This window comes from Triticum aestivum, chromosome 2A (genome assembly GCF_018294505.1).
Source record: "Triticum aestivum cultivar Chinese Spring chromosome 2A, IWGSC CS RefSeq v2.1, whole genome shotgun sequence".
Taxonomy (NCBI): domain Eukaryota; kingdom Viridiplantae; phylum Streptophyta; class Magnoliopsida; order Poales; family Poaceae; genus Triticum; species Triticum aestivum.
In genome coordinates this window covers 779,102,233-779,173,512 of record NC_057797.1, presented here as the reverse complement: position 1 = coordinate 779,173,512, position 71,280 = coordinate 779,102,233, and the positions used below count along the sequence as shown (strand labels likewise).

At 48.0% G+C, this 71,280-nt stretch overlaps 4 protein-coding genes and 1 pseudogene across 5 annotated transcripts; 3 read left to right on the top strand and 2 right to left on the bottom strand.

Annotated features, from left to right (window-relative positions):
* Nucleotides 1-29,584: 29,584 nt before the first annotated feature.
* On the top strand, nucleotides 29,585-31,502 carry LOC123186711 (uncharacterized). Its single transcript, XM_044598425.1, has 3 exons — nucleotides 29,585-30,315; nucleotides 30,457-30,686; nucleotides 30,788-31,502. Exons 1-3 carry the CDS (start codon nucleotides 29,763-29,765, stop codon nucleotides 31,400-31,402), a joined length of 1,398 nt encoding a protein of 465 aa, XP_044454360.1. The 5' UTR covers nucleotides 29,585-29,762; the 3' UTR covers nucleotides 31,403-31,502.
* Nucleotides 31,503-34,211: 2,709 nt separating this feature from the next.
* LOC123191181 (uncharacterized) lies at nucleotides 34,212-36,813 on the top strand. Of its 2 annotated transcripts, none has more exons than XM_044603967.1 (3): nucleotides 34,212-34,507; nucleotides 35,430-35,963; nucleotides 36,318-36,813. In XM_044603967.1, exons 2-3 carry the CDS (start codon nucleotides 35,448-35,450, stop codon nucleotides 36,468-36,470), a joined length of 669 nt encoding a protein of 222 aa, XP_044459902.1. In that variant the 5' UTR covers nucleotides 34,212-34,507; nucleotides 35,430-35,447; the 3' UTR covers nucleotides 36,471-36,813. The 2 variants fall into 2 exon arrangements, with proteins under 2 accessions (XP_044459902.1, XP_044459903.1); XM_044603968.1 differs by having other exon boundaries at nucleotides 34,222-34,507; nucleotides 35,427-35,963.
* Nucleotides 36,814-37,143: 330 nt separating this feature from the next.
* Nucleotides 37,144-39,091, top strand: LOC123191180 (pathogenesis-related thaumatin-like protein 3.5). The gene is made up of 3 exons (XM_044603966.1): nucleotides 37,144-37,371; nucleotides 37,751-38,438; nucleotides 38,740-39,091. The coding sequence occupies exons 1-3, from the start codon at nucleotides 37,299-37,301 to the stop codon at nucleotides 38,876-38,878; spliced, it is 900 nt and encodes a 299-aa protein (XP_044459901.1). The 5' UTR covers nucleotides 37,144-37,298; the 3' UTR covers nucleotides 38,879-39,091.
* Nucleotides 39,092-40,606: 1,515 nt separating this feature from the next.
* LOC123038293 (probable acyl-activating enzyme 12, peroxisomal) lies at nucleotides 40,607-41,044 on the bottom strand (annotated as a pseudogene).
* Nucleotides 41,045-42,482: 1,438 nt separating this feature from the next.
* On the bottom strand, nucleotides 42,483-44,120 carry LOC123186710 (trans-cinnamate:CoA ligase, peroxisomal-like). Its single transcript, XM_044598424.1, has one exon. It carries the CDS (start codon nucleotides 44,118-44,120, stop codon nucleotides 42,483-42,485), a length of 1,638 nt encoding a protein of 545 aa, XP_044454359.1.
* Nucleotides 44,121-71,280: the final 27,160 nt, after the last annotated feature.

Below are 71,280 nucleotides of genomic sequence, written 5' to 3'. Positions count from 1 at the left end.
CACACAATTACATGAATAAAGCATTACATCAACCAGATACAATCAGGGTCCGACTATAGAACCAAAATAAAAGAAGACTACCCCAAATGCTACACAGATCCCCGATCGACCCCAACTGGGCTCCACTACTGATCAACTAGAACGAAACGACACAAAGGACGAGATCTTCATCGAGCTCCTCCTGAGCTTGGTTGCGTCACCTGGAATGGCATCATCGGCACCTGCAAGCTGGTTTTGGAAGTATTTGTGAGCCACAGGGACTCAGCAATCTCACACCCTCGCGATCAAGACTATTTAAACTTATAGGAAGGGTAAAAGGTATGAGGTGGAGCTGCAGCAAGCGACTAGCATATATGGTGGCTAACCTATTCGCAAAAGAGAGCGAGAAGAGAAGGCAAAAGCACGGTCAAACAACTATGATCAAGAAGTGATCCTAGAACAACCTACGTCAAGCATAACTCCAACACCGTGTTCACTTCCCGGACTCCGCCGGAAAGAGACCATCACGGTTACACACGCGGTTGATGCATTTTAATTAAGGTCAACTTCAGGTTTTCTACAACCGGACATTAACAAATTCCCATCTGCCCATAACCGCGGGCATGGCTTTCGAAAGTTCAAATCCCTGCAGGGGTGTCCCAACTTAGCCCATCACAAGCTCTCACGGTCAACGAAGGATATGTTAGGAACATAGTAATTTCAAAAAAATTCCTACGCACACGCAAGATCATGGTGATGTATAGCAACGAGAGGGGAGAGTGTGATCTACGTACCCTTGTAGATCGACAGCAGAAGCGTTAGCACAACGCGGTTGATGTAGTCGTACGTCTTCACAGCCCGACCAGTCAAGCAACGAAACTACGGCACCTCTGAGTTCTAGCACACGTTCAGCTCGATGACGATCCCCGGACTCCGATCCAGCAAAGTGTCGGGGAATAGTTTCGTTAGCACGACGGCGTGGTGACGATCTTGAAGTACTACCGTCGCAGGGCTTCGCCTAAGCACCGCTACAATATTATCGAGGACTATGGTGGAAGGGGGCACCGCACACGGCTAAGAATATGATCACGTGGATCAACTTGTGTCTCTAGGGGGTGCCCCTGCCTCCGTACATAAAGGCTCAAAGGGGGGCGGCCGGCCAAGAGGAGGCGCGCCAGGAGGAGTCCTACTCCCTCCGGGAGTAGGACTCCCCCCTTTCCTAGTTGGAATAGGATTCGTGGAGGGGGAGAGAGGAGGAAGGGGGGCCGGCCCCCTCTCCTTGTCCTATTAGGACCAAGGGGGGGAGGGGCGCGCGGCCCATCTCTGGCCACCTCTCCTCTCTTCCACTAAGGCCCATTAAGGCCCATATACCTCTCGGGGGGGTTCCGGTAACCTCCCGGTACTCCGGTAAAATCCCGATTTCACCCGGAACACTTCCGATATCCAAACATAGGCTTCCAATATATCAATCTTTATGTCTCGTCCATTTCAAGACTCCTCGTCATGTCCGTGATCACATCGGGACTCCGAACAACCTTCAGTACATCAAAACGCATAAACTCATAATATAACTGTCATCGAAACCTTAAGTATGCGGACCATACGGGTTCGAGAACAATGTAGACATGACCGAGACACGTCTCCGGTCAATAACCAATAGCGGGACCTGGATGCCCATATTGGTTCCTACATATTCTACGAAGATCTTTTATCGGTCAGACCGCATAACAACATACGTTGTTCCCTTTGTCATCGGTATGTTACTTGCCCGAGATTCGATCGTCGGTATCCAATACCTAGTTCAATCTCGTTACCAGCAAGTCTCTTTACTCGTTCCGTAATACATCATCCCGCAACTAACTCATTAGTTGCAATGCTTGCAAGGCTTAAGTGATGTGCATTACCGAGAGGGCCCAGAGATACCTCTCCGACGATCGGAGTGACAAATCCCAATTTTGAAATACACCAACCCAACATGTACCTTTGGAGACACCTGTAGTGCACCTTTATAATCACCCAGTTACGTTGTGACGTTTGGTAGCACACAAAGTGTCCTCCGGCACACGGGAGTTGCATAATCTCATAGTCATAGGAACATGTATAAGTTATGAAGAAAGCAATATCAACATACTAAACGATCGGGTGCTAAGCTAATGAAATGGGTCATGTCAATCAGATCATTCAACTAATGATGTGATCCCGTTAATCAAATGACAACTCTTTGTCCATGGTTAGGAAACATAACCATCTTTGATTAACGAGCTAGTCAAGTAGAGGCATACTAGTGACACTCTGTTTGTCTATGTATTCACACATGTATTATGTTTCCGGTTAATACAATTCTAGCATGAATAATAAACTTTTATCATGATATAAGGAAATAAATAATAACTTTATTATTGCCTCTAGGTCATATTTCCTTCAGTCTCCCACTTGCACTAGAGTCAATAATCTAGATTACACAGTAATGATTCTAACACCCATGGAGCCTTGGTGCTGATCATGTTTTGCTCGTGGAAGAGGCTTAGTCAACGGGTCTGCTACATTCAGATCCGTATGTATCTTGCAAATCTCTATGTCTCCCACCTGGACTAGATCCCGGATGGAATTGAAGCGTCTTTTGATGTGCTTGGTTCTCTTGTGAAATCTGGATTCCTTCGCCAAGGCAATTGCACCAGTATTGTCACAAAAGATTTTCATTGGACCCGATGCACTAGGTATGACACCTAGATCGGATATGAACTCCTTCATCCAGACTCCTTCATTTGCTGCTTCCAAAGCAGCTATGTACTCCGCTTCACATGTAGATCCCGCTACGACGCTTTGTTTAGAACTGCAGCAACTGACAACTCCACCGTTTAATGTAAACACGTATCCGGTTTGCGATTTAGAATCGTCCGGATCAGTGTCAAAGCTTGCATCAACGTAACCGTTTACGATGAGCTCTTCGTCACCTCCATATACGAGAAACATATCCTTAGTCCTTTTCAGGTACTTCAGGATGTTCTTGACCGCTGTCCAGTGATCCACTCCTGGATTACTTTGGTACCTCCCTGCTAGACTTATAGCAAGGCACACATCAGGTCTGGTACATAGCATTGCATACATGATAGAGCCTATGGCTGAAGCATAGGGAACATCTTTCATTTTCTCTCTATCTTCTGCAGTGGTCGGGCATTGAGTCTGACTCAATTTCACACCTTGTAACACAGGCAAGAACCCTTTCTTTGCTTGATCCATTTTGAACTTCTTCAAAATCTTGTCAAGGTATGTGCTTTGTGAAAGTCCAATTAAGCGTCTCGATCTATCTCTATAGATCTTAATGCCTAATATGTAAGCAGCTTCACCGAGGTCTTTCATTCAAAAACTCTTATTCAGGTATCCCTTTATGCTATCCAGAAATTCTATATCATTTCCAATCAGTAATATGTCATCCACATATAATATCAGAAATGCTACAGAGCTCCCACTCACTTTCTTGTAAATACAGGCTTCTCCGAAAGTCTGTATAAAACCGAATGCTTTGATCACACTATCAAAGCGTTTATTCCAACTCCGAGAGGCTTGCACCAGTCCATAGATGGATCGCTGGAGCTTGCACACTTTGTTAGCTCCCTTTGGATCGACAAAACCTTCTGGTTGCATCATATACAACTCTTCTTCCAGAAACCCATTCAGGAATGCAGTTTTGACATCCATCTGCCAAATTTCATAATCATAAAATGTGGCAATTGCTAACATGATTCGGACAGACTTAAGCATCGCTACGGTGAGAAGGTCTCATCGTAGTCAATCCCTTGAACTTGCCGAAACCCTTTTGCGACAAGTCGAGCTTTGTAGACAGTAATATTACCATCAGCGTCAGTCTTCTTCTTGAAGATCCATTTATTCTCAATTGCTTGCCGATCATCGGGCATGTCAACCAAAGTCCACACTTTGTTCTCATACATGGATCCCATCTCAGATTTCATGGCTTCAAGCCATTTTGTGGAATCTGGGCTCACCATCGCTTCTTCATAGTTCGTAGGTTCATCATGATCTAGTAGCATGATTTCCAGAACAGGATTACCGTACCACTCTGGTGCGGATCTCACTCTGGTTGATCTACGAGGTTCAGTAGTATCTTGTTCTGAAGTTTCATGATCATTATCATTAGCTTCCTCACTTGTTGGTGTAGGTGTCACAGAAACAGATTTCCGTGATGCATTACTCTCCAACAAGGGAGCGGGTACAGTTACCTCGTCAAGTTCTACTTTCCACTTCTTTCGAGAGAAACTCCTTCTCTAGAAAGTTTCCGAACTTAGCAACAAAAGTCTTGCCTTCGGATCTGTGATAGAAGGTGTATCCAATAGTCTCCTTTGGATATCCTATGAAGACACATTTCTCCGATTTGGGTTCGAGCTTATCAGGTTGAAGCTTTTTCACATAAGCATCACAGCCCCAAACTTTCAGAAACGACAACTTTGGTTTCTTGCCAAACCATAGTTCATAAGGCGTCGTCTCAACGGATTTTGATGGTGACCTATTTAACGTGAATGCGGCCGTCTCTAAAGCATAACCCCAAAACGATAGCGGTAAATCGGTAAGAGACATCATAGATCGCACCATATCAAGTAAAGTACGATTACGACGTTCGGACACACCATTATGCTATGGTGTTCCGGGTGGCGTGAGTTGCGAAACTATTCCACATTGTTTCAAATGTACACCAAACTCGTAACTCAAATATTCTCCTCCACGATCAGATTGTAGGAATTTTATTTTCTTGTTACGATGATTTTCAACTTCACTATGAAATTCTTTGAACTTTTCAAACATTTTAGACTTATGTTTCATTAAGTAGATATACCCATATCTGCTTAAGTCATTTGTGAAGGTGAGAAAATAACGATATCCGCCACGAGCCTCAATATTCATCGGACCACATACATCTATATGTATGATTTCCAACAAATCTGTTGCTCTCTCCATAGTACCGGAGAACGGTGTTTTAGTCATCTTGCCCATAAGGCACGGTTCGCAAGTACCAAGTGATTCATAATCAAGTGGTTCCAAAAGTCCATCAGTATGGAGTTTCTTCATGCGCTTTACACCGATATGACCTAAACGGCAGTGCCACAAATAAGTTGCACTATCATTATCAACTCTGCATCTTTTGGCTTCAACATTATGAATATGTGGGTCATTACTATCGAGATTCAATAAGAATAGACCATTCTTCAAGGGTGCATAACCATAAAAGATATTACTCATATAAAGAGAACAACCATTATTCTGTGATTTAAATGAATAACCGTCTCGCATCAAACAAGATCCAGATATAATGTTCATGCTTAACGCTGGCACCAAATAACAATTATTTAGGTCTAATATTAATCCCGAAGGTAGATGTAGAGGTAGCATGCCGACTGCGATCACATCGACTTTGGAACCATTTCCCACGCGCATCATCACCTCGTCCTTAGCCAATCTTCGCTTAATCTGTAGTCCCTGTTTCGAGTTGCAAATATTAGCAACAGAACCAGTATCAAATACCCAGGTGCTACTGCGAGCATTAGTAAGGTACACATCAATAACATGTATATCACATATACCTTTGTTCACCTTGCCATCCTTCTTATCCGCCAAATACTTGGGGCAGTTCCGCTTCCAGTGACTAGTCTGCTTGCAGTAGAAGCACTCAGTTTCAGGCTTAGGTCCAGACTTGGGTTTCTTCTCTTGAGCAGCAACTTGCTTGCTGTTCTTCTTGAAGTTCCCCTTCTTCTTCCCTTTGCCCTTTTTCTTGAAACTAGTGGTCTTGTTGACCATCAACACTTGATGCTCCTTCTTGATTTCTACCTCCGCAGCTTTCAGCATCGCGAAGAGCTCGGGAATAGTCTTATTCATCCCTTGCATATTATAGTTCATCACGAAGCTCTTGTAGCTTGGTGGAAGTGATTGGAGAATTCTGTCAATGACGCTATCATCCGGAAGATTAACTCCCAGTTGAATCAAGTGATTACAATACCCAGACATCTTGAGTATATGCTCACAGACAGAACTGTTCTCCTCCATCTTGTTGCTATAGAACTTATTGGAGACTTCGTATCTCTCAATACGGGCATTTGCTTGAAATATTAACTTCAACTCCTGGAACATCTCATATGCCCCATGACGTTCAAAATGTCGTTGAAGTCCCGGTTCTAAGCCGTAAAGCATGGCACATTGAACTATCGAGTAGTCATCAGCTTTGCTCTGCCAGACGTTCATAACATCTGGTGTTGCTCCAGTAGCAGGCCTGGCACCCAGCGGTGCTTCCAGGACATAATTCTTCTGTGCAGCAATGAGGATAATCCTCAAGTTACGGACCCAGTCCGTGTAATTGCTACCATCATCTTTCAACTTTGCTTTCTCAAGGAACGCATTAAAATTCAACGAAACAACAGCATGGGCCATCTATCTACAATCAAACATACATAAGCAAGATACTATCAGGTACTAAGTTCATGATAAATTTAGGTTCAATTAATCATATTACTTAAGAACTTTTTTTTGAGAACTGATGACAGTGAGTAACTCTCACTGCCTTTATATTAATATAGAAGGTTAGAGTGGGTTAGAGTGTCCAGCACTGTACAAATTACATGGTGGTGAGGGGGGGATTAGCTAGGCAACAAAACAGAAAATCAAAGCAAGTTGACTATCGAAAGAATGTAAGGGCCCTGCTCCTGCTTTGTCCTATGAGCTAGCATAGAAAAGTCCTTCTTGAACCTGTTCTTCCAGGAATCAAAAGAAGGCTGAATCCCTCTGAAGTGCTTGTCGTTCCTCTCCTTCCAGATCCCCCAAGCAGCAACTATGAACACTTCAAGAAACATTGGCCTTGCCCACCTATTCTTGCCCTCATGCACCATTTTAATCCAGTCGGCGTCGTCTGTCCAGTGTATCCCCAGTGCATCCCAGCACCTTCGACTAAAGGGGCAAGTGAAGAAGAGATGAGCAATATCTTCCTTGGGCGGGTGGTCACAAAGGAGACAGGCATAATTATCATTCTGGATTCTGAAGTGCCTTCTCCGAAGCATATTCCTGGTATTCAGTCTATCAGCCAACAACAGCCACAAAAAGACTTTCCATTGCATCGTGCACTTGGTTTTCCATATCCATCCAAAGATCTCATCGGCTTGTATCTGATTGAAGCAATGGGCATAAAACTTGGAAGCTCTGAAGTTTGTGTCTCCCCAAACACAAAGCCACACGTCCCTGTCCTCAGTCATTGAGATTTCGAGGGTTTCCGCCTGAATTTGAACTACCTCGTCTTTAGCCTCCAAGGATAAAGGCAAGTGGAACACCTCTCCCAGCCTCTCAGAGGACAAGAGATGCCTCACAGATACATCCGGGTCTCTAGCAAATGAAAAGGCTCTCGGGTATCTGTTTTGAAGAGTATCTGTATTCCAATTGTCCTTCCAGAACAAGACCGTATCTCCAGCATATACATCTGTTTTGGTGACCCCTCTGTATATATCAGATATTGACGTGAGATCTCTCCACCAAAAGGATCCACATGGGTCAGAGGCATGCGGTATTTTATCCACATAGTAGGTATCCCAAATCAGATTGACCCATGGAACATCATGCTTGTTATATAACTTGTGAAGTTGCTTCAACAGGAGCCCTTGGTTTTGGATCTTAAGGTCAATGATCCCTAGACCTCCTTTGTTTTTGGGTTTGCACACCATATCCCAGGCTGCCAGGGAGCCGCCCTTAACTCCATCATCTGACTTCCTCACCCAAAGACACGATCTACGAAGCTTATCGAGGTGCTCAATGATTCGAGGGTTTATCTTGATGGAACACATGGCATAGACAGCCAGAGAAGTGACCACAGAGTTGAGCAGCGTAAGCTTGGATCCATAGTCCAGAAGTGAGGCTGCAGCAGGCATCTTTCTCTGCACTGAGGAAACCATTGGCATCAGATCATTCACACTCGGGCGCGTGGCACCCATGGGCAATCCTAGGTACGTGAACGGCATGTTGCCAATAGCACAACCAAAGATTGAAGCAATTTCCCCTGCCAGCACTGGGTCAGAGTTGATGGGCACAAGAGTCGACTTGTGGAAGTTTATTTTTAGGCCCACTGACATCCCGTAGTCCACCAGGATGGATTTCAGAACTTGTGCTTGCGCTACAGAGGCCGGGAGCACAGCTATCGTGTCATCCGCATACTAGATAACAGGGTAGTTGCTGTCAGAAGTGGGAAGAGGTAGCTGTAGCAGTCCAGTCCGAGTGGCATCATTGATCGCTGACTGAAGAAGGTCCGCTGCGAGAACAAAGATCAGCGGGGACAAAGGATCTCCCTGACGGACCCCACAGAGGCAATCAAACTGTTTCCCAGGGGTTCCATTTAGTAACACCGAGGAGCTACCAGAAGAAAAGATGCATTTAATCCACCCCAACCATTTTTCATTAAAGCCCATGTGCCGCATGATCTCAATCATTGGTTCATGCTGGATGGTGTCGAAAGCTTTCGCAAAATCGAGTTTCAGGATGCAACAAGCTCTTCCCGACGACTGGCATTGGTGTATGTATTCGAATGCCCAGGCGAGGCAGTCCTGTATCGATCTCCCTTTCAAAAAGCCGTATTGATTTCAGTGGATCATCTTGAGCACCAGCTTTTGAAGACGATTAGCCAGCAATTTAGTTATCAGTTTCAGACAGCAGTTGAGCAACGTGATGGGTCTGAAGTCATTGGCGGTCTCTGGTGACTGGGTTTTTGGGATGAGTGTTATGAAACCCGAGTTCAGGCTCCGGAGATCAATGACACCCTCATAGAAGTCGTTGCACAATCTATAGAAATCGTGTTTGATAATGTGCCAACACGATTTCAGAAAACACCCGTTGAAGCCATCCGGGCCCGGCGCTTGATCCGATGGCATCTCTCTAACAACTCTGTCAATTTCCTCGTTTGTGAAAGGCGTGGTTAGTTCCTCCAGCCCCTCCACTTTTTTAATGATACTAGCCAGATCAAATTTCATGTCAAACTCCCCTTTCGTACCCAATCTCTCCCTGTAAGTGTTAAACAACTCATTAGCTTTACCCAAGTGATCAGTTACTACCGAGCCATCCTGCAGTTTCAACAAGGCTATGGAGTTCTTGCGGAATCGTTCTAAGGCCGCAGAATGGAAGAATTTGGTATTGTCGCCTCCGCGGGAGAACCATCTGACCGTGTACCTCTTTTTCCAATATTCTCGTTTATATTCAAGGAGGGTAACTAGGTGATGTTTGAGAATATCTCTGAAGTTTGCTTCCGGTACTGTGAGGGATCTTTTGTCTTCGATATCATCGAGTTCCAGGAGAGCCCAGTTGGAGTTGTCAATACACAGGTTCAGCCGAGAGATGTGTTTACTCCAACGTTTAAGAGCATACCTTAAGTTCTTGAACTTCCTGCATAGGAGTTGGGCTAAATTCGGTGCATAGCAATGTTTCTCCCAGGTGGAACGCACGAGCTCAAAAAACCCCGGGTGAGAAATCCAGAAATTCTCAAACCTAAATATCTTACTCTTAGGGACCGAGGATTCAATAGAAATCACACAAGGGGTGTGATCAGATATTGGTTTGGGAAGGGGACCCACTATGGTGTTAGGATAGTTGGAAGTCCAATTGGACGAGGTGAAGAACCAGTCAATTTGTTCGAGCAGTGGATCAGACTGCATATTGCTCCATGTGTATTGCCTGCCCTTAATTGGTAATTCAACTAGAGCCTGAGAGTGAATGAAATCATTAAACGTAAGCATATCATTAACATCCCCTCCCGGCTTGTTACGATTATCAGGCGCTCTAATGTAATTGAAATCCCCATAGAGTAACCAGTCTTCGTCGTCAGGTATATCCAGATCAAACAGCCATGACGTGAAGGTGGATCTACCCGGTCCAGGGCAGGGTCCGTAAACATTCACAAGTTTCCAGGACTTGCCAGTATGCGCAGAAGTTAATTGAATGCCCAAAGCAAAAAACTCAGAGCAAAACACGCATCCAGAGAAGACAGAGCTATCCCATAGCACAATAAGACCACCAGAAGCCCCCTGGAGGGCACAACCTCAAACTTATCAAATTTCTTGGGACAGAACAGTTTAACAAAAGCTAGATCAAACGTAGCACGCTTAGTTTCTTGCAGACAAATAACTGAACATCCACTACTACTGATAGCATTGCGCAGCGCCAGAAGCTTCTTGTCGGAGTTAATCCCCCGGACATTCCAGCAAAGAACTCTCCACGCTTTAAGCTGCAATTACTTAAGAACTCCCACTTAGATAGATATCCCTCTAATCCTCTAAGTGATTACGTGATCCAAATTAACTAAACCATGTCCGATCATCACGTGAGATGGAGTAGTTTCATTGGTGAACATCACTATGTTGATCATATCTACTATATGATTCACGCTCGACCTTTCGGTCTCCGTGTTCTGAGGCCATATCTGTATATGCTTGGCTCGTCAAGTATAACCTGAGTATTCCGCGTGTGCAACTGTTTTGCACCCGTTGTATTTGAACGTAGAGCCTATCACACCCGATCATCACGTGGTGTCTCAGCACGAAGAACTTTCGCAATGGTGCATACTCAGGGAGAACACTTCTTGATAATTTAGTGAGAGATCATCTTATAATGCTACCGTCAATCAAAGCAAGATAAGATGCATAAAAGATAAACATCACATGCAATCAATATAAGTGATATGATATGGCCATCATCATCTTGTGCTTGTGATCTCCATCTCCGAAGCACCGTCGTGATCACCATCGTCACCGGCACGACACCTTGATCTCCATCGTAGTATCATTGTCGTCTCGCCAATCTTATGCTTCCACGACTATCGCTACCGCTTAGTGATAAAGTAAAGCATTACAGCGCGATTGCATTGCATACAATAAAGTGACAACCATATGGCTCCTGCCAGTTGCCGATAACTCGGTTACAAAACATGATCATCTCATACAATAAAATTTAGCATCATGTCTTGACCATATCACATCACAACATGCCCTGCAAAAACAAGTTAGACGTCCTCTACTTTGTTGTTGCAAGTTTTACGTGGCTGCTACGGGCTTAAGCAAGAACCAATCTTACCTACACATCAAAACCACAACGATAGTTTGTCAAGTTGGTGCTATTTTAACCTTCGCAAGGACCGGGCATAGCCACACTCAGTTCAACTAAAGTTGGAGAAACTGTCACCCGCAAGCCACCTATGTGCAAAGCACGTCGGGAGAACCGGTCTCGCGTAAGCGTACGCGTAATGTCGGTCCGGGCCGCTTCATCCAACAATACCGCCGAACCAAAGTATGACATGCTGGTAAGCAGTATGACTTATATCGCCCACAACTCACTTGTGTTCTACTCGTGCATATAACATCAACATATAAAACCTAGGCTCGGATGCCACTGTTGGGGAACGTAGTAATTTCAAAAAAATTCCTACGCACACGCAAGATCATGGTGATGTATAGCAACGAGAGGGGAGAGTGTGATCTACGTACCCTTGTAGATCGACAGCGGAAGCGTTAGCACAACGCGGTTGATGTAGTCGTATGTCTTCACGGCCCGACCGGTCAAGCATCGAAACTACGGCACCTCCGAGTTCTAGCACACGTTCAGCTCGATGACGATCCCCAGACTCCGATCCAGCAAAGTGTCGGGGAAGAGTTTCGTCAGCACGACGGCGTGGTGACGATCTTGATGTACTACCGTCGTAGGGCTTCGCCTAAGCACCGCTACAATATTATCGAGGACTATGGTGGAAGGGGGCACCGCACACGGCTAAGAATATGATCACGTGGATCAACTTGTGTCTCTAGGGAGTGCCCCTGCCTCCGTATATAAAGGCTCAAAGGGGGGGCCGGCCGGCCAAGAGGAGGCGCGCCAGGAGGAGTCCTACTCCCTCCGGGAGTAGGACTCCCCCCTTTCCTAGTTGGAATAGGATTCATGGAGGGGGGAGAGAGGAGGAAGGGGGTCGGACCCCTCTCCTTGTCCTATTCGGACCAAGGGGGGGAGGGGCGCGCGGCCCATCTCTGGCCACCTCTCCTCTCTTCCACTAAGGCCCATTAAGGCCCATATACCTCCCGAGGGGTTCCGGTAACCTCCCGGTACTCCGGTAAAATCCCGATTTCACCCGGAACACTGCCGATATCCAAACATAGGCTTCCAATATATCAATCTTTATGTCTCGTCCATTTCAAGACTCCTCGTCATGTCCGTGATCACATCCGGGACTCCGAACAACCTTCGGTACATCAAAACGCATAAACTCATAATATAACTGTCATCGAAACTTTAAGCGTGCGGACCCTACGGGTTCGAGAACAATGTAGACATGACCGAGACACGTCTCCGGTCAATAACCAATAGCGGGACCTGGATGCCCATATTGGTTCCTACATATTCTACGAAGATCTTTTATCGGTCAGACCGCATAACAACATACGTTGTTCCCTTTGTCATCGGTATGTTACTTGCCCGATATTCGATCGTCGGTATCCAATACCTAGTTCAATCTCATTACCGGCAAGTCTCTTTACTCGTTTCATAATACATCATCCCGAAACTAACTCATTAGTTGCAATGCTTGCAAGGCTTAAGTGATGTGCATTACCGAGAGGGCCCAAAGATACCTCTCCGACGATCGGAGTGACAAATCCCAATCTTGAAATACACCAACCCAACATGTACCTTTGGAGACACCTGTAGTGCACCTTTATAATCACCCAGTTACGTTGTGACGTTTGGTAGCACACAAAGTGTCCTCCGGCACACGGGAGTTGCATAATCTCATAGTCATAGGAACATGTATAAGTTATGAAGAAAGCAATAGCAACATACTAAACGATCGGGTGCTAAGCTAATGAAATGGGTCATGTCAATCAGATCGTTCAACTAATGATGTGATCCCGTTAATCAAATGACAACTCTTTGTCCATGGTTAGGAAACATAACCATCTTTGATTAACGAGCTAGTCAAGTAGAGGCATACTAGTGACACTCTGTTTGTCTATGTATTCACACATGTATTATGTTTCCGGTTAATACAATTCTAGCATGAATAATAAACTTTTATCATGATATAAGGAAATAAATAATAACTTTATTATTGCCTCTAGGGCATATTTCCTTCAGGATATTCCTTCTAGCGGGAAGACCCGATCAGACTCGAAATACCGGTTACAAGACATTTCGACAATGGTAAAACAAGACCAGCAAAGCCACCCAAATGTGCCGACAAATCCCGATAGGAGCTGCACATATCTCGTTCTCAGGGCACACCGGATGAGCAAGACGTCGGGTGGGCCAGCCCAGAGTTGCCCCTGGTAGCTCCGGACATCGCTCAATTGGACCAACACTCAGAGGAGCACTGGCCCCGGGGGGGTTAAAATAAAGATGACCCTTGAGTCTGCAGAACCCAAGGGAAAGAAAAGGGGTAGGTGGCGAATGGTAAAACCAATGTTGGGCATTGCTGGAGGAGTTTTACTTAAGGCGAACTGTCGAGGGGTTCCCATTATAACCCAACCGCGTAAGGAACGCAAAATCCGGGAACATAACACCGATATGACGGAAACTAGGGCGGCAAGAGTGGAACAAAACACCAGGCATAAGGCCGAGCCTTCCACCCTTTATCAAGTATATAGATGCATTAATTGAATAAGATATATTGTGATATCCCAACAAGTAAACATGTTCCAACAAGGAACAACATCTCCATGTTCCAACAAGGAACAAACTTCAATCTTCACCTGCAACTAACAACGCTATAAGAGGGGCTGAGCAAAGCGGTAACATAGCCAAACAACGGTTTGCTAGGACAAGGTGGGTTAGAGGCTTGGTTCAACAATATAGGAGGCATGATAAGCAAGTGGTAGGTATCATAGCATAGGCATACCAAAAGAGCGAGCATCTAGTAAGCAAAGATAGAAGTGATTTCGAGGGTATGATCATCTTGCCTGAAATCCCGCAAGGAAGAAGAATGAGTCCATGAAGAAGATAAATGGACGAAGTCGAACGAATCCTCACAAACGCGACGTTGTCGGAAACAACCCGAAGAAGCACACCGAAAAGAAGCAAACAACATAGTAAACAACCATCACATAGACATGGCATGATGCATAAACAAGTATGATGCATGTCCGGTTTAATGAAGCATGGCATGGCAAAGTGCACAAGCAATCCTACAAATTAAGTGAAGCTCAATATGCAACGAGTTGCATATTGACGGGACACCACATCACTTATTTAGTTCACTCTCGGTTAGGTACTCCACAATATTAAATGTTGGTTAACATGGCAAGAGGTGAAGCATAACAAAACTATATCATCTAAACAATTTAAATGGGGCTGGATATAACAAATAACAAATCCGGTAAGTCCCCATATGCATAAGAAAATTAAAGCAACAACAAATTTTAACCATCTTAAAGTTGTTAACATGATGCGGATGACATGTGCAAGTTTATGGAATTTTATTAGAAGTTGACAAGAGCATTAGGAAGCATTTGTCACCGTAGTAGAAAGAAAGGGGTGCCACGGCGACGATAACGAAACGGTGCCACTGCAACATTCCGGTTCCGACAACTCATCGAGAACGTCAGTGCAAAAGAAAGTGTGGCGGGAGTGTGCGAAAGATGGTGGGGTGATCCCGGTTACCGGGTTCCCACGAGTCAACAACGGCATGGCAACGAGGAGGAACCACTAACGTTCATGGGCGAAAACAACAACTAAACATGCATCTCATACAACACATGCTTTCGTCCACGGGTCATCGTCTCGGCGGTTATACCTTCGAAGCGTGCAAACGGGACGGCTCTCGTTCGGTGCAAAGTAGAGAAAGTAGTTGTTCTCGTCTTGTAGTTGTACACACCCCGTAGGTGTTCAGGGTCACAACGAGGAACTTGTCGTTCGCGGGGTCTTCGAGGGTCGACGGTAGTGGTACTCGGTCGTTTCGAAGAGGTACTTCGCGACATGCACGGGATGGTAGTTGTACACGGTCATCGTGGGAAGTAAAGGTACACATGAAGGTAGTCGAATTTGACGGTTCCGTTGCACGGGTCTTCAGCGACAGTAGTGACACGAGTTTCGTAGTCGTTCGCGTCATCGTTAGAGGAACTTGACAGAGTTGAAACCTTTCAAGGTTGTCGTGGTACTTGGGGTCTTCGGACTTGCCGGTCTCGACGAACCGAAGAGGTACTTGGCGATCGACGGATGTCGTGGTTCTTGTCGGCCCGAGTCCCGGCGTATTCGGGTTCTCTCAACGTAGTTGTACCGTGTGATGGCCTGGAGCGGCACCGAACTAGTCCAAGCAGCGGGTCTTGGTGATGTCCGATGGGTCTCATTTGTGGCCATGGAACAGTGGCTCCGTGAAAACAACAGAGCCAGAAGGATTAAAGGCCATGGCAGTGGCGAGAACTTGCAGGACGCAGGTGGAGGGGTGGATGGCGACGGGCGGTGCAGGAGGGTAGCAACAAGGAGGCGGTGGTGCGGCGGGAAGCAGCCAAAGGTGCACGGCTCGGTGACGAGGAGGACCAGTGGGTCCAGGGGTGGAGGTGACCAGCAGGAGGCGCCGGACGTGGGAAGCTCGCTGTGAGGGCGGCATGGTGAGGCACTCCGACGACGAGGCTCGCGACAGGGAAGAAGCCAAAGCCCCCGGTGGTGGAGGTCGGCTCTGAGGCGGACGCGGGGGAAGGCAGCGGTGCAGGCGAGGAGGAGTCCCAGCGGCGGAGCTCCATGGGAGGCGCAGCTATGCGCGGCGGACGAGCAGGAGGCTCACGGGGCCTCAGGTGCGGCGTGCAGAGGAGGCAGCGGCGCGACTCTGGAGCATGGCAGGAGGAGGCGACGAGGATCCGGGCAAGGACATCGACATCAGAGGCGTGGTGCTGGTCGCAGGGGAAGGAGAGGCCGACGCGGGGTCTCCTCATGTGGGGTGGCACGAGAGGAGGAAGGAGATCAGGATCGAGGGAAGGGCAGGAGAGGCGGGGGAGATCGAAGGGAGGATGAGGTTCGGGCGTGGGGGCTGCGGTCGAGCGCGGTGGCCTGTCTCTCCTGGCGGCGCGAGGGAGGGAAACGAGGGAGAGGGCACAGGGTCGAGCGGGGAAGGCTAGGGTTAGGCCTGGGGATGGATGGCCTTGGGCCTTAGGAGTGGAAAGTTTGGGCCTTGGAGGCCGGTCGGCCTGGCTGGGCTGCCGACCCCTGCTGGGCCTGCTGGCGTGATTTAGGGAACGAATTTGAACATGCGGGTAATTTTCTTGGACTCACAAAAATATGCTCGGTCCGAGAAAAAAATAGGTAGGGAGCCCAATTAACAAAACGGAGATGTTTTGTAGACGTTAGGGGATGATCCGGATCCAACGGTGACGACTACCCGGGTTGGGTCCGGGACAGCTTTCGGGCGCGCGAGCGAGGAGGGTCGCGGGCTGACGAGAGAGGTTAGGTTGGACATGTCGGTAGGTAGTGCGTTGTGTAGACGGTCTCGAGCTGAGAGAAGAGAAGAGAGGGAGGCCCGGCGACTGTTTCCGGAAACCGAAAACGTCCGACGTTTGACCGACTATAATGTCGCTATAGTTATCCGTTGGGGCATCAAACAGACCCCAAATGCGATGAAACTTGACAGGCGGCCTACCTACTCTAAAATAAGACCGCACGCCAACTCTCATCCCATTCCGAGAACATTTTCCGACCACTTATAAAATACTATCTCGGACATGCCGCGGGCGCGTGCAAGTGTGTATGGGCTCAGAACGGGCAACAGACGAAACGAGCAGACCAGGACGGATGCAAGTTTCAAAAACATGATGATGCAATGCACATGACATGACAAGATGCAATACGCAAGCAAATGACATGGCAACGACGGCGAATAACTGAAAGACACCTGGCACAACGGTCTCGGGGCGTTACAATTATGGTGGAGGGGGACACCGCACACGGCTAAGAGATCTCAAGGATCAATTGTTGTGTCTATAGGTGCCCCCCTGCCCCTGTATATAAAGGAGCAAGGGGGAAGGGCGGCCGGCCATGATGAGGCGCGCCAGGGAGGAGTCCTAGGACTCCCTCCTTTTCCTTGTCCAAGTAGGAGGGAAGGAAGGGAGAGAGGAGAGGAAGGAAAGAGGGGGCGCCGCCCCTTCCTCCTTGTCCAATTCGGATTAGAGGGGAAGGGGGCGCGCGGCCTGCCCTCGCCGCCCCTCCTCTTCTCCACTTTAGGCCCATGAGGCCCATTAACCCCCCGGGGGGTTCCGGTAACCCCCGGTACTCCGATTTTATCCAAAACTTCTCCGGAAAACTTCCGGTGTCCGAATATAGTCGTCCAATATATCAATCTTTATGTCTCGACCATTTCGAGACTCCTCGTTATGTCCATGATCATATCCGGGACTCCAAACTAACTTCAGTACATCAAAACTAATAAACTCATAATATAACTGTCATTGAAACCTTAAGCGTGCGGACCCTACGGGTTCGAGAACAATGTAGACATGACCGAGACACGTCTCCGGTTAATAACCAATAGCGGAACCTGGATGCTCATATTGGCTCCCACATATTCTACGAAGATCTTTTATCGGTCAGACCGCATAACAACATACGTTGTTCCCTTTGTCATCGGTATGTTACTTGCCCGAGATTCGATCGTCGGTATCTCAATACCTAGTTCAATCTCGTTACCGGCAAGTCTCTTTACTTGTTCCGTAATACATCATCTCGCAACTAACTCGTTAGTTGCATTGCTTGCAAGGCTTAGGTGATGTGCATTACCGAGAGGGCCCAGAGATACCTCTCCGACAATCGGAGTGACAAATCCTAATCTCGAAATAGGCCAACCCAACATGTACCTTTGGAGACACATGTAATGCTCCTTTATAATCACCCAGTTACGTTGTGACGTTTGGTAGCACCCAAAGTGTTCCTCCGGCAAACGGGAGTTGCATAATCTCATAGTCATAGGAATATAAGTCATGAAGAAAGCAATAGCAACATACTAAACGATCGGGTGCTAAGCTAATGAAACAGGGGTTGAATCAGATCATTCCATTAGCTTAGCACCCGATCGTTTAGTATGTTGCTATTGCTTTCTTCATGACTTATACATGTTCCTATGACTATGAGATCATGCAACTCCCGTTTGCCGGAGGAACACTTTGTGTGCTACCAAACGTCACAACGTAAATGGGTGATTATAAAGGTGCTCTACAGGTGTCTCCAAAGGTAAATGTTGGGTTGGCGTATTTCGAGATTAGGATTTGTCACTCCGATTGTCGGAGAGGTATCTCTGGGCCCTCTAGGTAATGCACATCACATAAGCCTTGCAAGCATTACAACTAATGAGTTAGTTGCAAGATGATGTATTACGGAACGAGTAAAGAGACTTGCCGGTAACGAGATTGAACTAGGTATTGGATACCGACGATCGAATCTCGGGCAAGTAACATACCGATGACAAAGGGAGCAACGTATGTTGTTATGCGGTCTGACCGATAAAGATCTTCGTAGAATATGTAGGAGCCAATATGGGCATCCAGGTCCCGCTATTGGTTATTGACTGGAGATTTGTCTTAGTCATGTCTACATTGTTCTCGAACCGTAGGGTCTGCACGCTTAACGTTACGATGACAGTTATTATGAGTTTATGCATTTTGATGTACCGAAGTTAGTTCGGAGTCCCGGATGTGATCACGGACATGATGAGGAGTCTCGAAATGGTCGAGACATAAAGATTGATATATTGGAAGCCTATATTTGGACATCGGAAGTGTTCCGGGTGAAATCAGGATTTTACCGGAGTACCGGGAGGTTACCGGAACCCCCCGGGAGCCATATGGGCCTTAGTGGGCTTTAGTGGAAAGGAGAAAGGAGCAGCCCAAGGTGGCCGCGCGCCTCCCCCCTCCCCTAGTCCTATTAGGACTAGGAGAGGTGGCCGGCCCCCCTCTCTCTCTTTCCCCCTCGGGGAATCCTAGTCCAACTAGGATTGGGGGGCGTCCTACTCCTGGTTGGAGTAGGACTCCTGCGCCCTCCTCCTGGCCGGCGCCCCCCTCCCCCTTGGCTCCTTTATATACGGAGGCAGGGGGCACCTCTAGACACACAAGTTGATCATTGAGATCGTTCCTTAGCCGTGTGCGGTGCCCCCTGCCACCATATTCCACCTCGATCATATTGTAGCGGTGCTTAGGCGAAGCCCTGCGATAGCAGAACATCAAGATCGTCACCACGCCGTCGTGCTGACGGAACTCCTCCCCAACGCTTTGCTAGATCGGAGCCCGGGGATCGTCATCGAGCTGTACGTGTGCTAAGAACTCGGAGGTGCCGGAGTAACGGTGCTTGGATCGGTCGGATCGGGAAGAAGACGTACGACTACTTCCTCTATGTTGTGTCAACGCTTCCGCAGTCGGTCTGCGTGGGTACGTAGACAACACTCTCCCCTCTCGTTGCTGTGCATCACCATGACCTTGCGTGTGCGTAGGAAATTTTTTGAAATTACTGCGTTCCCCAACAGTGGCATCCGAGCCTGGGTTTTATGGTTTGATGTTATATGCACGAGTAGAACACAAGTGAGTTGTGGGCGATACAAGTCATACTGCCTACCAGCATGTCATACTTTGGTTCGGCGGCATTGTTGGACGAGACGACCCGGACCAACATTACGCGTACGCTTACGCGAGACCGGTTCCCCCGACGTGCTTTGCACATAGGTGGCTTGCGGGCGACTGTCTCTCCAACTTTATTTGAACCAAGTGTGGCTACGCCCGGTCCTTGCGAAGGTTAAAACAGAGTCTATTTGACAAACTATCGTTGTGGTTTTGATGCGTAGGTGAGATTGGTTCTTACTTAAGCCCGTAGCAGCCACGTAAAACTTGCAACAACAAAGTAGAGGACGTCTAACTTGTTTTTGCAGGGCATGTTGTGATGTGATATGGTCAAGACATGATGCTGAATTTTATTGTATGAGATGATCATGTTTTGTAACCGAGTTATCGGCAACTGGCAGGAGCCATATGGTTGTCACTTTATTGTATGCAATGCAATCGCGATGTAATGCTTTACTTTATTACTAAGCGGTAGTGATAGTCGTGGAAGCATAAGATTGGCGAGACGACAACGATGCTACGATGGAGATCAAGGTGTCGCGCCGGTGACGATGGTGATCATAACGGTGCTTCGGAGATGGAGATCACAGGCACAAGATGATGATGGCCATATCATATCACTTATATTGATTGCATGTGATGTTTATCTTTTATGCATCTTATCTTGCTTTGATTGACGGTAGCATTATAAGATGATCTCTCACTAAATTATCAAGAAGTGTTCTCCCTGAGTATGCACCGTTGCGAAAGTTCTTCGTGCTGAGACACCACGTGATGATCGGGTGTGATAGGCTCTACGTTCAAATACAACGGGTGCAAAACAGTTGCACACGCGGAATACTCAGGTTATACTTGACGAGCTAAGCATATACAGATATGGCCTCGGAACACAGAGACCGAAAGGTCGAGCGTGAATCATATAGTAGATATGATCAACATAACGATGTTCACCATTGAAAACTACTCCATCTCACGTGATGATCGGTTATGGTTTAGTTGATTTGGATCACGTGATCACTTAGAGGATTAGAGGGATGTCTATCTAAGTGGGAGTTCTTAAGTAATATGATTAATTGAACTTAAACTTATCATGAACTTAGTACCTGATAGTATCTTGCTTGTTTATGTTGATTGTAGATAGATGGCCCGTGCTGTTGTTCCGTTGAATTTTAATGCGTTCCTTGAGAAAGCAAAGTTGAAAGATGATGGTAGCAATTACACGGACTGGGTCCGTAACTTGAGGATTATCCTCATTGCTGCTCAGAAGAATTACGTCCTGGAAGCACCGCTGGGTGCCAGGCCTGCTGCTGGAGCAACACCAGATGTTATGAACGTCTGGCAGAGCAAAGCTGATGACTACTTGATAGTTCAGTGTGCCATGATTTACGTCTTAGAATCGGGACTTCAACGACGTTTTGAACGTCATGGAGCATATGAGATGTTCCAGGAGTTGAAGTTAATATTTCAAGCAAATGCCCGGATTGAGAGATATGAAGTCTCCAATAAGTTCTATAACTGCAAGATGGAGGAGAACAGTTCTGTCAGTGAGCATATACTCAAAATGTCTGGGTATAATAATCACTTGATTCAGATGGGAGTTAATCTTCCAGATGATTGCGTCATTGACAGAATTCTCCAATCACTGCCACCAAGCTACAAGAGCTTCGTGATGAACTATAATATGCAAGGGATGAACAAGACTATTCCCGAGCTCTTCGCAATGCTGGAAGCTGCGGAGGTAGAAATCAAGAAGGAGCATCAAGTGTTGATGGTTAACAAGACCACTAGTTTCAAGAAAAAGGGCAAAGGAAAGAAGAAGGGGAACTTCAAGAAGAACGGCAAGCAAGTTGCTGCTCAAGAGAAGAAACCCATGTCTGGACCTAAGCCTGAAACTGAGTGCTTCTACTGCAAGCAGACTGGTCACTGGAAGCGGAACTGCCCCAAGTATTTGGCGGATAAGAAGGATGGCAAGGTGAACAAAGGTATATGTGATATACATGTTATTGATGTGTACCTTACCAATGCTCGCAGTAGCACCTGGGTATTTGATACTGGTTCTGTTGTTAATATTTGCAACTCGAAACAGGGACTACGGATTAAGCGAAGATTGGCTAAGGACGAGGTGACGATGCGCGTGGGAAACGGTTCCAAAGTCGATGTGATCGCGGTCGGCACGCTACCTCTACATCTACCTTCGGGATTAGTATTAGACCTAAATAATTGTTATTTGGTGCCGGCGTTGAGCATGAACATTATATCTGGATCTTGTTTAATGCGAGACGGTTATTCATTTAAATCAGAGAATAATGGTTGTTCTATTTATATGAGTAATATCTTTTATGGTCATGCACCCTTGAAGAGTGGTCTATTCTTATTGAATCTCGATAGTAGTAATACACATATTCATAACGTTGAAGCCAAAAGATGCAGAGTTGATAATGATAGTGCAACTTATTTGTGGCACTGCCGTTTAGGTCATATCGGTGTAAAGCACATGAAGAAACTCCATACTGATGGACTTTTGGAACCACTTGATTATGAATCACTTGGTACTTGCGAACCGTGCCTCATGGGCAAGATGACCAAAACACCATTCTCTGGTACTATGGAGAGAGCAACAGATTTGTTGGAAATCATACATACAGATGTATGTGGTCCGATGAATATTGAGGCTCGTGGCGGATATCGTTATTTTCTCACCTTCACAGATGACTTAAGCAGATATGGGTATATCTACTTAATGAAACACAAGTCTGAAACATTTGAAAAGTTCAAAGAATTTCAGAGTGAAGTTGAAAATCATCGTAACAAGAAAGTAAAGTTTCTACGATCTGATCGTAGAGAAGAATATTTGAGTTACGAGTTTGGTGTACATTTGAAAAATTGTGGAATAGTTTCGCAACTCACGCCACCCGGAACACCACAGCGTAATGGTGTGTCCGAACATCGTAATCGTACTTTACTAGATATGGTGCGATCTATGATGTCTCTTACTGATTTACCAATATCGTTTTGGGGATACGCTCTAGAGACGGCCGCATTCACGTTAAATAGGGCACCATCAAAATCCGTTGAGACGACGCCTTATGAACTGTGGTTTGGCAAGAAACCAAAGTTGTCGTTTCTGAAAGTTTGGGGCTGCGATGCTTATGTGAAAAAGATTCAACCTGATAAGCTCGAACCCAAATTGGAGAAATGTGTCTGCATAGGATATCCAAAGGAAACTATTGGATACACCTTCTATCACAGATCCGAAGGCAAGACTTTTGTTGCTAAATTCGGAAACTTTCTAGAGAAGGAGTTTCTCTCGAAAGAAGTGAGTGGGAGGAAAGTAGAACTTGACAAGGTAACTGTACCTGCTCCCTTACTGGAAAGTAGTACATCACAGAAAACTGTTTCAGTGACACCTACACCAGTTAGTGAGGAAGCTAATGATAATGATTATGAAACTTCAGATCAAGATACTACTGAACCTCGTAGATCAACCAGAGTGAGATCCGCGCCAGAGTGGTACGGTAATTCTGTTCTGGAAGTCATGCTACTAGATCATGATGAACCTACGAACTATGAAGAAGCGATGGTGAGCCCAGATTCCGCAAAATGGCTTGAAGCCATGAAATCTGAGATGGGATCCATGTATGAGAACAAAGTATAGACTTTGGTTGACTTGCCCGATGATCGGCAAGCGATTGAGAATAAATGGATCTTCAAGAAGAAGACTGACGCTGACGGTAATGTTACTGTCTACAAAGCTCGACTTGTAGCAAAAGGTTTTCGACAAGTTCAAGGGGTTGACTATGATGAGACCTTCTCACCCTTAGCGATGCTTAAGTCTATCCGAATCCTGTTAGCAATTGCCGCATTTTATAATTATGAAATTTGGCAAATGGATGTCAAAACTGCATTCCTGAATGGATTTCTGGAAGAAGAGTTGTATATGATGCAACCAGAAGGTTTTGTCGATCCAAAGGGAGCTAACAAAGTGTGCAAGCTCCAGCAATCCATTTATGGACTGGTGCAAGCCTCTCGAAGTTGGAATAAACGCTTTGATAGTGTGATCAAAGCATTTGGTTTTATACAGACTTTCGGTGAAGCCTGTATTTACAAGAAAGTGAGTGGGAGCTCTGTAGCATTTCTGATATTATATGTGGATGACATATTACTGATTGGAAATGATATAGAATTTCTGGATAGCATAAAGGGATACTTGAATAAGAGTTTTTCAATGAAAGACCTTGGTGAAGCTTCTTACATATTAGGCATAAAGATCTATAGAGATAGATCAAGACGCTTAATTGGACTTTCACAAAGCACATACCTTGACAAGATTTTGAAGAAATTCAAAATGGATCAAGCAAAGAAAGGGTTCTTGCCTGTGTTACAAGGTGTGAAGTTGAGTAAGACTCAATGCCCGACCACTGCAGAAGATAGAGAGAATATGAAAGATGTTCCCTATGCATCAGCCATAGGATCTATCATGTATGCAATGTTGTGTACCAGACCCGATGTGTGCCTTGCTATAAGTCTAGCAGGGAGGTACCAAAGTAATCCAGGAGTGGATCACTGGACAGCGGTCAAGAACATCCTGAAATACCTGAAAAGGACTAAGGATATGTTTCTCATATATGGAGGTGACAAAGAGCTCATCGTAAAAGGTTACGTTGATGCAAGCTTTGACACTGATCCGGACGATTCTAAATCGCAAACCGGATACGTGTTTACATTAAACGGTGGAGCTGTCAGTTGGTGCAGTTCTAAACAAAGCGTCGTAGCGGGATCTACATGTGAAGCGGAGTACATAGCTGATTCGGAAGCAGCGAACGAAGGAGTCTGGATGAAGGAGTTCATATCCGATCTAGGTGTCATACCTAGTGCATCGGGTCCAATGAAAATCTTTTGTGACAATACTGGTGCAATTGCCTTGGCAAAGGAATCCAGATTTCACAAAAGGACCAAGCACATCAAGAGACGCTTCAATTCCATCCGGGATCTAGTCCAGGTGGGAGACATAGAGATTTGCAAGATACATACGGATCTGAATGTTGTAGACCCGTTGACTACGCCTCTTCCACGAGCAAAACATGATCAGCACCAAGGCTCCATGGGTGTTAGAATCATTACTGTGTAATCTAGATTATTGACTCTAGTGCAAGTGGGAGACTGAAGGAAATATGCCCTAGAGGCAATAATAAAAGTTATTATTTATTTCCTTATATCATCATAAATGTTTATTATTCATGCTAGAATTGTATTAACCGGAAACATAATACATGTGTGAATACATAGACAAACTTAGTGTCACTAGTATGCCTCTACTTGACTAGCTCGTTAATCAAAGATGGTTATATTTCCTAACCATGAACAAGGTGTTGTTATTTGATTAATGAGGTCACATCATTAGTTGAATGATCTGATTGACATGACCCATTTCATTAGCTTAGCACCCGATCGTTTAGTATGTTGCTATTGCTTTCTTCATGACTTATACATGTTCCTATGACTATGAGATTATGCAACTCCCGTTTGCCGGAGGAACACTTTGGGTGCTACCAAACATCACAACGTAACTGGGTGATTATAAAGGAGCATTACAGGTGTCTCCAAAGGTACATGTTGGGTTGGCGTATTTCGAGATTAGGATTTGTCACTCCGATTGTCGGAGAGGTATCTCTAGGCCCTCTCGGTAATGCACATCACATAAGCCTTGCAAGCATTACAACTAATATGTTAGTTGTGAGATGATGTATTACGGAACGAGTAAAGAGGCTTGCCGGTAACGAGATTGAACTAGGTATTGGATACCGACGATCGAATCTCGGGCAAGTAACATACCGATGACAAAGGGAACAACGTATGTTGTTATGCGGTCTGACCGATAAAGATCTTCGTAGAATATGTAGGAGCCAATATGGGCATCCAGGTCCCGCTATTGGTTATTGGCCGGAGATGTGTCTTAGTCATGTCTACATTATTCTCGAACCGTAGGGTCCGCACGCTTAACGTTACGATGACAGTTATTATGAGTTTATGCATTTTGATGTACCGAAGTTAGTTCGGAGTCCCGGATGTGATCACGGACATGACGAGGAGTCTCGAGAGACATAAAGATTGATATATTGGAAGCCTATATTTGCACATCGGAAGTGTTCCGGGTGAAATCGGGATTTTGCCGGAGTACCGGGAGGTTACCGGAACCCCCCGGGAGCCATATGGGCCTTAATGGGCTTTAGTGGAAAGGAGAAAGGAGCAGCCCAAGGTGGCCGCGTGCCTCCCCCCTCCCCTAGTCCTATTAGGACTAGGAGAGGTGGCCGGCCCCCCTCTCTCTCTTTCCCCCTCGGGGAATCCTAGTCCAACTAGGATTGGGGGGGGAGTCCTACTCCCGGTAGGAGTAGGACTCCTCCTGCGCCCTCCTCCTGGCCGGCGGCCCCCTCCCCCTTGGCTCCTTTATATACGGAGGCAGGGGGCACCTCTAGACACACAAGTTGATCATTGAGATCGTTCCTTAGCCGTGTGCGGTGCCCCCTGCCACCATATTCCACCTCGATCATATTGTAGCGGTGCTTAGGCGAAGCCCTACGACAGCAGAACATCAAGATCGTCACCACGCCGTCGTGCTGACGGAACTCCTCCCCGACGCTTTGCTGGATCGAAGCCCGGGGATCGTCATCGAGCTGTACGTGTGCTAAGAACTCGGAGGTGCCGGAGTAACGGTGCTTGGATCGGTCGGATCGGGAAGAAGACGTATGACTACTTCCTCTACGTTGTGTCAACGCTTCCGCAGTCGGTCTGCGTGGGTACGTAGACAACACTCTCCCCTCTCGTTGTTGTGCATCACCATGATCTTGCGTGTGCGTAGGAATTTTTTTGAAATTACTGCGTTCCCCAACATAGGGAGCGGGGAGGCCGCGGCACGAGTGGCACGACCGCGTGATCGAGGAGAGGATCGGTGTCAGCGGGTGGTGTAGGGGTAGGTGTTTGAAATGGGAACGCGTGTTCATCAAACACGACATGGCGTGATATGACGACGCGCCCAGTCGTCCTGTTAAGGCACCGATAGCCCTTGTGGTCAGGTGAGTACCTGAGGAGGACGCAAGGTGCGGAGCCGGGCGCGAGCTTGTGTGGCATGGTGGGCGTCATGTTGGGGTAGCATAGACACCCAAACATGCGGAATGAGGTGTAGTCTGGGTGTGCACCTTTGAGTAGGAAGAATGGAGTTTGGGCATGTCGGGGGTGGCATGGTCGACGGTTGAGCAGGAACGTGGCAGTCTGAAGTGCCTCCGCCCAGTACTCGTATGGCATGTGTGCGTGCACGAGGAGCGAGAGAGCAATGTCATTGAGTGTGCGCAGAGTACACTCGGCCCGCCCATTCTATGGCGAGGAGTACGGGCATGACATACGTAGGACAACGCCAAGGGAGGAGAAGAGCGTGTGAGTGGCCTAGTTATCAAATTCTCTACCATTATCTGTTTGTAGTGTGAGAACAGGGAGATTAAAGTGATTATGCACGAAAGTGAAGAAATGGCGCAGTGTAGGAAAGACGCCCGATTTATGCTTGAGCGGGAAGGTCCAAGCAAAATGGCTGTAATCATCGAGTAATAGGAGACAATATTGACAACCAGATATGCTTGTAACGGGCGAGGTCCATACATCACAATGAACTAACTGGAAGGGGAAATACGACACATGATCGGATGAACTGAAAGGTAACCTAGTACTTTTTCCTAGTTGACAAGCATGACAGACATGGTCGCCGCCGCCCATGGTCGATGGAGGAACGACCAAGGGTGTGATCAAGAGCATCAGCGCCAAGATGCCCGAAGCGCTGGTTCCACAAGTCACGTGAGACAGCGGTGAGTGCATGATGAGCCTGGACTGGTGCATGGGGCATGGGGTAGAGCTCGTCGTCGTCAGAGTTACACCGGAGGAACACATTCCTCGTGTTTCGATCCTTAAGAGAGAAACCAACATCGTCAAACTCAACATTAACGGGGTTTTCTCGAGCTAGCTTTTTGACAGAGATTAGGTTTTTGATGAGGTGGGGTGAGACAAGAACGTCATTGAGGGAGAGAGGGGAGGTGCGTGTGGGGATGTTGAGATGCCCGGAGTGCGTGACTGCAAAGGAATCCCCATTGCCGACTACAGTGCGTGACTACAATGCGGCACGGCGGGCTGCCAGACAGTCGGCGCTCCGTAGTTGGTGATGTTGTTGGGCGCCGCGGACTAGTGGTAGGCCATGCCGGCGAACGGGGCAGCACCGCCAGGGCGTGGCCCAATAATGGCGGTGCCCGAAGCATGCAGACACCAGGGCATGGGCCAGGCGTGCACCATGCCAGTCCACGATGCCGGGGCGAGGGGGCGCGCTGCCCCTGCCGGAGTTGGAGGACTGCCCCCCGCCGTAGTTGGAGCTCTTGCCCTTGCCCTTGTAGCGGCGGCCGCCGCCGCGGGTGGTGCCACCACCAGTGTTCCTGCCGCCGTGGTTGGTGTTGGGGGCGCGGGCGGCGTGGAGAGCGATGTCCGTGGTGGTGGAGTCGGCAGCCTGGCGGCTTTCCTCCAGGAGCAGAAAGGCGCGGCAGCGGAGGAAATTGGGGAAGTGGGTTTGCATGGTGAGGATAGGTATGGCGTACCGAAAACGCGGGTGCAGCCTGCGGATCATGTTCAGTACCTGATCACGATCATCGACAGGGCCGCCGAGATCGGCAAGGCGGTCGGCGCACTCCTTGAGTTTGGCGAAGAAGGAGATGATGGACATGTTGCCCTGCTCGAGACGGCGAAATTCGGTGGCGAGGAGGACCACCTGGTGCTCACTGTTCTCGAGGAAGAGGGTGCAGATCGCGGCCCACACCTCGTCTGCAGTCGCACCACGCTGATGGATGAGCGCGAAGATGTCGGCGCCGACGCGGTTGTAGAGCCAGGACACCATGTGAGCGTCGTCCTGCATCCAGCCCGTATCGGCACGGCACGGTGCGCCGGTGATGTGGTCGGTGACGCCGCTCTTCTGGAACATCACCTCGAACAGGGTACGCCAGTGGGAGAAGTTGGGAGGGTTGAGAGAGAGCACGATCGGTACGTGTTGGTTGATGAACACGCCGGAGAGGGGAGATGGGTTGGGCGGTGCAGTGGAGGAGGTGGCGCTGGGGTCGAACAGAGCACCACCGCGAGTGAGGAGGGATGGGGTGAGGAGTGTGGGGTGGTGAGGGGCTGGGGTGGCTGGAGAGCCGTCGGCACATCCACCGAGACCGAAGCCGGGAGGGGGGGAGGTGGTGGAGGAGGTGGTGGAGATGGAGCGGCCATGGTGGGGTGCGGTGGAGCAGTTGGAAGGAGAGTGCAGCGGAAGAGGTCTAACGACGCAGGAGAAGACCGGCGTCTGATACCATGTGAACAGGAGAGATCGAGGAAGCAATGCACCTTGGGTGTTGCTGTATTCCTCTTGAGATATATATGGTGTTACAGTACATCAGAGAGAGCGCATGGCGCAGTGGGGCGACGTGCTGCAGATCGTGGTGATCGTGCATGTCGTGGGAGAGCTATACAACTAGTGTCAGTTAACAATCTTGGCAGTTCCTCATTAGTCATTGCTGGTGTTTTTGCAATCTAGTAGCATTGAAGGGCAATGGGGTGCGAGAAGCTCTATCACTAGCAACAAATCTTCACCTACATAACTTTGTTATTGCATGCGATTCAAAACAAGTTGTGGGAGACATCAAACAACGCAGCCACGGCAGAATTGGAGCACTCATAAGCGAGATCAAAAATCAGAGCAACTTCTTTTAATTGTATTTTTACTTTTGAGGGCCGTCCAGTCAATGTTGAGGCGCATAGCTTAGCTAGATTTTCTCTTACTTTAGCTCGGGTTGTCATATTTGGAACCAACCACATGACACAGCTTAGCTAGTTGTGGTTTTTGATCAACAAAGTTGGCTTTACCCCTTCAAAAAATGCAGCACTTTCTCAAACAAATGTTTGCGTTGATAAAGCAAAATCTGGGATGCATATTTTTTTTTCTTTGAGGGGAATCTGGGAAGGAGATTTTTTTTAGGGGGAATCTGGGAAGTAGATGGACGAGGAATCTGGGACGGTCATGGACTGATGACTTACCTTCACCGATCCCAATAAGTTAAGGAGGGAGGCCACACGCGTCCGCTCATCTTTCTCGCCGCCGCCGCCGCCGCCGCCACGCACGAGACCCCGGCGATGGCGGAGAACAGCACGCACCTGCTCGACGCCCTCTGCCGCCACCGCGAGCTCCTGAGGAGGGAGACGGAGTCCCTGAGGAAGGAGGTCACATCCCGGGGCCTATCCACGTTCGCCGGAAAGAAGGCCTACGTGAGCTCCAACTCGACGTCAACGATCCACGCGCCGCCGCAGCTGGTCGACCCCACCACAACCACCTTGCACCGGGTGAGTCTGCCCTACCTCGTCCGCAACAGCGACGAGGCCCTCGGCCTCCTCCTAACCGAGTCGGACGACATGCGCCGCCGGATCGAGTCTCTGGCGTCGATTCTGAGGGAGCTCGGCGCTGACAGCACCGCTACCACCGGCGTCTCTCCAGAGAAGATCAAGATGCTGTACCTCATGTCCCGCGCATCCCTGAGAATCTCCCAATATATGGCCAGGTCTGGATCATCCGCCATTGCCAAGGAGGAGGATGATGGAGCTTCTTCTTATGACCAGCACCGATACCGTGCCGGCTGGGAGTCCACGTGGGGCAGCAGCATGGGAGGCTGTGGTTCCTTCTATGACATAAGTAGGACTCTGCTCTTCTTCTCCTTCTATCATACGTGCAAAAACTTTTACCACCTGCCTTGCTTTGCTAGTAATTCTCAGATGTTACACACTACTTGGCTTAATTAATTTGGTGTGCATTTGTTTGATTTGATTTTGGCAGCCACGTTGAGCCCTATGCTATTCACGCCCTCCACGCCTGGTTTTTCCAACTACTCTGCTACCGCCAGCCACGCCTTGCAGATATACTCCTTGGAAATTGTTGACCTCAACGTCAAATTGAGCTGGCCACTCCACGTGTACGGCGTGGTCGCTGCAAGGGACCCCGTTGACCACAACCGCAACATTCTCTTCTACCGCTCGAGGCATAACTACCAACTAGTCACTAAAGAGGTATTGTGTACTATGAATACTAAGCTCTCTCTCTTAATTCTCCTTAATTTTCCTGATCCAATTAGTTATAGTAATGTTAATGATGGCGATGATGCTTCCAGGATCCTTACTTGCGCTTGACTGGCCCGTCTCGCGCAATCGTGGCTGTGGACCGTGTTACATTTGAAGTTGAGCTGAAAATAAAGTACCGTGGAGCGGATCAGCGCCAACAAAAAGCATCACTCACTTGCAGCTACAGTTACGGGTCTGCGAGGGATACCACCCCTCTATTCAGCGGATATTGTTGTGCAGCACGGTTAACCCTTGAACAGCTTCGTAGAGCAATCCATGCAACTGTCGTGGGTGTCCGAGTTGTTGAAGGGGGGTGGCCTTTCAAATATGGATGCCGAGTTTCTTGCTCCTTCTCTGCTGATGCAGAGGATCCCTCGCCTTGGGAGGTTGTGTTGCTTAATTGTCGTTATGATGAAATCCCCGTGGGATCAGACGGGTACTTTCGTCTATCAAGGAATGTTGTGTCAGTCGAATTACAATCAACAATGAAAGTTATCATACAGGCACACTCGAGATGTGGTCACAAAGTTCGAAAGGGTCATGTCGAGTTCCCCGTCCAACATAGCCAAACAAGCAAGGGTTCATGTTTAGTAGGCAACTCTAGGGTCGAGGTTGTTGTTGCTTGGTCCCTCATTGTCACGAACAAGATAGATCTCATGTTGTAGGGATAAGTTGTCCCAATGTAGAGGGCTACGTTGCCGAGGCATGATATATGTTTTGTTATGTCGGTTTATTAGATTGTGGGAGGATTTTTGTATGGGCCAACTATTATGTCAATATGTCCAACTGTTTACTAACTACTCTCTCCGTTCCTAAATACAAGTATTTGTAGAGATTTCACTATGGATCACATACGGATGTATGTAGATGCATTTTAGAGTGTAGATTCAGTCATTTTGCTCCGTATGTAGTCCATAGTGGAATGTCTACAAAGACTTATATTTAGAAACAGAGGGAGTATAACTTATAAGTTATGTTATGTGAAATATTTTTGTTTCAATTAATGTGTAGTTGCGTTATTCTAAAATAATGTCTAAAAATATCCACCCTTTGTTTATTTTTTTGTCATAATCATGCATTTTTAGTATATATAAAAAATAATGTTGTCAGTGCCCCTTAGCAAAACAAGCATACGGTCGCAGTTCTTTTGACTTGTTGATATGAAATAAGTTGCTGAAGACACATGAAATTCTTACCTAAATATAAGAAATTACATTCTATGTCAGTTTTTAATCACAAAGAGGTACTAGGTTAGTTGGTCGTGCTAGGTTAGCCTTGGTATATGGTGTCCTGAGTTTGATTCCCCTTTCCAACAATTCTTCTTTACCTTATTCAAGCCGGCTCAATCGATCAAACATGCAAGCCCAAGAAGCCCAGTCGCACGTCGATTGGGCCATAACTTCCACCACTTGTCTAGTTCATACAAACGATCAGAGGAAGCCCGCTCAATTGAATCGGACGGTGAGTAAAAATAGTGTGGAAATTTATGTGTGGACCAAAATTACAATCACTATGTCGATGGAGCAAAAACCGGAGAAACACACCGTCCTTTATTGTTATTAGGTATAGATTAGCCCGTGTCTGTAGAAGTTAAAGCTTGTTATGCTACGCTGTTTTGTGACAAGCCAGCACAATTCATCCATCCTCCTCTAATATCTACCGTCTATGACCCTATCACCATTGTGATGTTTCAACGAGGTGGGGGCATGAAAATGAGTAGGAAAGCAAACAACGAACTCCTTCCAACAACGTTAGTGTTTCGACAAGGATGGGTTGTGCACTTGCAGGCCGTTCAGGGAAAGTTGCCAGCAACCTTCTTGATTTTTTTTTTGCTCTATGATGTTTTACAACTAAGGTTTTATAGGTTCCATGATCTTTGCAATATGCCACTACATTAGTTGCTCTTTCCAACATTTCATTAATGTTCTGCTGAAATGGCGGGGGTACGTAGGGGAACCAGTAAGGCCCAGCATCTGCAATAGCAGACCAAAATTTTGGCTACTCAAATCCATTTTAGATAGAGGAGAGAGAAGATTTGGGTATTGAAATTTTGTTCCTGCTTTTACAGAAGACCCAAAACTAGATACACATATTTTGATTTTGTTACAATAAACTACAATTTTTGTAGTACCCAGAATAACCCTCACACACAGAAAAAGAAAAACAATCAGGTTCCTGGAAAAAAAATCCAGAGCATGGTGACCTCATCAGGCTGATGGAGGGCAGCGATGACGGGAGAAAGGCGTCACAATGAGGGGGGGGGGGAGATGGGATGCAGGCAGGAGGACAAGTGGGTAGGGTCGATGGCAAGGTCAACGACGACACTGTGGCCAAGCCCCACAAGCTCGTTGGCCTAAGCGGTCAGTACCGACCTCATGCGTGTCATGCGCCTCTAAATCAGCTGCAACGGGGAGCGGCATGGAGGTAGAGCAGCTCCTGGATGCAACGGGACGGCAGGGCGGCGAAGCAGCCCCTGGACGCGAAGGTGCGACGCTGAGGTAGAGCAGCTCCTAGTCATTGTTTCTACATGCTCCCGTGTTTAAATAAGTTTACTTTGCTGAGACGAAGGCCCAGAGGAGACAACGAGCTTTGTTCACGGTATGCCATCGATGGATGCAGCAGGAAGAAGACTTCGACACTCAAAGGATTTGATGTATTTCTAATTTTTGTAAGGCTATTTTTAAAGTTTATGCTGTTTTAAAGGTTTATGCTATTTAATATACAACCTTTAATCTTTTATTAAAAAACATTAGACAACAAAAAAATGTTCATACTCCCTCTGATCCATATTAATTGTTGTTGACTTTGTATACAAATCCAACGACAATTAATATGAATCATAGGGAGTAGTAAATTCTTAAAAGTAAGAAAGAAATATTCTTATGGAAGTGCTTTTGTGAGCATGAGAGCTCATGTGAACAGTAAATCATAATAATAATAAAGATAAAAAAGTTCTATTTTCTAGGCAAGCATCGATGTGCATGCAAATTTTGTGATTGAATTACCTGCATGGATGTCTAGGGCAAATAAAACAAAATTGATACTTCAAAACGCTTCTCAAAACAATATTTTTGGAGCATCAAAGTTTTAGTTTTGGATTATATTATTTTAATTTGAATTATTGTAGCATTGAAATATTTATCTTTCAAATGCTTAAGAGTTGTGCTATTTTATCTTTGACTGTTTTGAGTAGTCCTGGTATCGGAAAAACTAAAAGCAGACATTTTCCACGGACACGTTTGAACACGTCGAACGTCTCCATGGACATTTGGCGATGTCCGTCCTTGTTCACTTCGTGTATTGCTTTAGCCAAGTTATTAAAATCTACAACGTTTGACCAAGTTTATGAAAAAACAATTTGAAGTTAAAATCAAAACGTATATAATTTTAATAAAAGCTTATATGCGGGCAGACATGGCATTTAATTCTTGCAATTTGTGGATTCTTTCTATTCCTGTATTCTCCTATCCCGTCGTCCCAAACGCAAACCGGCCCTAAAAGTCCCACCTTTTTCCGGACAGGCTAGAAATGCCGCTGTCTCTCGTCTAGTCCCTACAGCCGCCGCCACCGTCGCCGCCGACCGACGGCTCAATCCCGCCAGCCTGCCCGCCGACGCCTCAGCCCCACTCCCAGCCGCCCCAATCACACGCCCCGCGCCGCCCCCGCCCCTCACGCGCGTCGCCGCCGCCGCCGCGGGCTCCGTTCTTCCTCGTCTGGACACCGCGCTCCCGCCGCCTCCGCTCCGCCCCGCCCACCCATTGGGTTTCCAGGTACGAGGTTTCCCCATCTTCATCCCGCGATTAAGTTCAATAGAAATCCCGCTGGACCTCACGGCCTGTGGCACACGCCGTCTAGATCCGCCGCCCCTGCAGTTGCTGTGAGGTGAGGAACGGCTTGTTATTAGCTACATAGTGGAGGAGTTTACCTCTGCATGTTTTATCTGAGTCATGTGCTGAGCCATGTTCATCAGCTTTTGCATGTGCTTTGTTTAGCCTCGCGGTTTTCTTTTTAACTTTCCCTGCCGATGCTTGAGTAGGTAGTTGCGATTGGGGTGGTTGCTTGTTCTCTTTGAAGCAATTTGTAGGTTTCTACTAATGGAAATTTTGGCAGCTGCCCTTTCATCAAAAAGGCTTGTTCGAGGAAATCCTAAACTGAACCCGCATGCCGGCCCCTGTTTCTGGATGAAGCCATGAAATTTTTGGAGCCATATCCCTACCCTTACATCCAGGAAATAGATGAACAACCCTCCACTGCTGATAGTTAATACTTCCTCCGTCCCATAATATAAGAGCGTTTTTGACACTAGCGTTTTTTACAGGAGTACTCCCTCCGTTCCGAATTACTTGTCTTGGATTTGTCTAGATACAGATGTATCTAGACTCATTTTAGTGTCAGATACCTCCGTATCTAGACAAATCCAAGACAAGTAATTCAGAACGGAGGGAGTAGTAGTTATCTTTGATGTTTGATAGTTTTATAAGTGTATAACCTGTAGATGCTCTTGCTGCAGAATGCTTCTTCATATTCAGATGATACCCTTAAGATGTTGTTTTTGTTGTGTGCCAGCTCTGTTATAAATCTTTGTTGTTTGCCAGCTCTGTTTATAACCTTTTGCAGTGCTTATTCTTAATTATTCCGAGGAAATCTTAGCCATTTCAAGTGACTGCTTCTGCGTATTGTTATTTCCAGCAGAAGTCGCGCTTCGCTCCTATGGCGGCATCTGACGAACAGCCTCAGAAGGACGAACATGATATGAAGGACGAACAACAGGCTGAGAAGGACGAAAAACAGGCTGAGAAGGAGTACGCTGATTTCGAGGCGAGGGTCAAGAGGACGATATACATCGACCACCTCTCCCCTCTGGTCACCAGCCAGGTTATCAAGGCGTCTCTCGCCCAGTGCGCCAACGTCGTCAACACGGAGTTCATCGAGAACTACACGATCCAGTACGAGATCCCCGCCGCTGCGTTGGTGGAGGTGGACAACGTGTCGCAGGCCCAGGCTGCTGTGGACCTGATGAACAACTTCCCTTTCATGATCGGCGGGATGCCCAGGCCTGTGAGGGCTGTCTTTGCAAAGCCCGAGATGTTTCCGGACCGCCCTAGGAAGCCTGGCTTGAAGATTGAGTTCAGCTGGGTAAAGCAAGGAGATCCGGGGTATGATGGGATGAATAAGCTCAAGGGCCTTATGAGGAGGCAAGAAGCAGAAAATATGGCACTCATCAAGGTGAAGTGGTTGTTTCTTTACTTCGTTACTGTTCTTATTATGTACTCACTCCGTCCCAAAATAAGTGTCTCAACTCTAGTATAACTTTGTACTAAAGTTACTACAAAGTTGAGACACTTCTTTTGGGACGGAGGGAGTACTTGTATGCCCACTACTAAGAAAAGCTGCAAATCTTTCTGCTTTACTTGTCTAAAATGAGAAAAACACTTGCTCAGGGAACAGGAGATGTCAAGCATATTTTGAGAATTTTGATGATGATGCTGCTCTTTAAAATGTGATACAGTTGCTTTAAACCTCATTTCTTCTGTATCCGAGCCATAATTTCATTAAACTCTTTTCTTCTTTTTGTTTCAGAATCAATTGGAAGAGGAGAAGGAGCTGGCGGCGCAGCAGCAGGAAACCCTGGGAGCAAGCAGCACCAAGTACGACATGCTCGAGAACCTCGTGAACAACGGGGAAATCACTAAACTCGCTCAGCATTATAAGGTCAAGCTGGGAGAAGACTGATAGGTTCCTGACGTTCAAGCTCCTCCCTCGTAGACTGACTGCAGTCACCAGTGCAAGCAGATTCTTGTTCTGCCCAGGGCATCCCCACTCACAGATGTGATGGTGTGATAGTGATAATCCATTGGCTAGTTCTCATCTTGTGGTGTGATGATGGTAATAAAGCATTGATTTGTTTGGTGCCGCCATGCCCTAGTTGTGGCCAGCTGCAAAGCAGCAGTTCCTTAGTGTAACAACAGTCGATACATTACGACCGTTTGATGGTACGCTTGGTGTATTAATAATCTTTGTATGACCTCCAAGCTTAGCTTGTCAGCAAGATGATCCAATGATGTCTGATATTGTCTCCTGCATTGCTTCAAACTTGCTTATCTGATATGTCGGTGCCCGCGGTTCAGTCCTGTCTGGCAGTTCTGCTGCTAGCTTGAGTTGTTTTATGTTGGTCCTGATGCCTGAAGGTGTGTTGTTGCCTGAAGCAGGAGGGAATCATGTCTCTGCCTTGTGTTCCCAGGAATGGACACAATGTCAGAGTCACAAGTGCCATGTTACCAAGTCTTGGAACACAGGAAAAGGAGGTTCTGCCTGGCTGGCTGGAGAATCTGAGGAGGAAATGGCAAGAGGAAGCAAGGAAGCCATGGCAAGCAAGGTTTGTCCCTTCCTGGCATGCCTCACTGAACCTCCCTCTCACGTATTCTCTCCTTGTGTTAATTTTTTTACTCTAAATAATTATCTCGTCAGCTGTGTTGCTACCAGTAGTATATCTACCTACCTGTATACACCCATACACATCACCAGAGGTTTTTCACTGTTGTTGCTGCACCTGAATCTGCAATGGGTAGGTCCCCAGGGCCGAGGAGGGGAAGTGCCCTGCTTCTGCCTCTGTTTCTCATCTGCTTCTTCTCAGGTGCTACTCTTCACAATCAATTATTTTCCTCTGCTTCATCTTCTCCTCTTGCTTTCTACTATTGCTGGGATGAGATTGTGTCAGGTTTGTGACTGCTAGAATAGAATGGCATGCTTTGGAATCATCACCAGCCAGTTGGTGTACATCTATTCAGATTGCCTTGCACTCTGTTTTGAATGTACAGTGTAGAGTGTAGACCTTGTTTCAAATGTTGTCAGGACATACTCAACATAAGTGGAATCTTGCAAGCCCTGACCTGACACACATTGCCAATGCCATAGATTGCTTGTCTCTGAAGATCAGTTAATCAGATTGCTACTAGATGCTGCAGTAGTATTAACTGAAGCCAAAGTCGTTTTTGTTGTTGTTGTGATGACAGGGGCAATGAGGCACGTGGAGTCGGCCCGGGAGTTCACGCTCATCAACCAGTGCAAGACGGAGGTGTGGCCGGCGGTGACGCCGGGCGAGAGCTTCGGGGGCGGCGGGTACGCGCTCCGCGCTGGCGATTCGGTGGTGTTCACCGCCCCCGTGGGGTGGTCGGGCCGCGTGTGGGGCCGCACCGGCTGCACCTTCGACTCGGCCGGCAACGGCACGTGCGAGACGGGCGGGTGCGGCACGTCGCTGCAGTGCGAATCGGCGTCGGGGGCCGCTCCGGCGACGCTGGCGGAGTTCACGCTGGCGGCGACTGACTACTACGACGTGAGCCTGTTGGACGGCTTCAACCTCCCCGTGGTGGTGACCCCGACCCCCACAAGCGCCAACTGGACGGGCTGCGCGCCGGCGGGGTGCGACGGCGACCTGCGCCGCGGCTGCCCATCGGAGCTGGCCGTGAAGGGAGATGGCGGGAAGGTGGTGGCGTGCCGGAGCGCGTGTGACGTGTTCGGGACCGACCAGTACTGCTGCCGCGGGCAGTACGCCAACCCGGTGGCCTGCCAGCCGACCTTCTACTCGAAGAAGTTCAAGGCGGCGTGCCCAGCCGCCTACAGCTACGCCTACGACGACCCCTCCTCCATCTTCACCTGCGCCCAGTCGCCCGACTACACCATCACCTTCTGCTCCAGCAACATGTACGTACTGTTCTGACAACCTTAATTATCATCTCTCTCTGAGATGAAATTCCTCCATATGTCTCTCAAGATCTTGTGTGTGGTCAAAGCATCCAATTCTTCACACAATCTGCAAGCTGTCCACCGATTGAATGGCACTGTAGCAATCATCTCTCACACACAAGCAATTTCTCAATATACAGTGCCATTCTGATTTGATAAGCTTGTGCCAGTTTACATGACACTTATCTCTGAATGACAGACATTTCAATGAATCTTTGCTCCTGCTAACCGTTTGATCTTGTACATTCTGTTGTTCCAGGAAGCAATCGGTGTGCTCGTACCGCGACAGCCGGCTCGTCTGCAGCGGCTCCGGCAGGAGCACCTCATCTCCACTAATGCTTGTGATGCTGCTGCTTCTCTGCAGCTTCCTGTCGTTGCAATTTGCATCCCCAGTGTGACTGATTAGTTGATTAAGGCTTAATCATCCAAGAGCAAGCTGACCTGACCCTCTTCCTGATACAGTTCTTTTTGGATTTTTTTTCTCTACTATGAGAAACAGAGAGTATAGGTGATTCATGGATCAAGTTTCTGCACTGTCAGTCAGTCAGTACCATTTGAATTTGAATGAGAGTTATACAGAGATAGCATAAGTGAATATTTGGTTCTCTCTCTTTCTCTCTCTGCTTTTCTAATCATCTATTCTGGTGGGATTATAGACAGCAGAGTAAAGAGCTTTTAAAACAACCACAATTCGCGCTATGGTTTTGAAAAACTACCACTTTTTGAAAAGCTCCAAAAACTACCACAAAGTTGACTTTTGATTTCAAAAAACACTAGTGATCTATTGGTTAAAGTTTAAATATGCTTACGACAGTTTGGGCCCATCCATCAGGGACACGTGGCAACAGATATAGACACTGCTAGTCAAAAACGTTTATAGTCAAATGCCCGTCTATCGTGCCGCCGGTCTTGTCCCCAACCTGACTGTGACGGCAGCGGCTTCCGGCAATGGCGGCGGGACTCGAACGGAGGGGAACCGGCGGAGTCGCGGCAGCGGAACAAGGCGTCCCTCTGCGGTGGTGCCACACGTATCCTCCCAACCCGACCATGATGGCGGCGGTGCTCGAACGGAGGGGAACCGGAAGCGGCGGGCTGGAGGCTCAGGCTCGTGCGGATCCAGCAAGTCGTGGCAGCGGAATGAGGCGCTCGTCTGGGATCATGTCGCCGTCTCCTCCACAACCTGGCCTCGTCGGCGGCGGGGCTCGACCGCCAATGCATGAAATGATTCCTGAAAGTCTGAACGGATCTTTTGGTACACTTTTCAATAGCATTTACCGTAGACTGACTCAATAACGATGGAAGCCTAATGTTGAGGTTAGACCATGAAATTCTAGCATGAGTGCTGAGACTGACTCAATAATTCTTGATATATTAGTGCTTATTTTTCTCTATTAGCATACCTCTATCTCAGGTTAGTTAGCTTCATACGGGTGGTTTCAAGATCTGACCTCAACATTGGTTTGTTATCATTAGTGTCACTGCTACTGTTAGAGCAACTCTAGCAGATTCACTAAGAAGGGAGTCTTTGCAATATTTCTAGAGGGCCCTTTACAACCATTTTTAAGGTTTTGGAGTCCGGTGCTTTGCTTTTTCAGATTTCCTAAAACGGAAGCCTTTATGACCATATTTCCTTTAATATGTTTGTGTATGAACCCCATTTCAACTTTGATTTGGCATCAACATAAATTTGTGTCAAGTCGAAATTATTTATCCTTCACCAACATCCACAACCTTAAATGAATACAATTTTGACGGTATATTCAAATATGAATCTAATTATATGCTAATTTGATGTTGTAGATACACTGATAATGTTTCCACAAACTTAGGCAAATTCGCAAAGATTTAACTATGAATAAACTCATGATACACAACATTGTTAAAAATGACTTAATAAACTAGTTTCAATTTACTGTTGTATAGGAATATATTATATATAATAATAACACAAACCAAAGAACAAACAAATATTGGCACATATATACCGTTTCCAAATACTCCCTCCGTCCCATATATAAGACGTTTTTGCAGTTTAAAACTGGAACTGCAAAAATGTCTTATATTACGGGCACAAAGGTAGTACAATATTGCCTTTATCACCATGATGGACATCGTACATGGTCGTCCTATAGCCTTGACACAAGATTCCTGGCCACATCCCGTAACTTCACCTTCTCAACCTTTCCCAGCGCGTTCCTCGGGAGGGCGTCAATGACGACCACCTTCCTGGGAACCATGAAGCGCCACATGCGCTCGCGGCTGAAGGCAATCATTTTATCCTTGCAGACCCTAGCAACCTTGTCTCTGGCCTCGAGGAACGTGCACGGCATCTCGCCCCAGTGTGGGTGAAGCATTGCGACCACCGCCGCGTCGGCCACAGCCGGGTGCTGAAGCAGCACCTACTCCAACTCCTTGCTGCAAATATTCTCATTGCCGCTGATGATCACGTCCTTTGACCGGTCCTTTATCTCAATGTACCCGTTCGGGTGCACGACGCCGACGTCGCCCTTCATGAACAACCCGCCCTTCTCATTCGCCTCGGGGTTGTTGAGGTACCCCTTCATGAGGTTGTCATCGCGGAGCACGGTCTCACCTAAGGACTTGTGGTCGCACGACACATTAGACATGGTGTTGTAGTTGACAAGGACGTACGTTGGTGTCGTCGAGACACAGGACGCTGACCCCCTACCTGGCCTTGAGGCGTGAGCTCTTCAAGAGCGGCAGGAGGTCCCATTGGTGACGCCACTCACAGGCCAGAGATGGTCCTATGATCACTAGCTACTTCGTCTTGAAGAAGGACGTCATGGGAATGATTGGCTTCTCTGGTTACCAGAAGTACACGGCCACACTACGGATGCTTGCATATGGCACGCCCGCTGATTCGTGGGATGAGAACCTACGAATGTCTGAGAGCTCATGCGGAGATGTCATGGTCATGTTTGCAACTACCATGGTCGAGGTGTTCGGACCTCAGTACCTGAAAGAACCAACTATGGCAGACACCGAGAGGCTCTTAGCAATCTCAGAAGCAAGAGGGTGCCAGGTTTGCTTGGATCTCTTAACTGTATGCATTGGAAATAGAAGAACTGCCCGAAGGCTTTATAAGGGCAATATGAGAGTCATGTTAAGAAGCCCATTATCATTCTTGAAGCAGTTGTATCACATGATCTGTTGATTTGGCACGCTTTCTTTGGTATGCCCGGGTCTGACAATGAAATCAATGTGTTACAGTGATCATGCACAACATGATTGTCGAGGCTGAGGGTGAGGATGACGCCACAACTCTAGAATTTGAGAACATGGGTTATCCTATCGAACTTCCAGACCAAATTTCGGCCACATTTGAAGAGTTTATTCAAATGCATCAACAAATTCGACATCGATTAACTCACGAGGAGCTGAAGTAATATCTGATTGACCATTTGTGGGCGGTTAAAGGGGACAACAATGTTGGGATGTAATATTTGAACTTCTTCAAGTTTGAACTAGTGTTGCATGCGGCTATTTGAACGTCTATACTCTATGTATGCGGTTATTTGATCTTACGGACTTAGAAAAATGAGGGCGGCCGGATGTATGCGGCTACGGTTGAATGGCGGCCTCTCGCATCCGTGTTTGTGGACTGGCCCTCCTTGTCCGTGGATAGATGCGGGAGGTAATTTATGGGTTGTTGTTCGATGCCCTTGGGGATACAAAGAAATGTGTGCCCAATTATCCGATAGCACACACGCGCCATCTAATGGTGTCCAATAATATCACAAACCAAACAAAACATCCACAGAGCAACTTCATATTTGAATCTTTCAAAAAAACTTCATATTTAAAAATAAGTTAAGATAAGATGATGTGCTCAGATAAGAAAAGAGTTTTGCTATAAGAAAATACAAAGAAAAACATCTGTAGTGCAAAGAAACATTGGCACATATATACGCTGTTTTATTTTCTTGTTTCTAAAATACAATGTTGCCCTTATCATCATGATGCCCCCCGTAAGTGGTCGTCCTACAGCCTTGACACGGCCGATTTCCGGGCCGCATCCCGTAGCTTCACCTTCTCAATCTTTCCCAGCGCGTTCCTCGGAAGGGCGTCAGTGACGACCACCTTCCTGGGAACCATGAAGCGTGACATGCGCTCGCGGCAGAAGGCGATCACTTCATCCTTGCATACCTCAGCAGCCTTGTCTTTTGCCACGAGGAACGCGCATGGTGTCTCGCCCCAGTGCGGGTGAGGCATGGCAACCACCGCCGCGTCGGCCACAGCCGGGTGCTGGAGCAGCACCTCCTCCAGCTCCTTGCTGCAGATGTTCTCGCCGCCGCTGATGATCACGTCCTTTGACCTGTCCTTTATCTCGATGTACCCGTCGGGGTGCACGACGCCGACGTCGCCTGTCATGAACCACCCGCCCTTGAAGGCCTTCTCATTAGCCTCCGGGTTGTCAAGGTACCCCTTCATGAGGCTGCTGCCGCGGAGCACGATCTCACCCAATGAATTGCCATCCCGCGGCACGCTACCCATGGTGTTGCTGTCGACGACGCTGGCATCGGCGAGAGACAGGACGCTCACCCCCTGCCTGGCCTTGAGGCGTGAGCGCTCCGGGAGCGGCAGGAGGTCCCACTGGTGGCGCCACTCGCAGGCCATAGCGGGGCCTGTGGCCTCCGTGAGTCCATAGGAGTGCGTCACCTTGAAACCGATCCGCTCGACGCGGTCCAGCAGGGCGGCCGTCGGCGGGGCGCCGCCCGTGAGGACGTGGACCGGAGCGGCGAGCCGCCGGGCCTCGCCTTCCAGGAGGATATTGAATACCACGGGCGCGCAGCACATGTGGGTGACGCCGTAGTCGGAGATGGCACGGTAGACGTCGGCGGCGCGGTTCTGGCGAATGCAGACGTTGACGCCGCCGCGCGCCGCCATTCCCCACGTGAGTGCCCACCCGTTGCAGTGGAACATGGGGAGCGTCCAGAGGTACACGGGCTCGTTGCCCACCCCCCACGACAGCAGCTGGCCCATGGTGTTCAGGTACGCGCCACGGTGGCTGTACACCACGCCCTTCGGTGCCGACGTGGTGCCCGAGGTGTAGTTGAGCGCGACCGCATCCCACTCGTCTGCGAGCAAGGGCAGCTCCGCCGCCGGGTCGCCGTTGCTGACCAGCGCCTCATACTCGAGCTTGAAGAGGCCAAGCCGGACGCCAGTGGGCCTTTCGATATCGTCGATGACGGCGACCAGAGGGACGGGGGCGCCGGCATCGGCAACGATCTGGAGCGCGTCATGAGCGAGGCGCACGTACTCGTAGTCGACCAACAAGACCTTAGCCTGGGCGTGCCTGAGGATGACAGCCACCGCCTTGGCGTCCAGGCGCGTGTTGATGGCGTTGAGCACGGCCGCAGCCATGGGCACGGCGAAGTGCATCTCGTACGTTGCCGGCACGTTGGGCGCGAGGACGGAGACCACGTTGTTCTTGCGGACGCCGAGGGAGACGAGGGCGGCGGCGAGGCGGCGGCAGCGCTCGTGCGTCTGGCTCCATGTGAACTTGAGACGCCCGTAGACGACCGACGTGCGGTCGCCGTATACTGCACTGGCGCGCGGAAGGAACCCGACCGGGCTAAGTGGAACGTAGTTAGCCGGGCGCTTCGGAAGCTTGTCCATTGATGATTTCGTCCACCACCGTACGTACCTTCAGCTCAATATATTGTGTGTCGTATCGTCAGGCTTTAATTTGTGGAGATGAGATATCCTGAGAGTTGAGTTGCTCTGAGGCTAGTAGGCCTACTTATAGCTTAGCGAGCAATGTTACCAATGTTCAACTTTGTACATGTTTTAGAGCATTTCTAACCGATCCCTAAAACCGGTAAGAAAAGTAATTTTATTTATTTATTTTGAGGGCCTAAACAAAACACAGCCGATCCCTTATCGGTATTAGAGGAGTACAATTTGAACTCCCCGCCCGCTCACTTGATGAGTATAAAGTTTTCCCCTCCCCTCCTCGACGGCGGTTGTTTATCGAACCCAGGCCCCGACGACGCCGTCACATTTTGGCACAATTCATCGTGGACCGAACCGCACAACAACCTCGGCCACTTTGCGCTGTCTCATGGGATGTGCTCCTCCTGTCGGCCCTCGCATCTCACCTGTTGTCCGAGCGCCGACACAACCACGTCCTCCGGTTGCCCGGGCTCAACCCTTGCCCCGCATTCGTCGGCGAGCATCTACCTGACATCAAGTGTGATGATTGCTGACGACGTGTGTTGCGCGCATCTCAAGCATGAGCAAACATCCCGAATGAATTTTCTACTAGTGTGAATGGACAGAGTGAGTGCAATTTTATACGGTTGTTCTTCAGATTTGTGAAAATTTGAAAAACATTTTTTTCTTAAAATTTTATATAGAAAGGATGCATGTTTTTGTATTGGAAAGAAGAGTACATTAATCTATTATCTATTGATAAAGAGAAATCTACTAGATTTTGGTGCGCTGATTACTAGCGATGAGACTACAAAGAACGCAATGTCCAAGTTTGAGGAGGCAGAGAAGAAACAAGTGTGCAAGCTCAAAAAGCCTACAAATAAGAGCAACAGTGCCAGCAATGAAAATGAGATGGAGAAAATATTGACGAGACTAGCAGGAGCGGCCAAGGTTGTGTCTCTATTGAAGTGTGTGATTTTTCTTGTAGTTTTATTTGTATCAATTCTCTTTGCGAAGGAACATGTGAAGTATGTGACCATGATGTCGTTTCATGAAGTAATTGGTTTAACTTGATGGCCCCCAACTAAATGAATTTACGTTAATTTTTTTTAAGGAGTTAAGTTTTAGGGGTTTGGTAAGGAACTAGAATTTTTTGAAGCAGCTAAAAGCTAAGAAGCCATATGGGGCCTCAATTTTAATGGCTTGTTTAGAGATGCTTTAAGGCTGCCGAATAGACATAAAGTTTAATGTGGCAAGTTAATTGAAGAGAGAGATAGAGGGAGAGACCCACAAAGAGAGAGGTTTCTTGACCTAGCAAGAAGTGCGATGATATGCACGTGTACCTAGGTGAAAACATAATTCCGAGTCTATAACTAATAAAATTATGAACCATAGCAATAAAAAGCTAATCATTTATGCATTGGAGACTTGAGTTGCTATGCCATTTAATGTTGTAGTTTGATGCAGCTTTTGATATATTCATCGGGTGTATATGCACGTATATATAAGTACAAAAAATGGCCACGTCCTCAACTATACATGGAAGGAGGAGGGTTTGGTATACAAGAAATATACATGCAAACATTACATATTCAACAAATGCACTTAACACCTCATCTAAGTATCTTTGCATTGGGACAATTGATGCCAAAAGCACACTAATTTAATAAAAATATGGCATGAAACAATAAAAAATATATGTATCAGCAGTGTTGCTGCAAAACCAGTCGTCGATGTTGCTAGCCTGGACGGGCGTTACTGCAAGCAATGATGCACGATTTGCACTTGACCAGTTCGCTCACTGTTTGCACTTGCTCCCCACATCCCTATCACCCTTCTCCATTCTAAAGGAGCGCACAACAGAAGGCCATCTCCTACGGCTCCAGTGACCAGACTGTGCCGGTGGCACCCCAAGCTTACTGGCATGGTACACCCCACCTAAATGACGACTTTTATCCAGCGTGTTATGATGTTTGTACAACCGCATCAACAATTATCTGCACGGACTACAAAACATGATGCTCTTCGCACGTTGCCATTGCCCCTGGCGAAACATATTATATTAACACCCTAATGTCCTGGGCAAAATGTGTCGTTCTGTAGCACCATCATCCATGACTTTTTCAGATCTAAAGATGCGGCACAATACGGTGGTACACAATTTAAAATTTTGCCGATTACATCGCCACCGAATAATTCGTTCGGCGCTTTAAAATTGGCATGTTCTATAGCATATCAGAGGCTCTAATATCTGGCTCGAAAATCCCTAACCCATCTATCAAGCAACATCGTCTAAAAAATGAAGATAAATCTCTTGAAAGATCTACCAGCTAAAGATAGAACCTCTTGCCTAGGTGCGCCAATCGTGCTGACGACCACGGCAGGTGGCATGCTGGCGAGGTGATCGACCCACGACAGACGAAAGTCAAATGCGCCGATCAGAAGGCAAATTACGCTTTTGATGTGGGCTAGATGTGCAAATAAGATTTTTGAAGGGCCACTAAAGTATAAACAAAAGTAATTTAGGTGGTGTTTGGTTCTCTAATCCTAGGACTTTTTCTAGTCCCAACTAAAAAGTCCCTAGTCCCTAAAAAATCCCTTTCTGTTTGTTTCCAGAGACTAAAAAGTCCCTAGTCCCTTCCTAGAGGTTATTAAATGACCATGTTGCCTCTAGTATATAGAAAAATAACAATCAAACAACACCATGGGATGGCGGGCCAATCGGTGCATGAAGGGGCATTGTTGAAAAAGTCCCAAAAAGTCTGAAAAAGACTCTCCTTTAGAGTCTTCTTCATTTAGTCCGAAATGCCTAGTTTAGTCCCTAAAATGTTCTTCCCGTTTGGTAAAAAAGTCTCTAAAAAGGACTTTTTCTAGTCCCTACATAAAAAAGTCCCTGAAAACAAACTCCCCCTTAGTCTAAATAACACTAGAGGGTTCATGCGTTCATTGAGGGGTGGAAGGCACCCAGCATGCATACGCGGCAAAACTGAACAACCAAGTCAGGTCTTTACTATACTACTAGCACGACAAACTAATGGCGGTCCAAACCCGCTACGGCCGCTTTACTTCAAACAAACCTTAGTCATATTCAAACCCATGGAACCGCTCCACTTTATCCCCACAAAACCTTAGACACATGTACGGTGCTGCCATGTCTGTACGATGCCAAGAACGAGCTAATAAGGGCATGCACAACATATTGGACGGCTATTGTGTTTAGGACTCCCTCCACGTCATTTGCAGATAGCATGTACAGATATCTACTACTACAATGGGTTGTCTTTAGAGTTGTCTGAACTTCATAACGTGCATTGGTGCATGCATATTTAAATGGATTTACTGGACACGAGCCCACGATGTGGCTAATGATAGACGACGCACTCGTACAACGGGGAAGAGATCGTCTGTAACCGGCGATTTATACGGGAATAGACTGTCGCTATTTCTACCTACAGGCTGCACCAGCCTTTCTCTCTCTCCACCACGTCGCTACGCGTCGTTTGTTTGGACAATCTCCGGTTCTTGACCATTGTTCAACCTTGACTTTGGGCAAACGTGCAGCAGTTATAATAACTTGGGACGTCCCGTGCATCCACGGCTTCGATCGCGACGTTCTATGCGTCTGTGACGGCAGAGTGGACTAGGAACTAGGAAGTTAGGATACATTTGGCATTGAGAGAAAAAAAGGTTTTTGTTTATACTTTGTCCAGCTAACCAACCTTTTCATGTTTTTTTTTTATCTTGATTGAGGAAGATGTGCACGTTCGGCGTGGTGTTGACCCGGCCGGGTAGCAGATGTACGGCACAGAGTAGTGTGTATGTATGTAAACCTATTGGCCATTTCATCCTTTGAGAAAAGATGTCCACGTCCCTTTCTCGCTTACCAAACCGATTAGAAAACGAAATTTTGCGGTTCCCGGTTGGAGAGGGTGTCGTTCTGGACAGCAGCTGGTCCAATCGGGAGGCTCAGCAGTCCCGAGCATAGCAAAGCCATCCGTGCACCTTTGCTTTCCCTCGTTTTTTTTCCGGGTGCTTTGCCTCTTCTTTTGCTCACAAGTCCCAACGAAACCGTGCAGAACCTCGTATATGCTTTTTTCTGTAAAAATTCCGCAATGTAGTGCGCATATGCAGCGTTGAGCTTGGTTCGGCGACGAAACTATTACACACACGACAATTCCAGTAAACGACACGAGGACGATAGCTAATCCAACCGCTGAAGATGTTTTGCCTTGGACTCTGATGGTGGGATATGTCATATCGTCTGCATGTCGTCCGGCCAATGTCGTGCATGTAGCACTGCTGGTTCGGCAATAGGAACACTGTTTGATCCACATGACATGCATAAAGTAGCCCTCTATTCAGCGGCACGCACATGAGTTGAACAAAGACCACATGCATAAATGGCTATTTTGGTCCAAAATGCAGCTCCACCCCACTCTTTGGTATTGGTGCTAGAAACAATGAGCACTACAAGGGGGGATGGAGGGGTGCACAATTTTGGAGGACCGGCTCCTTGGAGCCCATTTTTTGAAAATATTTGAAAAATGACATTTTCAGGTTCAAGAAAGTTCAATAAATTCCATGAAAACTTATACATATTTGTGATCTTGACGGCCCTTCACGTAAACAATCAGATTTGTTCCTTCGTGATCTGCACCTTTTCAGTCTTGCCAAAACTCAATCGACTAAGACTTCATTGTGTCTCAATCGATGCTACATTATGTGTGCATGCATATTTTTCCGTTATATACCGGTTGATGTTTTTATCTTCTTGATGTGTTTCCAATGTACTGAATAACGATACTCATGCTCTTTAATAATTAATACGTATGAATGTGCACATTATAATAATGTAGAGATCGGGGGCTATCTCCTCCTTTAAAAAAAGGAAACAAAACCACAACCAAATTTTTCCTAGCAATGTTTTGATGGGGCAACCTTGGGCATAATCAAGACACAACTTAGGTGACAGGGGACCTGAGGCTTCTTTTTACTATCGCATGGTAATAACCGTGTCACGTCACGTAACTGTTGCCTTTTCATGTGCCCTATTTTTAGGAGATATATAAAGTTGTAAGTGTACATCCTATTGGGTAATCAGACAAGGCCCTGTTTGGAACACATGATTTCATACGAATGTAATAATATAGGAAATTTTGCTTTGGTGCCCTTTCAATTGTAGTATTGGCTTTGAAAATTCCTATAGAAATTCGTCATTTCCTTCACATTTTGGAAGATTCTAAACATTTCCTCAAACCTCATGTTTCCGTTTCCTTTGGGATGTCCAATGCAACATGTGTCTTCATCTCTCCTTTTCTCGATCTCTTAAAGGAACAATTTCACTTAAAGGAACAATTTCGTACCATATGTCTGTACAACATCAAATAGCTATGTTGTACAAGTACTGCGTTTGAAATTCCTGTAGGAATCTACAAAACATGACATCGAGCTCCATTAATTTTTCTTTTCCTATGTTTTTCTTATCATGCATTTTAAATAGCCCATAAAAGGAGAGGATAACTGTCGGCGTCCTGGGAACGGGGGTACCCAGACTTGCCTGTCTGCGGCCTGTGGCGTGGCCCCATCAACGGCCCGGTACGGCCCAGCTTCGGCAGCAATGGCTCAAGACCCTCGCGAGGGGCCAAGCCTCGCGAGGCGGACGACACCAAGACCTCCCTAGGGGCGGCCTCACTAGGCTGGCTCCCGAGGAGTGGAGATATCAATGCAAGGTGCACCTCGCGAGGTTCACATGACGTGAGCCATGACGACCAAGGCCAGGCGGGCGCCAGCGGGCGCAGCGTATCAGTTTCCTCTTTGGTGCTAAGGAGGCAAGCACAGGCACGGAGTCCCGAGGAATCAAGTAAAGGTTTCCTTATCGGTGCAACAAGACCAAGACCACCAGGACGGCAGGACGGGGGTCATCGCGGAGCCCACAGCAGCGTCACCACCAGAGCCTTTGGCAGGCGAAGACTACTTTTGTCAGAATAGCTTGTACTAGTTGTCCCCCTTCAAATTTGGCCGTTGTGGGATCCCTTCCCGCCTACATTTGGGAAGTGGACCAAGGCCACTATAAATAGGACTTAGCCACCACCATAGTAGGGCATCTTGGATCGGAGCCATTCCACGGAGGCCATCTCACCAGCTCATCGAGCTCAAGAACACCTCACCTCCTGAGGCTGTTCATCCACTGTATTAGTTCGTTCTCAGCCCCTCGAGGCAATCCACCACAAAGCTGGAGTAGGGTATTACACCGCAAGGTGGCCCGAACCAGGATAAATCTATGTGTCTCTTGTTGTTTGGGTTCATCGAGTTAGGCCGTGGAATCGCTGAGCGGGCAGATTGGGGAGAGAGTGTTCTTCATGCGCACCCCAGAGTTCAAACCTCTTTAGGGTCTGTGGAACCCCGAATCCGACAATAACTCTCTTTTTCTTATGCAAAGGAGAGAATAACTCAGCATGAGAAAAGGAAGACCACTATTCTAACTAACGAGACAATGTTGCAGAAAAAACATGTTTGCGTATTTATGATGGTTCTTCCCCACATTATAAAAGAATTTCATGATCTTCATTATCTTGGACAGTGTACATGACTTTTCACTTTGTTTTTTTAGAGATTCTGAGTTTTTTGGTGAAGGAAAGTGTCAGGCTTAGAGGGTTATATTATTTATACTAAATCACCCTTGTTTGAAATTATGTACAATGCTCACCCTTCGAAACACTTATTTGCACATTTGGCCCCTCGATGATGCACCAACATCAAAGGCGACATTATTGCACATTACAACACGTTCCAAGCAAGCATGTTTGACTCCAGGGTTTGCCTGATGGTCAGTCGCCCTACCAGCGTGACAGCGGCTATAGTCGCCAGCACGATTAGCTCGTCACACTAGATGTAACAAAATCTCAGGCATGCCGCCTTGCTTGGGCAAATCTCTAGCGACGCTGGCGTGCACACACGAACCAAGAAGAGCCAAACTATTGGACTGGCTTTCTATCTAGCGCGTTATGATTTTAGAACAACCACATTGACAATTATGTGCGCGCACCACCATATCTACGCACCACCATATCTATAGAATATGATGCTATTCATGCAATGCCATTGCCCGTGGCAATATATATATATATATATATGTGTGTGTGTGTGTGTGTGTGTGTGTGTGTGTGTGTGTGTGTGTGTGTGTGTGTGTGTGTGGGCGCGCGCGCGCCAATGTCCTAGGTAAAACGTGTTATTCTATAGCGTCACCATCCATGGCTTTGTCATGTCTAAACATGCCATACAATGTAGCGATACAAACTTTAAATTTGCCGTTTACATCGGCGACCCATAATTTGTTTTGCGCTTCTAAAATGGCATGTACTATGGCGTATCAGGCAATTTCTAACCCACCCATCAAGCCAAATCCTCTGAGAAAAATGTAATTATCTTGAAGTATCTACCAGCTGGTAAAGGTAGAAGCTCCAACCGAGATGTGCCAATCGTGCCGGCGACTATGGCAGGTGTTGTTGGCGATGCGATCGATGACCGGCGACGGACCAAAGTCAAATGTGCCGACCAGAAGGGTGCGGCGGTGTGCAAATACTGCGCCTTCAACGTGGTGTTAGATGCCCAAATAAGTTTTTTGAAGGGTTGGCAAAATCTAAACAAAAGTGATTTAGTAAATACTCCCTCTATAAACTAATATAAGAGTGTTTAGATTACTAAAGTAATGATTTAAATGTTTTTATATTAATTTATAGAGGGAGTAATATAATACTAAAGGTGCATTCGTTCTTTGTGGGGAGGTACCCAGCATACGCGGCAAATTGAACAACCAAATCAGATCACGATACTACTAGTACGACAAACTATACTGCCGGTCCAAACCCGTTACGGTCGCTTTACTTTATATAGAAACCTTAGTCATATTCAAACTTACCCATTTCTTCCCGTGGAACCAAGGGGTATCCACTTTACTCCTACAAACACGCACACATGTACGGTGCTTGTTGCAGCACTACCATGTGTCCGTACGATGTCAAGAACAATCTTATAAAATATGTTTATGCTTTGTCCAGCTAACCAACATGTTTTTATATCTTGATTGAGGAAGATTTGCATGTTGGGCGTGGTGTTGACCCGGCCGGGTAACAAATGTACAGCGGGTAGTAGTGTGTATGTGAACCCTATTTTTTGCGGGGAACTTTAGAGAGCTTTATTTAAACAAAGGCATTTGCTGGGCAGTCAGCCAGAAGGCTGCTGACCAGAAAGTTAGGAGTGGTGTCCAGCCAGCTTTCAGTCCCATTCAGCGTACAAGCACGCTTAGCACACAAATGTGCGGGACTGTTAGCGGATCGAGTTACATGAGTAATACTGAAAGAAGAAAAACTATTAGAGAGCTCTCTAACTTCTGCTAGAATAGGTGCTACGACCGAGCGATCGGTGTAGCCAGAGTTCCAGAGGTCAACTGCCTCTAGACAGTCGGATTCCAATTGCACGTGCGTGTAGCCGCGGAGACGAGCGAAGATGGTACCCTCGCGAATGGAGAGCACCTCAGCAATGAACGGATCAGTGACCCCTAGGTGGGGTTTGCACCATGCACCCCAGAATGCCGAGGAAGAGCGGGCTAGGCCTCCAATGCCTGCAGTGTCTGTGTCTCGATGGATCGCTGCATCAGTATTGATCTTGATGAAGTTTCCCTCTGGAGGTCGCCAGCCATGGCCTAGTATAGGTATAAAAACATGTCCGGGTATATCAAGCAACGCAAGATCTTTGCGAATTCTCCTGACCGAACTGGCACACTACTAGGAAAAGGCCTACTAATGGCGCACCTAATTTGGCCATTAATGGCGCATTAGTGGTGCGCCATTAGTAGCACGCCATTAGTATATTTTACTAATGGCGCACCTCGGATGCGCCATTAGTATATACAACAGTGCGCCATTAGTATGCCTCCCAGGGGGCCATGTATACCCAGGTGCTTTGGCATACTAATGGCGCACGACAACGAGATGCGCCATTAGTAAGTTTGGCATACTAATGGCGCACTGTCTAATGATGCGCCATTAGTATCCTTTGGCATACTAATGACGCACTATGGTGTGATGCGCCATTAGTATGAATATTAGGTTTTTTTTATTTTTTTATTTTCTGTTTTTTGCACAGGTTACAAAATGTATAATTGGACAAAATATAAACAGCACACATCAACAACAGATTCATCGAATACAATAGAAGATTAGTCTCTGAATACAATTCATCATTTTAGTCTCCGAATACAATTCATCATATTAGTCTCCGAATTGAAAAGACCGAACAAAGATAGAACATTATATTACAAGTCTCGAGACCACGAGTTTGTCTTCATATTACAAGTCGATATCGATCATCTAAACTACCATCACATAGAAGAGAGCTGCGGTCATCACGATGAGCATCATCACGATGAAACTCGTCTTCATCCGGTTCCTCCAACGCTCCCTCCCCTCTCCCGCTAGATAGTGGGTGTATCTAGATTCGGCCTCGGCCCTAGTGGCGTACCATTTGTAACTATTACCGCTGAATCGGTGAACCTGTCTCCGACACTCCTCCCAGTCGTCGTAGACTCCGGGAACCTTACCCTTGTACACGACATACCACGACATCGCTATGCAGTAGCCAAACGAAACGTTAGTACCAATTCACAGACAATACATAAGCAATATATAAGTATGCAACAGAACGATCGGAAGAGAAAAGCAAGACATTAATAGCATCGATTACATCTTAAGTTGAACGACTCTCGAAACCAAAGAGACGTACTACAAGTTCATTAAAGTTTAATTACAACATGAGCCAATCGATGTTTCAGAACTAGACACAGCATCACTGCTTTCGACTCGACTCAAGGGACCGGAGCGTGGATGAAGCCGCCGTCTATCGTGGGAGTCATGAAAGAACGGGCGTTGTCAGCCTGCATTTGTAGGATTGTGTCGATGTCACTGTTGGACGGTTGATTTCTGAGGTAGAACTGCCCCGAGGTACGAAGGACATCTTGATGGATGATTTCCGCAAACTCCGACTGGATGCGAAAGAATTCTTGTCTGATGTCCGTGTCCTGGATTGCCGACACGCTCGCGGCCCAATCTTTGAGTCTACTCGGTAGCAGAAGTTGATGATGGTCCCGTACGATCGCCCGCATGTGATGGATGGCGTAGTAGGTACCCTTCTGACCGCCAGGCGGCTGCTTGACGCAGCAGAACGTCGTATTGTGGGAGAACACGTGCTTGCCGTACTTACGAATAGGCCTGGTGAAGGTGCCTCCAGATTTGACGTAGCCGGGGAGAACATCATCAAGAACCTTCTTGACATTTGTGTAGTCTACGTTCGACTGACGGTCCGGGTCGAAATACGTGGCCATGGAATATTTGGGGCTTAGGAGGATGAGCGTGCAACATGTGTCACTGCAGAAAACACGGAATGTTAAAAGAAAAACGATCGAAATCTAAGAATTCATATGTTACGGGGCGGTTGAGGGGAGGACTTACTCGGGAAAGTAAGGCACGAGGAAGTTATCCTTATCTTGGTTTGCCAGAATGACGCCTTCGAGGTAAGAACTCGCGACTTGCCGGTCCCCAGCGCTGCCCAAGATCTTGGCACGCATGTAGAAGGGGTCGACTATCACGATGTCCGGGGTCTTGTCGCGAATGATCCGCATCTCCATACTCAGCGAAAATAGCCGAACAAAGGTGTAGTGCAGCGGATGAAGGTTCAACATAGCGTGGATGTCATCAAACCGCAGGACGATCGTACCCCCGATGGAGTTATCCACAAAGCCCTTGCCCTCTGGCACCTTGGCCGCGAAAACCGGGTATGCCACATCCTTCTCTTCGAGACGCCGCTTCTCCAAAGAAAGAACACTGTCATGCAGACTCCGCATAGCACCGGTTGCAGCATCGAGCATATTTCTCGGTAGCATCGGCCTACCCGCCACATGCACCCTCCTCGAGATATCCTCAGGTGAAGGTGGCCCGTCCTGAGCACGGATCGTACTCGGTGCCGGCTGGCCCGCACCCTTGTTAGTCTTTCTTTTGCGTGCCTTCTTCTTCTCCTGTAATGGGACCGAGTTCTGCTCACAGACCGCCTTCTTGAGTGTGTTGGGGCTGATCATATTTTGCACCTCGCCTATCTGAGGCTCGGTGAAGTCGGCAGCTGGAGGCGTCTCCTGAGAGCTGAACTGCAGACGACGCCTGTTGCAACTTGGCTTCTCCGCGGTACCAGCTAGATCGCGCACGTCTTTTGTTGGGTTGGGTTCTTGAGAAGGAGGCCCCATGAAGTCGCCACCGTACCCATGATCGGCAAAGTACTGATCGACGTTGGCAAATGTATCATCGTCGTCGTCGTTCTGATCCTGTGCCATATGCATGTTTGGATCCAGTGGCATAGGGATGTCTGGCACCGTTGCGGCGGTCTTGCCATGGGGCCGACTTGGCGCCGGCACGACTGGCGGTGTTATCTTTGGGGTGGTGTCCCCCGCCCCCAAACGAATCTGGCTCTTCGGCCAAAGCAGGGGCCAGCTCAGGCAGGCGATGAGGGTCATCACGTCATCATCGTCGGCCCCGACGGGTCGAATCGGAGGTAACAACTCGTCGCAGCCTGGCAGCACCCGAACCAGTTGAACCCTAAACAAGTTGGGTGGCATCTGGGTACCGTGGAACAAGGGGTTGCCCGGTTGAACGATTTTGCCCTTGACGACATCGACCAACTCGTTGTTCACGAAGTGCAGGAGAGTGCACGGAACGTCGGCGGCGCCCTGTGAAAACATGTAGGGCGTCAGGGATGCCCAGTCAAAGGCAAGGAGATGAAGTCCTCGGCCGAGAGAGGCTTAATTAGTTACCGTGATGATGGCGTCGAGCTCGGCTAATGTCGAGGCACCGCCAACGGCGGGCGTGCAGTTGACGGAGGGGCCGCTTGCTGCAGAGGTGCCGGCCGACGTACACCCGGGTGCATTAAGCTCCCGTGCCGGTGTCGGAGACAGCAATGGCCCCGCCATCGCGTTCTGCGAGTTGCTGGCCGTGAAGTTAGGAATCGGGGGCGGCCCCTGTTGGCCGCCCGCAATCCACGCACTAATCCCCTGGATCAAGGTAGGCACAATGGCGGTGATCGTTGCTCCGAGTTGTTGTTGCACTTGCTCTTGGACAATCTCCGGAATCCGCGCCACCTGTGCCCTGAGTTCTTGAACCTCGCGCGCCTGGCTTTCCGAGCTGGTGTTTTTCTCCTTTCGCCCACCAGTGTTATAGTATGACGACCATTTTGTCGACAAGCCTTTGCCGGCCACACGACCAGCTGACGTCGGCTTACTGAGCTTATCCTTGTTCTTCATTACATTCAACGCCTTATTTAGAGTGGTGTCCCAAGGGTTGCTCTTAGTCGACCCCGGGCTACTGCTTTCAGTCGCCTGCGGAAGGAATGTGAACCATTTAGAAATTTGGCTTCATTAATTAGAATGCAACCATATGGAGCTAATTACGCGGGGGTGTATTCCTTACCAGAACAAGCTCAAGCGCCCTGGTCTTCGGATCCGTCGTAAGCTCCTTTGTTTTCGGGTCCTTCTTGTACCGGGCCCTGACAAAGTTCCTGGTCTGCTTGTCACCGTATTTATCGAAGAGGGGCGGTAGGCTTTGCTCGGCACGGTCCGCCTCCTCCTTGTCCCATATAGGCTCCGCCACTCTGTAACCGCCGGGACCGAGTGTGTGTTCCCCTAAGTTCAGCTCCCGCACTTCTTTCCCCCACCTACTTGATTCGGAGCTTGCGGTGCTCGAGCAATTGATCTTGAAGTCGTTGTAGTCATCTTCGGTGATCGAAGGATTTTTCTCCTTGATCTTCTCATAACTCTCACCTTTCTCGATCATTCTCTTCACATTGCTTTTCCAAGTAGATAGGGCCGTGCTCATCTTCGTGAGGGCAGCATTGTTCACTTTATTCCTTTTGAGGCTTGTGTTTTCAAATTCAGCGGGGAACTTGTATCGTTCGTGCAGCTTCGTGAAGAGGAGGTTGCGCAAATTCCCTCGGTCAGGATGCCTGAGGTTCTCGGTGTTGATCGAGACGGTGCTCTAGAGAATGCACCCGAGCTGAAGCGAGTACCCCTTGACTATTCGTTCGGGCGCCGTTGGATTCCCGTTGGAGTCCACTTCAGTAACTTCCTCCTTGAGGGTGCGGAGCACGGTCGGGCGCCGGTCCTTCCGTTGCCTCTTCGGTTGGCTGCCATCTGTGCGTGCGCTGCCATCATCAGTGGTGGCATCCTAGGCGGCACCATCAATGGTGGCATCAGTGGGGTCATCCTCGGCGGTACCATCAGTGGTCTCAGGATCGGTGGGGAAGGCGGCGTCCTCATACAAGTGAGGTTGTTCCTCCATCTCCTGGGACAGCTCCCAGAATTTCTTGCCGCCCGAACCCCCGGCCTCATCGTTGTTGGCCATGTTTCTCTATAAATAGGAACAAAGTTTGGTCAAAATGTTGGTTATTGTCAAGGAACAAGATCTCTAAGTTGACCAAATAACCTAATTCTCAAGGAATGTCGCCAAAAAGTTGGTTATTGTCAAGGAACAATTGAGAGATGTTTGTGATATTGCCTAGGTGTTTTGGGATAGAACCTGTTAGTGTGTTGTTTCTAAGGTCCAAGTCCACGTTCTCAGGGTAACCTAGTTCTTGAGGGGTGTGTCTAGAAAGTTGGTTGCTGCAAAGATACAAGGTTGTGAGTTTGGTCAAATTGCCTATGATGTTTGTGATATTGCCTTGGATCTTGAAGGCACTGTTGCATGATGCAGGGGTGTGTCTAGAAAGTTGGTTGCTGCAAAGATACAAGGTTGTAACACTGGGATTTGTGCACAAGCTAAGCTAGCTAAGACAGTAGCTTCCTTGCAACCCACAAAAGACAAAGGAAAAGGGGTTGTTGACACCAGATTTTGGCATGGTCACGAATCCAGATTCATATGCAAAACTTAGAGCCAGATTCATATGCAAAAGTTAGCTTGCCGGCGTGAACAGTAACCTTGCCGGGAAAGCTTGCCGCCGTGAACAGTAACCTTGCCGGGAAAGCTTGCCGCCGTGAACAGTAACCTTGCCGGGAAAGCTTGCCGCCGTGAACAGTGACCTTGCCGGGAAAGCTTGCCGCCGTGAACAGTAACCTTGCCGGGGAAAGCTTGCCGCCGTGAACAGTAACCTTGCCGGGGGAGAGCTTGCCGCCGTGAACAGTAACCTGCCGGGGAAAGCTTGCCTCCGTGAACAGTAACCTTGCCGGGAAAGCTTGCTGCCGTGAACAGAGGCTGAAGATGGGCTCAACTACTTATCTAGATGGCTTCGGATGAAGAAGTGTTCAACACAGGAGTTGTTCGTAACGTTGAAACGGTCAACTTTGCTTTTGGAGTCATCATCATCCGACGTAGTATACGACCTGCAGAGACGCTGCAAGAGTCGGATGGTCCAGTCAGCTACATGAACGAGTCCGACTCGAGATTAGAGATGACCCCGTGGATTATTGGCCTTATTTGGAAAAGTGATCAACATACGGATTGTTGGCCTTGTCGAAGCACACATAATTGATATTTGAACCGTCGAAGAAAATTGGGCATGACCTTTGCTAATTTTCTTGACCTAGGAGTGCCCCATTCTTAACCGAAACGGAAATTAATCAACATTTCAGGAGAAAGGGATCATTTCACATCAGGAGAAATAGATCATTTCATCTAGCTCATGCCAGGCAATCAACCAAACCAAATATGTACAGGAAAGGTTCATCAACATCAGTCAATTAAGATACTACACCATAAGCTTCATCCAGCACATGCCATGCAACCTAGCAAATTATGACACACAATGCCATAATTAATCAAGAGTTACTACTACAGTACTCATGTACTCCATCTTACAGAGTTACTCCATCACAGCAACAACAAGACTTGCAACTGTAGCTAATGCAAGCTGCAACTATCAGCACGAGTTCGTTTACAAGATGAGTCCTCTTGATGATCAAAACTCAAGAAAACTATTTTTCAGCAGAGTTGGACAGAATGACTCCTTATACATTTTTATTCTAACGAAACTGAAAAAAAATTGACACTTGGGTTAACTGAAGAAGGAAGCAGCATGATTCAATGTCTAGCAGCAGTAGCAGCTGTTAGACACGGCAGTGGCGGCTACAGGCGCGCGCAGCAGCAGCTGTTGCAAGGCAGCGGGCGGGGCGCGGCCGTGGGCAGGTGCACACGCGCGAGGGGGCAAACTGGGGCGGCCAGAGATGCGGGGGAAAAGCACGGCCACGACGAGCTCCTGGCCATGGCGGACGATGGCTTCGGCCTCGAACAGAGCGACGAATACGACGGTGGTTCCGCACGGGAAGGAGAAGGGAATGGTTGAGTGCCTCACCGAGGAGGCACACAATGGCCCGTTGGTGGCTTAGGAGCAGCAGAACGGCGACAATTGTCGCGGACGCGCCGGTGACTGTAGGTTGAAGACGACGACGAATCCGGCAATGTAGGGGCTCCCACCAAGGATGTCGGGGCGGCGGGGCGGGGTCGAGGCTGCGTCGGGGCGGCGGGGCAGCGTCGAGGCGGTGGGGCAGCGGCGTCGGGAGAGGAGAGGGGAAGGGGATCGAGGGCGAGGGCGAGGGAGAGAGAGGAGATAGGGAGGGGCCGGGGAGGGAGGGGAATATGGATGGGGCCGGGCACAATACTAATGGCGCACCACCCCTCGGTGCGCCATAAGTATATCCATACTAATGGCGCACCCCACCGTGGTGCGCCATTAGTATTTTTTTATTTCTGCTCGAGCCAACAGGTTATCTTCCACCTGAACTAATCCACACCAAGTTCCCTCTACTAGCTCGACTGGTCAGCAACTAGTTCTCACACCAGGAGGTCCTGGGTTCGATTCCCAGGCTCCACAATTTTTTTTATCCATTTAAAATGTTGTTTGATACTTATTTGTATTTCAATATGTTCAAACTTGTTTAAATCATAATAGTAATATTTTTTTATAAGACAGTAATAATTTTTTTAAAATTACATCAAACAGTAATGCTGGTGGAGCGGGGGAGGGTGCGCGGGGTGCGGGGGGTCGGCGGCGGCGGTTGAGTAGGGGAGGGGTGTGGGGGGTCGGTGGCGGCGGTTGAGTAGGGGAGGGGTGCGGGGGGTCGGCGGCGGCGGTTGAGTAGGGGAATCGAGGGTGCGGGGGGTCGGCGGCGGCGGCCGGTGGACCGGGGGGGTGCTCGGCGGTGAGGGGGACCGGATCTGGCGAGGTGGGATAGCGATCGAGATGGAGGGGATCGAGATCGAGTGTCCATGAAATTTAAAAATATTCATGATAGTTCAAAAAGTTCCCATGAAATACAATCGAGAAATGAAGGCTACGATTTAAATACAATCGATCTTAGCTAGCTATCTGTTCACAATCTTCTTGCCCTTCTTTTTTGCAAATGGAGTTCTTCTGTGGAACGGACGTCCTTTAGGTAGGGTGGTCCTGCTTCTTCTTGTGGTGTATGCTGCTACTTCATCATCGTCGTCATGTTCGATCCTCGGGTCGCCATACTTGTCGAAGTATTGCTCATTGGCTACTCCATCCATTCCGATGATCTTCCTTTTGCCTCTCCTCACGACAACACGACTGGGCTTTGACGGGTCGGTAATGAAGAAGCATTGGTCCACTTGGGAAGCCAGTACCCATGGCTCATTTTTCGCGGTGACGTTTGCGCCCGCGATCTTGGATTTGGCTTCGGGTATAACCATGGTGGTGAAATACCGGTCTTCTTTTAGGACGCTCTTGGCCGATCTGACACGGAACATCGGGACCTTCTCTCCAGCGTAGCTCAGCTCCCAGATCTCCTCGATCCTTCCGTAGTATCTGTCCTTGTCGTTACCGGTGTAGGATTCCATCGTTACCCCGGAGTTCTGATAACCATCGCTCTTCATGTCCTTGGTCTCGGTGTAGAATGTGTAGCCGTTGATATCGTATGCCTCATAGGTCATCAGGTTGTGCTCGGCGCCCTGTGACAAGGCGAATATGAGTTGTTCTTCCGCGGAAGAATCCTCATGTAAAGGGTACGACAGAAGCTTCTGCTTGAACCAACGCATGAAACATGAGTTGTGCTCTTTGAGTATATCTCCGTCCGTCCTCTGTTGGCCTCGGTCATTGTACGTCTTCTTAATAAAGGTTTTGTGCTGTACCACCCAAGGATCGACCACGTCTATGTGTTTTAGCGCGACTAGGTTTGCTCTTTCAAAGTCGGCGAGTCGACCCGCGAAGTCGACATGCATTTCGCGACGACCCTCACGGTGACCCCATCCAGCGAGCCTGCCGAGGTGCCTGTTGACGGGCAGACCAACGGGGTTCTCGATGCCTAGATAATTCGTGCAGTAGGAGATGCACTCTTCGGTCAGAAAGCCCCTGGCTATGCTTCCCTCTGGACGTGACATGTTGCGAACGTATCCTTTAATGACACCATTCATCCTTTCAAACGGCATCATGCTGTGCAGGAACGTCGGCCCGAGTTGGATGATATCGTCCACGATATGGAGCAGCAGATGCACCATAACATCGAAGAATGCGGGCGGGAAGTACATCTCAAGCTCGCATAGTATCACCACGATCTCTTCCTGTAGCCTTCTGAGTTGCCTCACGCCAACAAACTTCCGAGAGATGACGTCAAAAAAGTTGCATAGGCCAAATAGGGTTTCACGGACGTGCGCATCCATGATCCCACGGATTGCAACTGGAAGTATCTGCGTCATCTGCACGTGACAGTCGTGAGACTTCATCCCGCTGGACTTCAGCTTCGCTGGGTCTAGGTATCTCCTTATCTTCCCCGCGTAACCGTAAGGACGTTTTACTCCTACGAGGCAGGTGAAAAACTGCTCGATCTCCTCCTGACTTAGAGTGAAGCACGCGGGAGGGTAGTCATTTCCGGTCTTCTTGGCCTTTTTTCCTTTGTGACGACTTTCCGTGTCCTGCGTCGCCTCATCATCATCATGATCATCATATATAGCGTGAAGCTCCTGCCTGATGCCCATTGATTTCAAGTCTGCCCTTACTTTCGGCCCATATTTGGTCCTCTCTGGCATGTTGAGCAGGGTACCAAGCAGACTCTCGCACACGTTTTTGGTGATATGCATGACATCAAGGTTGTGAGGCACACGGTGGATCTTCCAGTACGGCAAGTCCCAGAAAACAAACCTCATTTTCCATACCTTCAGCAGCGGCTCTGGCACCTTTCGCTTCTTTCCCGGCTCTGGCGCCTTTTGCTTCTTTCCCGGCAGTGGGCAGTCTTTCCAATTTTTCAACAGCTCGTCTATTTCCTCGCCGCTCCTCGTACGCGGGCGTCCTCGGGGTTCGGTTTCACCATCGAACAGATCCTTGCGTTTTCTCCACGGGTCATCGTCGCGAAGCCACCTTCGATGTCCCATGAACATGGTTTTCGAAGACCCGGGATCTCTATCTAGCTGGCGATACGTTGTGTCATCCATGCACCTGACGCATCCAGAAAATCCGTGGACCACCTGCCCCGCGACATATCCGTAACCGAGATAGTCGTGCACCGTCGTGAGCAGCGCGGCTCTCATAGGGAAATATTCTTTCTCTGCGGCGTCCCACGTATTGGCTGGCGTTTTCCACAGCGTGTCAAGCTCCTCTTTCAGCAGCCCCAGATACAGATTGATGTCGTTCCCTGGTTGTTTCGGTCCTTCAATTAGCATACTCATGTGAATGTACTTCCTCTTCATGCACAACCAGGGGGGAAGGTTGTACATCCACACAAACACAGGCCAGGTGCTATGTGTGCTTCTCTGGCTGCCAAACGGATTGACTCCATCGGTGCTCGCGCCCAGCACGATGTTCCTTGGATCATTCCCAAATTCTGGGTCTTCGAAGTTCAACGCTTGCCACTGGCTCGCATCCTTAGGGTGACTCAGCATCTTGTCTTTTTTATCTATCTCCGGATCATTTGCGTCATCTTCTCGCTTCTTCTCCTCCCTATCCGCGTGCCAACGCAGGAGCTTTGCTACCTTAGGGTCCGCGAAATACCGCTGCAGACGAGGAGTGATCGGAAAGTACCACACCACTTTTCGAGGAGCTTTCTTCCTCTTCTTGTATCGAGTGACGCCGCACACCGGACATATGGTAGACTCCGCGTGCTCGTCCCGATAAATGATGCAATTGTTCATGCACACATGGTATTTCACGTGCGGTAAATCCAGAGGACACACGATTTTCTTCGCCTCCTCCAAACTGGTCGGGCACTTGTTCCCCTTGGGAAGACGTTCGTGCCAGAATGACATGTTCTCGTCGAAGCATGCGTCGGTCATTTTGTGTTTTACCTTCATCTCCAGAGCCATGAGCGTTACTTTCAGGCGGGTATCCTCGGGCCTGCATCCTTCATACAATGGAGTAACCGCGTCTAACTCAAGTTGATCCATCTTGGCTTTCTCTCGGGCGGCAGCTCTTGCGTTATCCGTCTGCTTGAGAAGCAGCTCTTGAATATGAGGGTCCTGCACCCAGCCCATCGATGGTCCAGCGTCGTCTGCTCCGCCGGCATCATCATCTTCATGATCATGCCCGTCGACTGCTCCGGCATCTTCCTCATCATCATGTCCTGCATCTTCTACATGATGACTGTGTACAGCATCACCGTCGTGATCATCTCCTGGGGATTCTTCGTCTTCTCGCCCGCCCGAGCCGCGGTGGTTGTCTTGCTGCCCTTCCTCATTTCTTGCCCGGCCCCCATGGACGACTTCGTAGTCATCTTCATCACCTTGCCACCGATAGCCATCCATGAAACCACGCAAGAGCAGGTGGTCCCGCACCTGCCCGGATTCCGGGTCCGCAATAAGGCTCTTCAGCTTGCATCTTCGACACGGACATCTTATCTCCGTCTCGTTCTTTTGAAGCATCTCGGCCTTCGCGGACCTCAAAAACCTATTCACGATGCCTTCGGTCATCATGCGGACCATGGTCGCCTGCGGGGTAGAGCAAAACGATATTTTAGAACCAAGAAAAAATTTGGCATGACTTTCCCTAAAAATAGGACCAAAAAGAATGCTTAATGCCAAAATTCTCGCCGAAACGGAAATGAATCAACATTCCGGCAAAATATTGGCAACTATCGAATTTCAAATACCGGTACACCTCCAAACACAAACACATATGCAACACCACAAACATATGCAACACCACGAACATACATAGATCTAGCTAGGCCATAAAAAGTGCATGTGCACATTGTTGTAGGGAGAACAACATAAATATAGCTTCCCCCCTTACTTACCTATCAAAACAAGGTAATTTAACCACTTAAATTGAATGAATCTATGGTGGAAATGAGGTGAAAAAGAGGAGGTACCCGAGACAAGGAGGAGGTGGAGAGAATGAAGTGGGGAGAAAGTGAGTGTGGGTAGGAGAGGCTGTCCAAAATATCTTGTTGCTGCCCACTTACTAATGGCGCACCAACTCTAAATGCGCCATTAGTAATCCAGGTTACTAATGGCGCACCTCCTGGTGGTGCGCCATTAGTAGTTTTGCAAAAAAAAATACTAATGGCGCACTGTCCCACAGTGCGCCATTACTAGTTTAAACTAGTAATGGCGCACGGTGAAAGAGTGCGCCATTAGTAGTTTTGCAAAAAAGGAAATAAAAATATAATAAAAAAACAACATTAGTGGCGCACTTTCTGGCTGGTGCGCCACTACTAGTTACAACTAGTAATGGCGCACTGTATCTGGATGCGCCATTAGTATGTTTGGACAGGCGCACTAGTTAAATTTTTTTTTGATACTAATGGCGCACCCTGGGCCAGGTGCGCCATTAGTAGTTTCAACTCTAATGGCGTATCAGTAGGTGGTGCGCCATTAGTATATACTAGTGGCGCACCGCTTGTCTGGTGCGCCATTAGTATCAATCCCATCTATAGCCCTTTTTCTAGTAGTGCAGGATCAATGATCTCCTGATCATGCGTGTATCTGTTGTGGGACATCCATATTGCCCACATAACCGTGATGATCGTGGCGCGATCCTTGTCAGAAAAATGCTGATCACACAATATGTCTCTTGCCCAAGAGTTCGGGTGAAGCTGCAGGAGCCGGATCTCAAAGAGCAGCCGCGCCTCCTCCCAGAACCGCCTTGCATGAGAACAATGGATCAGAGCATGCATCAGGTCCTCATCCATGGCAAGGCATAGCTTACATATACTTGTTTCTTTGATATGTCGGTGTTTGAGTGTACACTCGTCCCGGATGATCCCACGAACCACTCTCCACCAAAAAACCCTAACTTTAGGGACCACTTTTAGTTTCCAAAGAGCACTCCACATCTGTTGTTCGTTCGTTGATGGTTCCGCTATCTGCCCCTCCTCTATAGCTAAACGCTCTTTTTGGTTCATTAGAGCTCGATAGGCCGTTTTGACAGAGTAGATGCCCGATCGTTCGTGTGCCCATGCAAGATAGTCTGCACCGCCGCCTTGCCTAAGAGGAATATTCAGGATTGCCTCTGCATCTGGCGCGATGAAAGTTGAGCGGATGAGGTCACGTTTCCAGGTCCCGTTGTCATGATCAATGAGTTCTCCGACTGTGAGGATCGGCGTGTTGGGAGGCCTGAATAATGGTGTCATGGTGACAGTCGATGGGATCCATCGGTCATTCCAGACCGAGGTGGATGCACCTTCACCGATCTGCTTGATGAGGCCAACTTTGAGAGCTTCTCGTCCGGCAACAATAGCTCGCCAAGTGGCTGATGCTGATTTCGGGGTGGTAGCTTGCATGAACTCTAAGTTCGGAAAGTATCTCCCCTTCATCACTCTTGTACACAGAGCTTTCGGGTTTGTCATGAACCTCCAACCATGTTTCCCTAGCAGGGCTAGGTTAAACTGTCGAAGGTCGCGGAAGCCCATCCCGCCCTTAACTTTGGGTGTGGCAAGTTTGTCCCATGCAATCCAGTGCAAGGAGCGTCGATCCAGCGAGCTCCCCCACCAAAATTTTGCCATATTGGATCGCAGGTTCTTGCACACCTTTTTTGTAAGTAGAAAACAGGTCATACTGAAAGTTGGAATTGCCTGGCGATGGATTTGATCAAGGTTTCTCTACCTGCAACCAGCCCTGCATCTTGTCCCTTGCCCTGTCTACTATGTGGTCGAATGTACCGCTGGTAATTCTGCCAACAGCAGTGGGTAGGCCAAGATATCTTTCTGAAAAAGCTTCTGAATGAACATTTAGGATCTGTTTCAGATTTCCTTTGAGAGCAGCCGGCGTATTGGGAATGAAATAAATAGAACTTTTTGCTCTGTTGACACATTGGCCGGAAGCCTCTCCGTAAATCCTGAGAATCTCATTTAGTCGAGATGCACTCTCAGGGCTCGCCTTGATGAAAATCAGACTGTCATCAGCGAATAGCAAGTGACTCACCCACGGTGCTCTGAAGCTGACTCGGATACCACGATCAATGTAGTTCCCATAGTACTTCAGCAGCGAAGAAAAACCTTCGGCACATAACAGGAAGAGGTATGGCGATATAGGGCAGCCCTGCCGAAGGCCTCTGGAGGGAGTGAAAAAAGGCAGCAACTCCCCATTAACTCGAACAGAGAATCGAACTGAGGTAACGCATTTCATAATTAGTCTTACTAGATTGCCGGCAAAACCAAGTCTCAAAAGCATGGCTTCGAGAAAATGCCACTCGACGCGATCGTATGCCTTCATCATGTCCAGTTTGATGGCGCATGAGTAGTTTCTTCCTTTCTTCCGTCTTTTCATCGTATGAACACTTTCATATGCCACCAGAACATTGTCCGTGATCAAACGACCCGGGACGAAAGCACTTTGTTCTTCACTGACAATCTCGTCCATACATGGCCTCAGCCGGTTGGTGATCGCCTTGACAACGATTTTGTAGAGGACTGGCCATAATGCAATGGGCTGGTATTGTGAAATACTCTGTGGATGACGTACCTTTGGTATTAACGTAATGGAAGTGTCGTTTATTCCAGCTGGTAACTCACCACCATTTAGAAAATCAAGCACTGCTGGGATTATGTCATCTTTCAACAGGTTCCAGTGGCGCTGATAAAACCCCGCGGTGAATTCGTCTACCCCGGGCGCCTTTGACGGCGCCATTTGAAAGAGTGCAGTAGTAATCTCCGAGGCTTCGTACGGTTTGGACAGCAGGTCATTCATGGCCGGTGTGACCCGGCTAGGTACATGTGATAATAAATCATCACTGTTGCTAAAACCTTGGGAGGTGTATAGTGCTTGATAAAAGGCTAGAATTTCCTCCTTATCTTCATCTCCCGAGGCACAAACCGAGCCATCCGATCGCTGCAGATTTGCGATCTTGTTAATGCGTTTACGTTGCTTTGCTTGCGCCTGAAAGTAAGCCGTATTGCGATCCCCTTCCCGCAGCCAAGGGACACGAGAGCGTTGTTTCAACCATATCTCCTCCAGTCGCAGTGCTTCTCGGAGTTTTGACATGGTTGCCTTTTCCTCATCGGATGGGCCACGTCCCACAGATTGGCAACGTAGTCTATCAAGTCGTTTTTGAAGTTGCCTGACATTTCTGCTCAGGCACCCAAACTCACGGACACCCCATGGTGCTAGTTTGCATTGTAGGGCTTCAAGCGAGTCCATTACACCATATAAACCTGGCTGCCGAACTTGACCACGCCAAGTGTCAGAAACCATCTGCTCATAATCACTATGGGACTGCCATACATTCTCATATCGGAAGGGTTTATGCATATGTGAGTTGTTGTTGGAGTTTTGCCGCCGTAGATCGGCCACCACAAAGCAATGGTCAGATTCTACTGAGCAAACATGGCGCACACGAGTGTGTTCAAATGTCTGTCTGAATTCCTCATTGGCAAAGGCCCGGTCCAGCCGGGCTTTAACGTTAGCATCTCCAGATTGCCGGTTATCCCAGGTGTACGGGACTCCTGACCAATCAAGGTCCTGGAGAGCACAGTCATCCGTGGCATCATGAAAAGCTCTCATTTGCCAGTCCGATCGTGCTGCACGACTAAAATGCTCGTTCCCATAGAGGGTTTCGTTGAAATCACCCATACATAGCCACGCTGAATGTGGCAGGCCATGTAGGGTACGGAGGAACCGCCAGTTGTGGTGTCTGTTCTCAGCTCGTGGCGCTCCATAGAAGCCAGTAAATCTCCAAGAAGCAGAGTTATCCAGGCAATCGCGCACCACAACATCAATGTGGGCCGAATTGTAGTTCTTGAGCTCGACAGAAACATCTTTGGACCAATAGAGAACGATGCCCCCACTGAGTCCATCGCTGTCCACTGCGAAGCAGCCAGCAAACCCCAAGGCCTGCTTCAGATTCTCAACATGTTTCCTATTGATCTTCGTCTCCATATCAAAGACCAACACGGGCCCTTCTTGCTTCACAACATTGCGAAGCTCGCGAACTGCCTCGGGGTTCCCAAGCCCCCGGCAGTTCCAGCTTAGGCAGATCATTGGGACGGGCAGGGCTGTCCAGCAGCCTCTACCGAAGTTCCTGAATTGCTTGGTGTGGGCTTCTTCTTTTTCGGTTCAGTCACCACATCATCATCCTCATTGCCATCGCCCTCATGGGGCATAGATTTCGCCGTGGTGTCATTCCCCTCACTGTCTATTGCGGCGTGGTTTGTCAAGAGAGGAAGGTCCACTTGACGGTAAACTTGCGTGGGAGGTCCGCCTTTCCGTTTAGGCGCAGTTTTGCGTTTCATAGGTGAGGTTACCTCCGCTCCACCATCTGCTGCAGTACTGGGGTTCCTGGTGTCATTCTTGCTAGATCTTGCCTGTTGGGGCTTCGAAGAACTCTCAGAAGATGCAGCTCCTTTTTTCTCTTCCGGCGGCCTGAGCCCTTTGCCGAACGGCAGATCTCCGTTCTCATCTCTTGTGCCAGGCGCCGGGCAAAATAGATCAGAGTGGCCTAGACGACCACAGGAAAAGCAGAAGTGGGGTATATTTTCATATTGGATGTCAAAAGGATCTGTGGTACCCCTCCTTGCCGAATCAATCAAAATCCACCTCCTAAGAGGTTTGGCTACGTCCAAAGTAACGCGAGCTCGCAGGTAGCCGCCCTCATGGTCGAAGTGGATCGAAGTGGCCTCCTTATCAATCTTTTTTGCAATAGCTTTGCACCATGCGTCATTCCGCAGATTGAATGGGAGATTAACAACATGGGCCCAAACTTTTATCTTGTCGAACTTGAGTTCAGAAGGGCACATGCACTCGTCGAAATCCGACAGTACAACTACGTTCTTGCTGATGTGCCATGGGGATCCATCCCACACACGATCACGATCGCGTCGCGTAGTGAACTCGGCGACGAACGTATTCTCCCCTACTATGCGAAAGACCAGGCCTTTAGGGTTTCCCCATGCAGGCCGGAGAGCGTTGGAGATAGTGTTGATATGAAGCTTGTTGTGGTGGAGGATCTTCCCGGCCACCATCCATCTCTCCGGCGCCTCCTCAACGCGATCATCTAGGATCAGAGGCGTAGCCTCCTCCTCAGAGATATCGAGTTTTCCCAGCTGTTCCTCCAAGCGTGGTCTGGCTGATCTGGGCGACAAGGCGCCCCTCGCCGCCGCTGCCGGACGGTGTCGCCATCTCCGGCCGGCGGAAGTCCCGGTGCGCCCCGCCGATCTGGTCCGCGGGCGCCGTCAGGTCCGCCAAACCCTAGTCGCCAGAGCTTTTTAGGGTTTCCGGAAAAAGGTATCCAACGTATAGTAGTATATGCAGAGTGTATGTGAACCCATTGGCCATTGCAAATATCCTTTGAGAAAAGATGTCTACGTCTCTTTCTCGCTTACCAAATCGATTAGAAAACAAAATCTGGCGGTTCCCGGTTGGAGAGGGCGTCTTTCCTGGGCAGCAGCTGGTCTAATCGGGAGGTACCTTTGCTTTCCCTCGGTTCTATTTTTTTTCTGGGGTGCTTTCCCTTGTTCTTTTGCTCATAAGTCCCGACGGAACCATACATATGATTTTTTTTCTATGAATATTCTGCAATGTAGTGCTCATATGCAGCGCTGAGCATGTTTCGGCAATAGTAACACTGTTTGATTCACGGGACATGCATAAAGTAAACCTCTATTCAGCGGCACACACATGAGTTGGACAGAGACCACATGCATACATGGCTATTTTGGTCCGAAATGCAGCTCCACACCACTCTTTGGTATTGGAGCTAGAAACAATGTGCACTACAAGGGGGAATTAATGGAGGGGTGCCAAATTTTGGAGGACGGGCTCCTTGGAGCCCATTTTTTGAAAAACTTTCAAAATGACATTTCCAGGTTCAAAAACTTCAAAAAAATCTGCGAAAACTTATACATATTCGTGACGGATATGTAAAATTTTGTTAACAAATAGTATGATCTGCAAGCTATGCAGGAAAAAAATCCAGGCCCAACAGCAAAAAACAATTGGCCATTTTCTGGTACGTTTTGTCTTTTTTGCTACGTCCCGTGTAGGGAAGTATATTGTTATGAAACTATTCTCAAATGTGTTATGCATGTATTTATGTATCTATAAATCTTTTCAAGTTCTATTACACTATGGAAATATGGTACTTTAAAAAGGGCTCCCTGGAGCCCGTCCTCTAATTTTCAGGAATGGAGGGAGCAATATCAAGATGATACCAAATACTTCGAGTGAGCACCAACACCACCACAATCCTTGACAACACGCGAATTATAAAAAAGATTCTCTGCAATCAATGCCTCCAGGAAGGGAACGGCGACCATGTGCCGCCCTTGCCGTATCCAATCACCCAAATTCAAATTTTGAGTTTTCACCCCAGAGAGACGTCTAAGGAATTTCCAAAGCAATGCCTTCAACAAAGGCGCGAAGCGTCGATGCCATCATTGACAGGCGTGACCATCAAAGGTCGGACAGGGTTTTAACCTTGTAGCTTGAGACCGGGGTACTCGGAGAGCACCATTAGACCGAAGTCACAGTGTATTGCCGCCACCATTTGCTGAAGAAAATGATGTTGCATGGAGGGGTACACCCACATACCATGGTCACGGAAAATTGAAATACAAACCGTTCCATAGCATACATGTCTGGAGACAGCCGCTCGCATGCATAACCCTGGCAGGGACATCACTGCACGATCAAAGACGTGCTTGTGAACACAAGCTGCC

Bases quoted from the DNA above. Each gene is read 5' to 3' on its own strand.
- LOC123186711 (XM_044598425.1), top strand. From the start codon at position 29,763: ATGGCGGAGAACAGCACGCACCTGCTCGACGCCCTCTGCCGCCACCGC. The intron at 30,316-30,456 runs GTAGGACTCTGC...TGATTTTGGCAG, and splicing joins TGGTTCCTTCTATGACATAA to CCACGTTGAGCCCTATGCTA. The intron at 30,687-30,787 runs GTATTGTGTACT...TGATGCTTCCAG, and splicing joins ACCAACTAGTCACTAAAGAG to GATCCTTACTTGCGCTTGAC.
- LOC123191181 (XM_044603967.1), top strand. From the start codon at position 35,448: ATGGCGGCATCTGACGAACAGCCTCAGAAGGACGAACATGATATGAAG. The intron at 35,964-36,317 runs GTGAAGTGGTTG...TTTTTGTTTCAG, and splicing joins AAAATATGGCACTCATCAAG to AATCAATTGGAAGAGGAGAA.
- LOC123191180 (XM_044603966.1), top strand. From the start codon at position 37,299: ATGGGTAGGTCCCCAGGGCCGAGGAGGGGAAGTGCCCTGCTTCTGCCT. The intron at 37,372-37,750 runs GTGCTACTCTTC...TTGTGATGACAG, and splicing joins TCTCATCTGCTTCTTCTCAG to GGGCAATGAGGCACGTGGAG. The intron at 38,439-38,739 runs GTACGTACTGTT...CTGTTGTTCCAG, and splicing joins ACCTTCTGCTCCAGCAACAT to GAAGCAATCGGTGTGCTCGT.
- LOC123186710 (XM_044598424.1), bottom strand. From the start codon at position 44,120: ATGGACAAGCTTCCGAAGCGCCCGGCTAACTACGTTCCACTTAGCCCG.